Raw genomic sequence first — 72,089 nt, 5'->3', positions numbered from 1 at the left:
GAAGGCTCCGAATTAACTTATCAGGAGAAAAATCATCTGATCGCATTTTGTACCGATCTTGAGAATTACAATATCTACAATCAAACTCCTCAACATTATGGTCAATACGTGCCACTAGTGCACGTCTTGAACTACGGTAACTTCCATGGAGATGCTCTGGTAAGATATTTTACTATTACGTCGTCCGTGCATTTTTTGCATACTTCTAAAACTAGTACATCATTGCTAACTATGAAGTTATTACTATGTTTTTCAACAGAGAATCCCGATGGCTTGTGTGCCTCATTTGATGTATCAGAATGGTAGCCTTGATGTTTTGAACATACAGTCAGGTCATCCTACGAATCTCAACTGTCCATACCAGATTTCTAAAAGAAGTGGAGACATGAAAATCAAAGAATGGAAAAAAGTATGAACAGTCGTAAGGAGGTTCTTGGAAGCAAAATGAAGCGAAGCGCAAGAATTGGAGACAGAATGATCTCCATTCTCCATAATGGAGAGTCAGGATTTATATTTTTTTATGCTATTTTACCTTAAAGAGGGTATTTAGGTCCTACCTAATACTAATGATCATGTGCTAAGAACAATTAAGTAGGGTTGGTTCGATGACTATGAGGAAGATGATCGTATGACTTGTTATTAATAACGAGTAGAAAGTTGTATGATGATGATTAGTAGGACTTATTATTATGATGATGCATGATGCGAGCATGAAGAGTTATTATATATCAGTGAGTGAAATGAACATGGATTGGATTGAAGTGAAGGCAACATGCATGTGTGGTGCATGTCGAAAGTAGTACTAATCCAAACTTGATCAAGTTAGGATTAATATTACTTTGGACATGCACCACATGTTGCCTTCACTTTAATCTAAGCCATGTTTAGGCATAGCAGTAGCGTTGGTAAACGAAACACGAAGATAAGAGAGGACACTTCCCTCTATTAGCTAGCTAACACACCTAAATTACCCCTAAACCACCCCCTTTCAGAAAAAAAAACAAAAACCTCAGTCCCGGTTGGTGCCACCAACCGGGACCAAAGGCCCTCCTGCCTGGGCTAGCCGCACCGGCCACGTGGAGGCACATCTGTCCCAGTTCGTGTAAGAACCGGTACTAAAGGCCTAGGGCTTTAGTAACGACCCTTTAGTCCCGATTCAGCAATCGGACAGATGGACCTTACGAACCGGGACAGATGGTCATTAACATAGAGTCCTCCTTCTCACACCACTCACGAACACTCTTACCAACCCTCGTCTACAATAGCGTAGCATCTATTTATATATAAAAAGTAATTAACGGGTTAACAAGAAAAAAGAAATAAGCCTAGAAAATCACACAATAATTAGAAAAATCTGGCCGTTGACTAAATTAACTAGGCGATCACAGCCAATGGATCTCCAAAATAGTCTATTAGCATTAGAGTCTAAGGAAATTATCCACCAATGCCATCGATTAAGTTTTTCATACCCCTTCAAAGTCCATGGGAAAATAGAAAATATAGGGAAAAGAAAAAAAATTAAACTAGGTTAGCGCCGACTCTGTTTATTCTTCCACACGACCACCATAGTCATATTCCTCGCACTGTTACGTGCGCTCCTGTGCTCCCTTTTGTGGCGATGTGTTATTCTCTAGAGATCGCATGTGCTCCATTAATGCGTGATGGGCATGGTTCATGATAATAAATCGACCCGTTTAATTTTTTATTAACAAAAACAGCAAGTCATTACCGTGATATATACATGATCTGGCCTGCTTTTGATGATCTTTGAAGTAGTCCGTCATCTACCAATGCATCCCATGAGACCTCTGGTCTAACGTCCTCTTCTCGACACAACTGAGCCATCCGCACAGCTGAGCTATCCGCAATTCCGACTGTCTACCAGCGAGCTGATCGGCGCCAAGACCTGGCAGGAGAGCCCCGACTCCATCTACAGCCTTCACGTATCTTCTGTCTCTTCCTTGCACAAATCATGTATTGTATCTTCAATCTCTCACATGACCAAGTCAGGTATCCTAATTAACACGAGCACTTTACACCTGCCATACTCCATATGTTTGATGGATCAATGGTACTCCATACGTTTCAAAGCAAATTAATTTACTCGATGAATTGTTCATCAGATTGATGAAAATTAATCAAAAGTTTTCAATTACTTCCAACCCATGGATCAATGATACTTCGCTCACAGAATTATATTTATCCACAAGTTACCAAATTTTTATTTTTCGGTTGACCTGTTTATTTCTATTTTTGAAACCTCAGCCAGTATGATATCCTATATTTTTTTATGCTCTCAATAAAAGCAGTAGTCATGGACAACCAAGGCGAAACTTACAAGACTTTGAGACACAATTACTCAATCCAATAAGAACTTATTAGCACCGACATAGTTTATCAGAAAAGGTGTAATCACAAAGTTCAGTACTTGGCTGATATGGTCTTTGTATACATGCCAAATATGATACATCCATCTATCGGGAAACATTTTTTTTAGAAAAGGAGGAATACCCCTGGCCTCTGCATCTGGACGATGCATACAACCAATTTATTCATTATTAACACAAGACCTTACAAAGTCGTACATCAGTAAGACCAAAGCCACCATCTCAGCAACCTCTGTCGCTACTCCTATCTAACTGATGAAGGGGCGCTGATGGTCTGGGCCTAATACCAAACAGACATCGCAGCCAAACCTAACATCTAAGACCTGAGGTCCCAACCAGGACGCCTGCCGGGTATGGGCACCCACCAGTCCGGCGTGCTCCTCAACCAGGACGCCTGCCGGGTATGAGGCCGCCACAACTACCTGCCACATATCCATCTTCACAGCTGTACTGTTGCATCGGCCTTGCCCGGTCTTGCTGCCACCGACGCCACCACGACGCCAGACAGCGTAGACCTCCTGCGCGTGACCGTCACCACACATCTGACGCCAAGCCTCCGCTGCTCCATGCCGCCAAGAGCCGCCGCCAAGAATATGTAGAAAGAAACACCGCTCCACCGAAAGGGAGGCAGCACACCCCCACCCCTCACCTGCATACCCTCCCATCCGATCCCAATGTCCTTGGCTTCGCCTCCAGGAAGGTTACGGTGCACGGGGCGCCGCCGACGCCCGATCCACATCGGATCTTGGGCTTTCACCCGGACATGGGTAGGAGTGGAGAGATGGTGCCCTCAGCAGCGCCCCCAAGGAGGAAAGCGGCGCCAAAAGGCGGCGTCGCCGCCGCTGGCCAGCCAAGGCGGCCAAGGTTTCCCTCGGACACCGATCTGCTCCACCAGAACACACCGGAGGTGGATCCGGCAAGATCCAAACCGAATCGGGGACTGGGAAGGAATGCATGGAAGAGAGGGGGGCAATACCTCCAGATCTGTTACGCCTGCGGCTCGCCGTCCTCACGGCCGAACCCTCAAGCATGCCGCACGCCACGCCAGCAGGGGCCACCGCCCTTGGATCCGATGGCCTCCGCAAAGAAAGGAGCGCCGAAGACCCCACCGCCACCTTCCCCGGTGCCCGCGTGGGCTTTCCCGACTGTCGTCTCCAGTGGCGGCGAGGGGGGTGGGGGAGGTGGGGGGAGGCGGCGGGGGAAAACCCTAGACTCCCCCGAGACGCCCTAGGGGCGACGCGAGGGACGGGGTGGGGGAGGTGGGAAACAAACGGCCCCAGTGTTTAAGCTTGAAACTAAGGAGGACTCCATCCACATAAGATCAAAGTTGGGGAGTGTGACATATTTCAACCTTCGGATAATTGTTTACAAATTAATTCCCTTTTCAATGCAACTGTGGAGGAAATTGAAGAATGATTTTGTTTTCTTGGACTATGACTTCATTTTTGTTGATACTGATACCTTATAGAGTAAAGATTGATAAATGTTATTGACGAGAGTTGAGGTAAAGTACCCACCTCTGGCCTTTATACATTAATTTGATTTTGATCTTGATTGGTTGTTCCAAATTAATCATTCTATGTAAAATATTGAGATACTGGATTTCAGCTTGTTAACGAGAGAGGACATGCATAGTGGGCACCTTTTCCACTGCTTAATAGAAACAAAGTGAAATATGCTCTGATGCATGATCTAAAAATGGAAAACTATCACAAACCTTCTGACCAGTGATTTATTGTTCTAATGATAGACAATTCAGTTGCTATTTATGTACTCCCTCTATAAAGAAATATAAGATCTTTAGTTTAATACTTTAGTGATCTAAACGATCTTATATTTTTTTAAGAGGGAGTTGCTAAAATTTCCACAGACCGATTATATGATTTACTTTGGAGATGTAATATATTAAATATGAGGAAAGTTGGAGTGTGCCTGTACTGTACATGGTGATGGTACATAATAACTTGCGTGTGTTTCCAGCTTACTTGTCAGTAGCGGCAGGAGAACATACGCACAGTAGGAAAGAGAGGGGGATCACAGGAGATAAATGTTTATCTACCAACTAATATCACAAGCTTTTAGTGTCTTTATTTTTATTTTGTTGATGCCTAATTTCAGCCAAAGTTGATACCCAACTTCTTGGACAAGTAGAATTTTTTCTCTTTGTTTAGTTTTTCCCACACACTAGCAAAGTCTGAACTATCAATAACATATCGATTTACTGATTCTATGTATCCTGGACTGATAGGACAGGACAAGGAAATAAAAGTTCGAAGGATATATAATAGTTTCAAAGCTGTTTGTTCCTAGAGAGTACTGCAAAGTAGGGCATTGTCATCATGTAGGTGAGATATAGATCTCCTCAAGTGTGTTGATGCCGCGTTAATTTACAAATAGAACTCATCATTGGATGTGTTGATCAGCTCAAGGACCATTGGGAGCTCAACTTAAGTTTTTATTACAGTTTTACAACCAAGGTTTAGCTAACGCTTGCAAAGGTGTTTTGTTTCCTTCATGTAGTTCTATGTATTTCTTCATTAAAGCTCATCTTTACTATTTTGCGACAAAGACTTGGCTAAATACCCCTCTAGGTATTCTGAAACCTGAAAGTATCTTTTGTTCCCCTTCCTATAGTACTCTATATACTTAGTAGTAATTTTCGATAAAGTTATGCTTATTCTATGCTCTATGAGAGCATCGATTTCAGTTATCATCTGTTCTCAGATACTCCCTCCGTCTAGGTGTATAAATCATTCGCGTAGTTCTAGGTCATTGATTTATAAAATTAAATATGTGTTATATGTCATGAAAAGTACATCACTAGATTTCTACACGGATGTAGTTTCTAAATATATATATTTTGTTACATATAATACATATTTAGATAGTTAAATTGTCGATCTAGAACTACACGAATGACTTATACACCGAGACGGAGGTAATACTTGTTGTTTTTAATTTCACTCACTTATTAGTATCTACCTCATTCAACACTTATAGATCACTTAAAAAGGAATCACAGTTTTTTCAAGATTTAAAAGAGAAATGAAGAAACAATTTTCACTAATAGGCATCTATTTATCTATAAAAAGTACTTGATGGGTTCACCAGAAAAAGAGAAATAAGAAAGAAATTACCACAAAAAATAGAAACATCAGACCGTTTATTTAGAATCCTACAATTTTATAGCGATTAGATATGATTTCAGCGAAAAATTACCCACCATTGCCATTATTAATGAAAAAAACCTTTCGTAGATGATGCCATATACAGAAAAAAAAGCTGATCAATAGAATTTCTCATGTTTTTCCCTTCCTCCAACCCTAACAGCGTGTTTGTTTCAGGGGAGTTAGTATTAGGGAATGGGAATTAGGGGGGCGTGGGACTTGAAGTCTCTTGTTTGTCTGGAGGGCAGGGGAATTAAAGAGGGAAGGGGAAAGGGAGTTAACGGGTCCAACTCCCCTTATCTCTTCCGCGGGGGGGGGGGGGGGGGGGGGGGGGGGGGGGGGGGAGGGTCTGGTAATTGAGTGATTGAGTGAGGGAATGGGAAGCGAGAGAAAAAAAATCTATCGACATGTTCGTTGCTTGACCTCCGTAAGCCATGGAACCAGAAAAAACACACGAAAATCTTTGTTAATGCGCGGGAAATCGCGTGCTAAATAAGCCTCTAGTGGGGCATCGTTGTTTCCCCCACAAAATTACGAGCCCTAATCACCTCCCGGTCCGCAGAGGCGACGGCAGGGGCGAAGAGAGCTCATGTAATCCCGTTCTTCTTCTGCTATTCAGATTTCTTGTCTAAATTTCATCCAGATCGTACCATATAATAGGATTGACTTACTTCTTTTGCACCCATCAACTTCAACTCATCAGATTGTGCCCAAAAAATACGATTCTTGTAGATTTTCCCTACAGATCGATCTAGATTATTCCCTTTCTAATTTCGTTTTTCTTCCAATTCAAGTGTTGTTTAATTAAGGCATGCAGTACTCATTCTTTTTTTACTTTGTCTTCCATAGATTTCAAGCAAAGAACAAGAGGTACGACTCAACTAATTCATTTGTATCTTCAGAAATATGTTCAGAATGTAATTTCTGTCAAATTCCCATGACTAACTCCCACCCCACACCAAACATGGGATTGGGACTAACAGTCCACTTCCCATGTCTAATCCCGCAGCCAACTCTCCCTCCAAAACTCCCATGCCCATTCCCTCAAGCTGCCAAACACGCTGTAAGCAAAATTTTCCTCACGCGTCTCTTTCTATTCCCCAGCCTCAAAATTCCTAGCTGAAGCCTCCTAACGAGCCGTCCCGCACCTTCTCCTCTGTCTCCTATACAATTTTACGTGGATGGGATTCAATCATGCATGCAGGTTGGCAACATCCGGCAAGAAGACATGATGTTGAACGCACATGCCTAGATCTATGTGCCAGCCGCCAGGAGAATCCTCGAGATTCATCAACATCACAACCGATCTAAAAAAACTCCACAACCCATCTTCTATTCGGCGGCGTCTCAGGCAGGCACATGACCTCCCGTTTGATCTCTCCTGGATTGCAAGATCGCGGCGGCCACCAGCAACCTCAAGATCTCCTCCACGTCGGGCATCCCAAGGATTTCCTCTCGAGGTTCACTTCTATATCCCTCCTCTCCTTCCTGCTTTGTCACGACCACAACATCCTGTTTCTCCAGTTCAGCACGCTGCATCCTCCTCCAATTCTACAGCCTACATGTACAGCGGAGGCCAACAGGGCATGAACCACGTCGACCCGCCCTCATGTGGCCGCCCCAAAAAATCAATAAGTCTTCCAACCGTACGCATCCGCTGTTTCTGCATGTTCTGTGGATGGCTCCCAATTCTCCATGCACACCATGAAATAAAATTGCTTGATGCATAGCTAGCTAGGTATTGGTATTAGTAGTATATAGAGTCTCCAGTTTTCTTTAATCGTTTGATTCATCCTTGCTTTTTAACGCATTAATTGCTCATGTACAGGACTCTCAGTCAACAACATATAGACAGGTGTGCTGATAATGAGGTTACAATTTTTATATTAGTTATTAAATCATGCGTACAGCATGCCCTCCGGACTTCTGCCGTGGTCAATCTATATGGTCTATATCTGAATCACAAGTACCCTCTCCACATGAATATACTCCAGGTTATAGAGATATGTGAATCAGAGCAGATCAATCGACAACATAAAACAAGATGTAGTGTGCATCATGGGCTGTGGGGATTGTGTGGTTAATTGGCTGTGGAAGTGACGAAGACGGAGTATGTGAGCGCCAATGGTAATGTAGATCAGATAAGAACGGGCTATAGCTTGGCTTGGAGCTTCTCCCATACAATTGCGTCGTCTAGAGGAGTGGGTAATTAGCTGCTTCTCTCTGTTCTTGGTTTTTCCATAAATCAAAACCTTGGCACGATGCATTGACACCATATCACCATGAAGCCATGACGGTCATGTGTAGAACTGTAGATACGGCGGCCATCATACAGGAGGGGACAAACGATGGTTATATGCAAGTTGCACAGGCTGGATGTTTCCGGTTTACCTATAAATAGGTAAATATATATATGCGCCTTATTATATAAGTGACGGCTACCTCCCATTCAATCTACTCTTTATATATTTAAATATTTATGAATGTTAATTTTATGCAATGAAAAAAATAGCATGCTATGACAAAATAGCGCAGCCCTTAAAATATGCTATTAGTGTGCTATATCATGCTACACTGATTTATTTAGCGAGATATTGCTTATAACGATATAGCGAGTTATTTTTTTCCACTGATTTTATGACCTCTTATTATATGATATTCTTAATTGAGTTCATATTTGTTTGCCGCATTGCTTCCATATAGATGAATTAGTATTTCTTTGTTGGCGTTCAGGAGTATGCGACTTTCGGTCAGTATTGTTTCTACTTCCCTACTCTCTGTACTGTGTTGTGCTCTGCGACTAAAGGTTGTCATGCTCTTATTTCTATGTAACACATATCCTCTTATGCTTACTGTTGCTCAGATTCTTCTGTACTTACGTTATATGCAACGTCTCATTTGTCCTCCACAAGTTTGTTGTTTACTAACTACTTAGTCTGCTTGAATATTCTGCGCTACTTATCTGCAGGTAAGCATGATTTGTTCTTCACAATTTGCAGGTTCTTGGTTGCTTAGTCTAAGGTATGAAGATACTATTGTTTTGCATGTATTTCTTCATATCTCGCCTTGATTGGATAGTTAAATTGACACGTGCCAAATTCATTATGTGTGCTAACAAAGTGGCCACCTTCTGCAAATCTGCAGTTAGAGACAACGTTTCTGATGACCAAAGAAAGATGCATATAAAAGTAGCAATGCAGACCAGCTGCCATTAGAAATATCTTTGCAACTCATGATATAAAGGACAAGAAAACTATAATTAGTTTTAGAAGTGACAAAGTTACATGCCAGAACTAATAGCACACAATGACGATTCCGAACCACACATACCTACACTTTCTATATATAGTTTTGCATCGTCTCTTCATATTTAGTTATCAATAGAGGCATCCATACTGATCAGTACTTACCTCTCTACCTCAAAAGTTGTAATAGTATGCTAATTTAATACATGCGAGTTGACATGGTTAGCAATACGAACACCTAGATAAAACCTTAAAACCCGTGTAAATTTAACCTTTTGTCGCGATTCTTTATTTTACACATTATGGATTAAATGTAGAGAACATTGATTTGTCCTCCAATACATAACTTTACATCTTACCCCATTAATTGGTCTAGGGCTCCATTCTTTGTAAAATGTTTATAGTTGTTAATTAGCTGCATATTTAAATATGAAGGCATTTGAAGTTATGGACGATGAACTACATGCATATATAACTTCAAGGAGAAAGCTAATTGATTTTTCTACTTGATTAATGTGGTACTCAATTATAATATACGATGTATAATTATATTTTTCTTGCATGTTGAAAGTTGATAGATACTGCAACCCACTGCTTATGTCTTTGCAGTTAAACTTATAGCATCAGATTTGGTGACTGCTTCAATTGATATAAATGATTTAAAATCACTTTTACGTTTTGACTGTATCTGCTACATTCATACTGTATTTATGTAACAAAATGGAATTTAAGAGAAATCCTACATGAGCGGACCAATTGCTTACAAATATCTAGAGCGCTTAATCTATGGATAAGAATTTTGTGTTTTCAAGTGGCAACCAATAGTGTCAACGAAGAAACCAGTTCTCTTTTAGTGGATAAGATAGTACAAGCACTATGACCCAAAGTGAATTTCCATAAATTCGAGAGTGGTATGTACACTAGTAGAAAAGAGGATTTTGGTTCAGGCCGGGTCAGCCCATTAGTCCCGGTTCTGGACCCAATGGGGGCACTGGTCCCGGTTCGTGAGGCCAGGGGCCTGCCGGGCCTCGTGGGGGCATTGGTCCCGGTTCGTCTGGCCCCTTTGGTCCCAGTTGGTGGGACGAACCGGGACCAATGGGCCTCGCTCCTGGCCCACCACCATTGGTCCCGGTTGGTGGCTTGAACCGGAACCACAGGCTGCCTTTTAGTCCCGGTTCATGCCACGAACCGGGACCGATGAGGTGCCTATATATACCCCTCGCCCGCGAGCAGAGCACTCAAGTGCTCTGTTTTTCTCTGGCCGGCGAGGGGAGGGCTTTGTGGTGCTCTAGCTCACCTCCTATGCACATGAGGTGTTCGATGAAATGCCCGCGCCACACTAGTTAAGCTTTCTCCTCTCGAAGCTCGACCTCGAAGCTCCATTTTCCTCGAGATTTGTCTAGGTTTAGCGGCCCGTCACGTCCCATTCCTGTCTTCACCGCCGTCGATCGCCCGCGCCGATCTCGTCGCCGGCATTACCGTGGTGAGCCTCTTGTTCTTATCTTCTTTCTGAAAGAAAAAAATTTCTTACTTTAGATAGATACTTGTATAATTTTCTTACTATTTTATTGCTTGTTATTATATAGTGCGATGGTTTTGGTATCCGCCCCCGTCGGCCCTCGTCCTGTCTATAATTTGGATGTGGTATACATTATCTTTATAACTATTGGTTCATTTATTGTTTATGAAAATTATGCCGACCAACGTGACATAGATTTTATTTATCTAGGAGGTATGTGAACCGGAAATTCCAACCGACCCTATTGTCGAGAGGTTAAATTTAGTTGAAGGAGAAAACAATTTCTTGAAGGAAAAAATAAAAAAAATTGAGGAGGAGAAGATGATATTGGAGTTGCATGTTGCGGATGTCGTCGATGATCACAAGATCAAGATGGATGCAATGCGCTTGAAGATTAGAAAGATTAGAAAATATGCCATTCATACCGAGGCTTGGTATCATTATGCCGTTGGATCAATTGTTACCTTGGTTGCGATTATGATCGCATTTGTTTTTGCATTGAAATGTTTTACATAGTTTCAATGTATGGTTTAATTAATTAGATGCTCTGGAGAGCTATATGTTGTTAGATGAGAACTATGTATGTACTTTGGTTTTAATGTGATGATGAACTTCTATTAATTTGGTCACTTAATTATCTATTCATGATGTTCTGTAATGGTTTTTGACACACTTAATTATATATAATGCACGAAGATGAACCGGCAATGGATGTACGGTGACAGACACACCTCCGAGTACATTAAGGGCGTGCATGATTTTCTCGAAGTGGCTGAGGCAAACAAGCAGAATGGTTTTATGTGTTGTCCATGCCCTAAATGTGGGAATACGAAGTCTTACTCTGACCGGAAAATCCTTCACACCCACCTGCTTTACAAGGGTTTCATGCCACACTATAATGTTTCGACGAGGCACGGAGAAATAGGGGTTATGATGGAAGACGGCAAAGAAGAAGAGGACGATGACAACTATGTGCCCCCTGAATACGGTGATGCTGCAACGTCGGAAGCTGCTGAAGATCAAGAGGAACCAGACGATGTGCCCAATGATGCTGCAACGGGGGAAGCTGCTGAAGATCAAGAGGAACCAGTACCCGATGATGATGATCTCCGCCGGGTCATTGTCGATGCAAGGACGCAATGCGAAAGTCAAAAGGAGAAGCTGAAGTTCGATCGCATGTTAGAGGATCACAAAAAGGGTTGTACCCCAATTGCGAAGATGGCAACACAAAGCTCGGTACCGTACTGGAATTGCTGCAGTGGAAGGCAGAGAATGCTGTGCCTGACAAAGGATTTGAGAAGCTATTGAAAATATTGAAGAAGAAGCTTCCAAAGGATAACGAATTGCCCGACAGTACATACGCAGCAAAGAAGGTCGTATGCCCTCTAGGATTGGAGGTGTAGAAGATACATGCATGCCCTAATGACTGCATCCTCTACCGCGGTGCGTACAAGGATCTGAACACATGCCCGGTATGCGGTGCATTGTGGTATAAGATCAGACGAGATGACCCTGATGATGTTGACGGCGAGCCCCCCAGGAAGAGGGTTCCTGCGAAGGTGATGTAGTATGCTCCTATAATACCACGGTTGAAACGTCTGTTCAGAAACGAAGAGCATGCCAAGTTGATGCGATGGCACAGTGAGGACCGTAAGAAAGACGGGAAGTTGAGAGCACCCGCTGACGGGTCGCAGTGGAGAAAAGTCGAGAGAAAGTACTGGGCTGAGTTTGCAGCTGACCCAAGGAACGTATGGTTTGGTTTCAGCGCGGATGGCATTAATCCTTTCGGGGAGCAGAGAAGCAATCACAACACCTGGCCCGTGACTCTATGTATGTATAACCTTCCTCCTTGGATGTGCATGAAGCGAAAGTTCATTATGATGCCAGTTCTCATCCAAGGCCCTAAGCAACCCGACAACGACATTGATGTGTACCTAAGGCCATTAGTTGAAGAACTTTTACAGCTGTGGAATGGAAACGGTGTACGTACGTGGGATGAGCACAAACAGGAGGAATTTAACCTGCACGCGTTGCTGTTTGTAACCATCAAGGATTGGCCCGCTCTCAGTAACCTTTCAGGACAGACAAACAAGGGATACCACGCATGCACGCACTGTTTAGATGACACTGAAAGTATATACCTGGACAAATGCAGGAAGAATGTGTACCTGGGCCATCGTCGATTTCTTCCGACCAACCATCAATGTCGAAAGAAAGGCAAGCATTTCAAAGGCGAGGCAGATCACCGGAAGAAGTCCGCCATGCGTACCGGTGATCACGTACTTGCTATGGTCAATGATTTACACGTAATCTTTGGAAAGGGTCCCGGCGGACTAGCTGTTCCGAATGACGCTGAGGGACACGCACCCATGTGGAAGAAGAAATCTATATTTTGGGACCTACCCTACTGGAAAGACCTAGAGGTCCGCTCTTCAATCGACGTGATGCACGTGACGAAGAACCTTTGCGTGAACCCGCTAGGCTTCTTGGGCGTGTATGGGAAGACAAAAGATACACCTGAGGCACGGGAGGACCTGGAACGTTTGCACGAAAAAGACGGCATGCCTCCGAAGCAGTATGAAGGTCCTGCCAGCTACGCTCTTATGAAAGAAGAGAAAGAAATCTTCTTTGAATGCCTGCTCAGTATGAAGGTCCCGACTGGCTTCTCGTCGAATATAAAGGGAATAATAAATATGCCAGAGAAAAAGTTCCAAAACCTAAAGTCTCATGACCGCCACGTGATTATGACGCAACTGCTTCCGGTTGCATTGAGGGGGCTTCTACCGGAAAACGTCCGATTAGCCATTGTGAAGCTATGTGCATTCCTCAATGCAATCTCTCAGAAGGTGATCGATCCAGAAATCATACCAAGGCTAAGGAGTGATGTGGCGCAATGTCTTGTCAGTTTCAAGTTGGTGTTCCCACCATCCTTCTTCAATATCATGACGCACGTCCTAGTTCATCTAGTCGACGAGATTGTCATTCTGGGGCACGTATTTCTACACAATATGTTCCCCTTTAAGAGGTTCATGGGGGTCCTAAAGAAATATGTCCGTAACCGCGCTTGGCCGGAAGGAAGCATCTCCATGGGCCATCAAACAGAGGATGTCATTGGGTTTTGTGTTGACTTCATTCCTGGCCTTAAGAAGATAGGTCTCCCTAAATCGCGGTATGAAGGGAGACTGACTGGAAAAGGCACGCTAGGAGCGGACTCAATAATATGCAGGGACGGGCATTCTTGGTCTCAAGCACACTACACAGTTCTACAGAACTCTACCTTGGTGACCCCGTATGTCGATGAACACAAGAATAGTCTGCGCTCCAAACACCCGGAGCAGTGTGACGACTGGATTACATGTGAACACATCAGGACTTTCAGCAGTTGGTTGGAAACACGTCTCAGAGGTGACACCACTGTTTGTGATGAGTTGTACTCGTTGTCCAGGGGACCATCTTTGACTGTATTGACTTACAAAGGATACGAGATAAATGGGAATGCATTTTACACGATCGCCCAAGATCAAAAGAGCACCAACCAAAACAGCGGTGTCCGCTTTGATGCAGCAACCGAGAGGGGAAAGGACACATATTATGGTTACATAATGGACATATGGGAACTTGACTATGGACATGATTTTAAGGTCCCTTTGTTTAAGTGCAAATGGGTCAATCTGTCAGGAGGCGGGGTACAGGTAGACCCACAGTACGGAATGACAACAGTGGATCCGAACAATCTTGGGTACACTGACGAACTGTTCATCCTAGCCAATGATGTGGCACAGGTTATCTATGTGAAGGACATGTCTACCAGACCAAGAAAAAGAAAAGATAAGGAAGCGAATACATCATACGATGAGCCAAAGCGCCACATAGTTCTTTCAGGAAAAAGGGACATTGTGGGAGTGGAGGGCAAGACAGACATGTGTGAAGATTATGAAAAGTTTCATGAAATTCCTCCCTTCAAAGTCAAGGCTGACCCAAGCATCCTGATAAACGATGAAGATTATCCATGATTACGGCTCAATAAGCAAATGACACAAGCGAAGAAAAAGTGAATACTTTCTCCCGCAACTATTATGATGATACCATGCCAACTTTGTAACAGACGAGTATGATAGCATTGTCCGTTTTGTACACGAAGTGCATCCAGTTTTTGCCGTAACCCTCTCAACTTTCTTGCACATGTTATGTGGATGAAATGATGATACCATGCCAACTTTCAACCTTTTCAGAGTTCATTTGAAATGCTTTTCAATTTCAGGGTCTTATAGCTCAAAATAATCAATAAATGCATGGAAAATAACAAATGAAGCCAGAAAGGGTTGAAAATTGATGATGTGGCTTTGAATGGTGCATTTTGAACACACAAAAAGTCAGGAGTTCAAATAAGTTTTAAAAAATGAAATCCCTTTGTAACAGACGAGTTTCCGTATGAAATCTTGATACTTCGAAAGAGATTGTCTGTTTTGTACACGAAGTGCATCCAGTTTTTGCCATAACCCTCTCAACTTTCTTGCACATGCTATGTGGATGAAATGATGATACCATGCCAACTTTCAACCTTTTCAGAGTTCATTTGAAATGCTTTTCAATTTTAGGGTCTTATAGCTCAAAATAATCAGTAAATGCATGAAAAATGATGCATGAAAAATAACAAATAAAATAAATAAGTAATTAGAAACAACATAATATAAACTTTAATAAAATATATAAGTAGAAACAAAATAAAATAAACTTTAATAACATAAATAAAATTTATGAAACTAAAATTATCAAAGTATTTTCTGTTCAAAACATTATAAGCAACCTCTAGTATTGTTGAAACTAAAATTATATAAAATTGATGCAACTAAAATTATCGAAGTATTTTCTGTTCAAAATCATTGAAAGCAAAAATAATTTTCATAAGAAACTTTTTTGTTAGAAACTTTAATAGCAAAAAGAATTATCATAAAGTAAAATAAATAAGTAATTAGAAACAAAATAAAATAAAATAAATAAGTTTTTTGTTGTAAGTAGAAACAAAACAAAATAAATAAAGCAAAAAAGAAAAAAAAGGCAAAAAATAAAATTTATGCCACCTACTGGGCCACCACGGCCTGAATACGACTAGAAACCCATCCATGGGCTAGGATTCAGGCCCGCAAAAGGCCTAGTAGGCCCACAGGCATGTACAAAGAGGTTAGGCCCGTAAGCCTGCTTTAGAGAGGAGCTCGACAGCTCAGGCGCACCGCACCTTATAAACAGGTGTGGCTCTCTCTCAGCTAGCGAGGTGGGACTAAACTCCCACCACCACGCCGCTGTGCAAGGCTTTCCGTCCCGGTTGGTGGCACCAACCGGGACTAAAGGGTGCCTTTGGTCCCGGTTGGTGGCACCAATCGGGACCAATGCCCCCCCTTTAGTCCTGGTTGGTGCCACCAACCGGGACCAAAGGCCGCCGCTTCCCGCTCTTTGGGCTGCTGAAAAGAGGCCTTTGGTCCCGGTTGGTGGCACCAACCGGGACTAAAGGTAGCATTGGTCCCGGTTGGTGCCACCAACCGGTACCAATGCTCTTTGTATATAAGCAAACACTTAGCAGTTTCGACCAAATCCATCACTTCTTCACCCCCCGACGCCCCTGCTCCTCCTCGCCGTCGCTGCCCGACGCCCCTGCTTCACGTTGCCGTCGCCGCCGCCACCGACGCCGTCAGGCTGCTCGACGTCGCCGTCGCCGCCGCCACCGACGCCGTCAGGCTGCTCAACGTCGCCGCCGCCGCCGCCGCTTTCGCCCTCTGCCCCGACGCCCCTGCTCCTCCGAGTCACCGTCGCCGCCCTCTGCCGTCGCCGTCGCCCCTGCTCCACCGTGCCCCGCCGCCTGTGAGCACCAGCCTGCTCCCGCGCCCCTCCCCTGTCTCGCGCCCCGCCCCGCCGGCGCCGGCGCCGGACCCTCCGCCTTGCCCCTGCGCCCCTGCGCGGTGCACTTAGATGTTTTTACATGTTTTTTAGATTATTTTAGTTTATGTTTAGTTTAGTTTTAAGATTAGGAAAATTTCAGATGTGTAGTAATATTTATTTAGATGTGTAGTTAATTTAGATGTTGTAATTTGTTCATAAAAATTGTGCACTTTTGTATAGAAACTTTATTTTTTTTCATATGTACGAAAATGTAGAGTGAAAACGAAAACAAACATATAAGAACAAACAAAGGAAAAAATGAAGAAGGAAAAGAAAACAGCCCGGCCCGGCCACCACCGCATTTTCATAAAGTGTTTCCACCGAGTCCACGTCGCACCGATCGAGCACCCCCCGCCGTCGCCATCGCCAGACACCCCCGCTATGAGCCGCCGCGCCGGTCCGGCTCTGTTTTTATTTTGTATTAGATTAATTTTTTGTTCATATATATAAAATGTATGTTTGTATGTATGTGGATATATGTAAGTTCAGAGCATGTTTTTTATTAGATTAATTTCTTATTAGATTTATTACATTATTTTTTTGTTCACAACATGTTTTTGTTCATATATGTAATTTTTTTTGTTCATATGTGTATTAATGTTTTTGTTGTATATATGTAATTTTTTTCAATGTATATATGTATGTGGTAGCTATATATGCATGATGAGGGGGGTGGGGGTCGATATACCCCCTCCCCGATAATTTCAACATGAGGGGAGGTCGATACCCCCTCCCCGATAACATGTTTTAGAAAAGTTTTATATATCTAGCTAGGAAGAAAGGAAGAAGGAATGAACTAAGAAGAGGATTAAGAAGAAAAATAAGAGGAGAAGAAGGAATAGAGGAGAAGAAAAAATAGGCTCTATTTTTTCTTCTTCTCCTCTATTCCTTCTTCTTCTCCTTTTTTTTTTCTTCTTCTCCACTTTTTTATCTTCGACTTCCTCTTCTTAATTTTTATCGGGAACTCCATTCCAAAATAACTTCGACATGATGGGCGGTCGATATATATACCCCTCTCGACCGTGATAACTTATACCACGGGAGCACCCCCGGCCCTCTCGCTCGACCAAAACTCTCGAGGACACCCAAACCCTAGGAAAAAACGATGTCGGTCTCCTACCCCCTCCCGCCGCGCCCCTACCCTTGAAGCGTTGTCGAGGCCACCCCAAACCCGGAATAAGCTAGGTCTACGTTTGCACTAATATATCCATCTGCTGTCATGTTTGTGTAATAATTGCCATGTTGTAATATTTGCAGAAACAATGGAGCACGGACGAGACGAGGAAGCAGAAGAGGTGTTGGGGGACATAATCTTAGCCGGAGGTGATATCTTGTCATATCTTAACGACAATGATGGTCTGGAAGAACAGGGTGAAGAAGCAGGCTACGGTGATCGAAGAGTGGAGGAGGAAAGACATGATTATGATGGCTCCAGTGACCCAATGCTGGTGCAAGAAGGAGCCCGTGGTGACGGCTCCGGTGACCGAACAGAGTCCGGCCAGGTAAATATATTAGTTAAGCATGTGCTGACTAGCTAATTGATGCATTCATTGTTTTGGTATGTACACATATTAATTAACTCTTGTCTTTCTTCTTTTTTCTAGCCCTCCGGATCGAGCACAACTTCGGTAAAGAGACGAGGCCCGAAGAGAAAGTTGCGCTCGGATGAAAGGTTTGAGATCACAGCAATCGCGCGCGACGGCCAACCGATTGAACCCATCCGGACAAAGGAAGCATTTGCTGCTCAGTGCGGGGTTCTTGTTAGGGACAAGATCCCGATCAGCATCCACCAATGGTATAAGCCTAAGAAGGAAGACCCTGAGGTGTCTTATGTCAATGATATGCAGAAAGATGATCTTTGGACTGAGCTGAAGGCAAATTTCACCCTACCGCCAGAGGAGGATCCGGAGAAGCCAGTTAAAGAGCAATTAATCAAGTCTCATGCTCTTAAGAAGATGGCAGACCTATTCGGGAGGTGGAAGAATGAGCTGAAAACATTTGTCGACAAAGAAGAGACACCCGAATTCATCGGCCGGTATGAGAAGATCAGAGATCACTGGCCCGCATTTGTGGCCCACAAGACATCGGAAAAGAGTAAGAAGATGTCAGCGACAAACAAGAAGAATGCTGCGAAGAAGAAGCTTCACCATCGCACGGGGTCAGGTGGCTACCTCAAAGCCCGGCCTAAGTGGGCCAAGGCTGAGAATGATCTGCTTGATAAAGGGATCGAATCAGAGACAATGAACTGGCCAGACCGTTGCCGGACTTGGTTCTTTGGGGCTGGCGGAAAATTGGACCCTGTATCAGGGAGGTGCGTTTGGACGGACGAGCTTTTGAGAATACCAGTCAAGAGGCTTCAGCACTATATCGATGCAGCGCAGCAAGGGACGTTCGTTCCAGACAGAGAGAATGACGAGCTCACAATGGCCCTCGGGAATCCTGAGCACCCTGGACGGACACGAGGCACGCCAGGCTCCGTTCCGTGGAAGGCTGGTTTTCCGGACGCAGGCGGTTACAAAAGCTAGGAGAGGAGGAAAAAAGTGGAGCAGACGCAAATTTAGAAGCTGCACGAAAGGGTTCAAGCGCTAGAGGAACGAGACGGCAATCGACATGCCGAAACTACCCCCGAAGCTACCCCGCCATCTCAGCGGAGAAGCAGCGTGGCTTCCACCGAGCTGCTTCAGCCGGAGCATGTCTTGACGGCTCCTGCTAGCTACCCCGTGGATGCTATCACGGAGTCTCAACATTGCCACCTTATGACGCAATGGCAGAACTTCAAAGTCAAGGTGGCTGTTGGCTCTGTTTTACCTCCTGAACCCGGCGCAACCTACCACTACCGGCCGATTCCAGAAGGATATGCTAGGGTGATGGTGGATGAAATAACGGAGGGATTTGAGGACCTCCAGCTTGACCACCCTACCGGTGAAGGGGAGACTCGGCTGGGTTCTGCTCTGAAGACTCCATGCCTAAGGCGGAAGGAGCTCATCAACCTTCTGAACTGGACGCCTCCGGCGAGTAAGGGCACTCCGCCTCCTCCTCCGGCGAGTGATCAGGGCACTCAGCCTCCTTCTCCGACGCGTGGCGGCACTCCGCCTCCTCCTCCGCCTCCTCCTCCGGCGAGTGATCAGGGCACTCAGCCTCCTTCTCCGGCGCGTGGCGGCACTCCGCCTCCTTCTCCGCTTGCGCCGGCGCGCCAGAGCAGCCAGACTCCTCCTTCTCCGCCTCGTCAGCAAGGGCGGAAGAGACCCGCCGCCGCTCCGGCTGCTCCGGTGCGTCGTAGTCCTTCTCCTCTGCCTCGTAAGCAAGGAAAGAAGACAGCCGCAGTCGCTCCGTCTGCTCTGTCGGCGTCTAGCAGTACAGCCAGAGGCGGGAGGCAATACAGATTCGGTCCTTCTCTGAAGACTCCAGAGAAGTTGCCATACGAGAGGACCGAGGTGGAAACCACGAAGATCGTGCGAGCCGAAGTGACAAACTTCTTTGAAGGGGTGAAAGCAAATAAACATCCACCTCCGGAGGAGAAGGTAGATCCGGTGAAAGCGAAGTGCACTCTGGCTGCCCTGACAAAACCACCAAAGTCTCCGCCGAAAGGCAACTATGAGCGCATTATTGCAAAGACATTTGCCGAAGCGGAGCGGTCGGGAAGTACTGTCAGTGATCAAAGGTTAAAAGAACGACGAGCTGGGAAAATAAATTGCCCAGCTCGGCGAACAAGCGAACCAATCGTGCCCCCCGCTCAAGGTGTCTAGCGACATCGTCGCTAATGATCCGAGGATGGTGCCCGGTTATAGCAATCTTGGAGATTACCTGCCCGACGATGTACATTATGATATCTTGGAGGTGGACGAACACAAATACCATTACGGGAAGCATCTCGTCAAAGATGAAAGATCTCTAACAACGATGATGCGAAGATTACATGATTGGTACATGAAAACCTGCAGAGAGTCTGGGGGAGGAATACTTTGATGCTGAGAGTTAAACCGGAGCATGACCTCGTTGGAATTGAACTGTTGAATGTTCCATTTGAGGAGTTCTTCCAGTTTTTCAATCAAAAGGCCCTCGATAAATCAACGATCACTTGCTACTGTCTGTAAGTAGTACTACTTCTGTCATTAAGTCTCTCTATATAGGTCAGCTCTTTCATTGCATGTATTTATAATTATCCTCACTATATTATGCAGATTGAAGATCGCCGAATTGAAGAAAAGACAAATTGGTGATATTGGGTTCATTAACACAAATCTCATAGATGCAACTGAGGTTAAATATCATGCCGAAAATACCGAGGCCAACTTGCTACGATCATTGGTAATAAATGAAAACAAAGATATAATACTCTTTCCTTACAACTTCAAGTGAGTGTTACTGTCTTGTGCATATTCGGTTTCCCTTATTAGTCCAGATTATAGTAATGTAATTGATGACTTATGCATGCGTGCGCAGCTTCCACTATATTCTCCTAGAGATTGAGCTTGAGCAGGGAGTAGTAACCGTCTTAGACTCGAGACGAAAAGATCCCCAGGACTATGCGGACATGACTCAAATGCTCGAGAAGTAAGTTAAATCGATCATTATCCACCATATCAGCAACTTTGTTCATTTCCTAATATCAAGTAATTGTTTTCTTTGTCTGGCAGGGTTTGGAGAAAATTCACCAAAAAAGCTCCGCGACTGCCGAAGAAGCTGCAATTTAAACACCCGAAAGTAAGTACTATAGTAGCATGTTCCGCGCATCTCCTAGTGATTCAAGCGCTAGTTTCATCAATACCATTTAGCATGCTTGCTTATCAATTTGATTGACCTCTATTTCTTGTAAAGTGGTTGTGGCAGGAACCCGGGAATAATTACTGTGGATACTACGTTTGCGAGTCCATCCGCTACACGACCTATGAGCGGGGCTACTCTGACGAACAATATGAAGTGCGTAAGCAATAATATTCACAATTTTATTTTATTACCATCATTTGTGTTGAGTTTCATTTATTCATATATATATGTATTGACCCCTTCTTCAAATTAGATCTTTCGGATGCGTGATGAACTCCTAGAACCAGATCGTATGCGAGCAATTCAAGAGGAATTGGCGGCATTCTTCCTTGATCACGTGATCGCTGAAAACGGAGAATACTATGTGGACCCTGTGTTCTTACAATTTAATTAGGAGATTATATTGTAAGAGATAATTATTGTATATATGTAGCCGATAGTGTCGGATAGATATACGAGAACTTGTTGTTCGACCAATCTCTCGGAGAAGGAGAGGTGGTCGATATCACTTCTCTCCGTATGCATATGTTCATGACGATCTTCTGTTTCCTTCATTTGATTACTAGCTAGCGTGTCTAGTCCTCTCCATACGTATATAGTACGTAGCGTCGACCAAGCACGGAGATAAGAGAGGACACTTCTCTCTATTAATTAGCTAGCTAACACAATATATGAAACACCTAAATTAACCCCCCAAAACCCCCAACCCCCCCCCCCCCCCTTTAAAAAAAAAACCAAAACCCCAGCCCGTGAAATGCTGACGCGTGGATGCCTATTGGTCCCGGTTAGTGCCACCAACCAGGACCAAAGGCCCTCCTGCCGGGGCTCGCCGCACCGGCCACATGGAGGCCCATCTGTCCCGGTTCGTGTAAGAACCGGGACTAAAGGGTTAGGGCATTAGTAACGACCCTTTAGTCCCGGTTCAAAAACCGGGACAATAGACCCTTTTTTCTACTAGTGGTACTCATTCCAAAATTGCAATGGTAGATGGTATTATGGTCAATACTTTTCAATTCCTATATGTTTCGACCAGTGTCTATGCTTCCAAGCTACCAATTAGTGAACATTTGAAATAAAATCCTTCATTTTCACATGAAAGGAGGAATATTAGTGAAATAAATATCTTTTGTGAGAAAAATATATTATGTTCCTAACTCTCCTTGAATATACCAATATGTCCTATGCTTTTACAACGTGGTAATATATATTTTGTGCAGATATCATTATAAACTACTTACAAATACAATTATTCGTTAAAATGGGCATAACAAGACTCAGGCAACACAACACACGAACGTGGGCAACGGTAAATTAGAGGGAGTTGGACAGTTAGCGATGGATCCATGGGCATCGGACCAGTGCTTTGCAGATGAAGAAATTTGGAAATAGTTTACTGATCAATACTTCAATGGGAAAAGGAATGAAAGGCGCAGCGATGCATGCATTGGTATATATAAGTGTTATGGACGGAGCTTAAATTAAGCAAGACCAGCATTAATTCACCAATAGAAAGCTTGGTTACATTTGTACGCATGCTAAAACTTATTTCTCTATAGTATTTTGTTTACGGGGATGTCTATATTAAGTTCATTAAGCAGTTCAATACTCAATCATAATATATGATGGTACATGTTTTTAGGCATGATGTTCTCCACATGTAGTACTTCCATCATATGCATAAATAATCACTAACCGATACCAATCATTAATATTTGGACTCAACTTTAATGTATATGCCACTTTTCTATCAAACTGCTTATATATTCAACATGAGCTAATATAGCGGCCTCACGGTTATTGGGCATCATAAGCTGTCGTTTAATGACAAGCCGGATCCAGGCCACAAACATGATCGTCCGACAAAATGCTACTCACAAACCATTCGACGCAAATGTGTCTTCTGATTTTTCAAGACACATGAAAGGTGGAACTATTATGGGGGCCCTAAATGTTTAGAAGACCAAAAGGACTACTTCTTTTATTTTCGCGGGGGGGGGGGGGGGGGGGGGGGGGGCGGGGCTAAATGTTTAGAACTATTATGGTCATCTTTTTATAGTTTTCTTTTATTTTTAAGGGGCACACAAGATGTCATGTCCATATTAGTTCAACATTTTGGGCTACTAAATTAATATCTCTCATTTCTTTATTAGAAAGACAATAGCCAAAAGACGTACCAAAAGATACTTTATTAGTGTTTATTATTAGGAAAAAAGATTAATCTTGGTCCAATATTGGAAGATGGAATTCATGAAATATTATATTTGTAAATGCCATCACATTTGGTTTCAAGTTTAGTATAAAAAAAATCAAATAATATGTTCTCATTATTAAACTTTATAATATTCTAGCCCGCACATCGAGCAGGCCACTTTGCTAGTTTCCTTAATTACATTATATTAGTTCAATCGCACAAACACAAAAAAGGTTAAAAAATAGAATTTTTTTACAAAGTCGGGAAACGGGAAAAAGGGGGCCTGCAGGTCGAACTTTGAACTCCCAAGAATGTTGCTGCTGTGGAGGATGACGACGACATGTCGGACTGCCTCAAGTGGGAATAGCGACGACGCATCTGGCTGGCGCGCCTGGGAGAACACAACATCGACAATATCCTCATGCTCAAGCAGGATCCAAGCTGACCGCGGAAGACAAAATCCACGCCCACATCACCTGCACGGACACCGACAGCAACGGCACGGTGCAAATCGATGATCTCTCCTCCTCCCATGCGCGGCTGCTCCTTGGACCGTACCACTCCTCCATTGCCTTTGACCAGCCTAGGAGACCAAGGAGGCGTACGAGGAGCCAAACCAGCCGCCGCCGCAGATGCTCACCCTCTGGCAGCACCAGCGAGTCGACCTCCGGGGTGGCTGCAAGTGAGGACATGCATGCAGGGAATCAAGCGAGCAAACTGATGGGAGCTTCAGAGTTACCAGCCGGACATAGCAATTTTTGAGTGAGCGGAGAGAATGAGGAAAGGAGAAAGGGGATGAGAAGGGGATCGGGCAAGAGAAGCGTGGGAATGTCTGAAGTTTTTTTTTTTGAGACACTGGGAATGTCTGAAGGTGTGTGGGCGATTTGCATCTGCGTGAGCCTGTTTGGCGAAAGCCCAAATAATCATACCTGCAGAAAAAATTTCACTTTTTCAAAAACAACACAAAATATTTCCTACTATTTTTTTTGCGGAATAATATTTCCTACTACTCAGCTATGACGATGCACAATGTATCCCCTTATATTGCATATACGTGTGTTTAGCCTAGATTATATTGTTTTTCATGTTATAGATTAGTTTGAGAATATCCACGCAAACATATAGTACATGATCGTCTGAATAAAAAAATCACTAACTGATAGTACCAATCATTTATATTTGGACTCAAATTCAATGCATATGGAACCTTTCCACAAAACATTTAATATATTAAACATGAATGAATTTACTACGACGCTATCCGTGTTGGACAACATAGGCTGCCATTTCATGACAAGTCCGACCTACACCAGCAACATGACCGTCCAACCACACGTCACTCCAAAATATTCAACGCAAACGTGGCCTCCTATATTTTCTCAAGACATGGAACTAGAACTCACTGTAAAGTAGGGTCTAGTATACTTACTTTGTACACGTATCTATATACGTATGTAATTGTAATTATGATCATCTATATATTGAGACGTGAGGCTGGATGTCAACCACCCACGCAAAACCCTAAACCCTGTGTTTTAACTTGGTATCAGAGCTCGGCCGCCGCCCGATCCACTCGCCGCCGCCGCGCGCTGCTCACCTCCGCGCCGCCGCCGGATCCGCTCGCCGCTGCCGCGCGCTGTTTCTCTCCGCGCAGCCGCCGTGACTCCGCTCATTGCTGCCGCACATTTCTCCATCCGCGCCGCCGCCGCGTCTCCTTCAGCCGCTGCCGCGTGACGTTCTTCTCCGCGCCACCGCAGCGATGTCGTCCGCCGCCCTCTCCGTCGCCCAAACTACCGGCGCCATCGTCTCGTCCCCCGCCACGCTCACCGTCCCGACGATCTCCGTCCGCCTCGGTCGCCACAACTTCATGCTTTGGGGAGGCATCACCAGCACCGTTCTTGCCGGTGCCAACCTCCACGGACACCTCGATGGCACCAAGGCGGCACCGGCCAAAACACTCGTTGTCGGCACCGACGACGCTGCTACCACCGTCGCCAACCCGGAGTACCACCAATGGTGGGTTAAAGATCAACGCGTCAAGGGGCTCCTTCTCATCTCCATGGATGATGATATTGCATGCCAACTCATTGGCTGCGAGTCGGCGCATGCGGTGTGGACAGCCGTCGCTGCCATGTTCGGCGCTCAGAGCCGCGCCAATGTCCGTCACATCCGGCGGCAACTTCAGTCGCTGAGGAAGGACGATTTGTCCGCCGCGGAATACATGCACAAGATGAAGGCCCTTGCCGACACTATGGCCGCCACCGGCTCCCCGATCCGCGATGATGAGCTTATCGATCACATCCTCACTGGCCTCGGCTCCGCCTACAACTCCATCGCTGCCTCCTTGGGCGTGAGTAACACACCCATGCCCTACTCTAGCTTTTACTCATTTGTTCTGTCCTTCGAGGCGCTGCAGGCACAACAGAGTGCGGTAGAGGGGTGGTCTCCCTCCCCGAACGCCGTGACCCGTTCGGGTTCGTATGACGCGGGCGGGCGCACGCCCTACTCCGATCCCTATCCCTCCCGGGGGGGGGGGGGGGCGCCCGGCTGATGGACATGGCCAGCCAGGGCAGAGCCGCCAGGGCGGTAATGGCGGCAACACTGGCGGTCATGACCGCAACGCTGGGTATGCCGGCAATGGCCGGCAAGAAGGAGGGGTAACGCCGGCAACAGCGGCGGAGGAGGTGGGCGTCGCAACCGCTGGCGTCCCGGTGCCAAATTTGCAAGAACTGGGGCCATGAAGCCGACGACTGCCGCAAGCGCTATGATCAGGATCACAACTCCCGCGCCGCCAACTCGGCCTCCACTAACACCGTCGACTTTCCTTGGGTGTTGGATACTGGGGCTACGGATCACTTGACTAATGATCTTGAGCGCCTCCAGGTTCACGAGCGCTATGATGGCAAGGATCAGGTTCAGGTGGCCAATGGTGCAGGTGTCTATTGCACATAATGGTCATCCGCGTTTACCCGGTTCATCTCTTAAACTGCGTAACATCCTTCATGTTCCACACATCAGCCAGCATCTTCTCTCTGTTTATCGTCTTCTTTGTGATAATGACGTGTTTGTTGAATTTCATCGGCATTTTCCTTGTTAAGGACAAAGCAATCAGGCGCGTCCTCCTTCACGGTAGAAGTTACCGGGGGGGGGGGGGGTCTATCCAGTCCCCTTCGCTCGTGCGTCATCTTCATCGTCTCGCCATGCCCACTCCGGTGTTCGAGTCTCGTCGTCGCAATGGCATCAACGTCTTGGTCATCCTACAAATAATGTGGTCACTTCCATTGTTCGGAGTCATGAACTTCCGTGTTCTAGTTCAAATAATTCATTGTTAGTTTGTGATGCCTGTCAGCGTGCTAAGAGTCATCAACTACCTTATTCTACTTTGTTTCATATCACTACTATACCTCTTGAATTAACACATTTAGATGTTTGGGGTCCCACTCTTGCTTCGTCGGGAGGGTACAAGTATTATGTTAGTTTTATTAATGACTACACGCGCTTCACTTGGATTTATTTGCTCAAACACAAGTCTGATGTTGAGCAAGTTTTCTACAACTTTCAGGCTCATGCCGAACGCCTTCTGGATTATCAAATCAAGGCTGTTCAGTCCGATTGGGGTGGTGAATGCCACAAACTCTATCGCTACTTTCAACGCACGGGGATCTCTGACTGAGTGTCATGTCCACATACCTCTCAGCAGGATGGTATTGCCAAGCGCAAACACCGGCATTTGGTCGAGACCGGTCTTGCCTTGCTTGCGCACTCCTCTCTTCCATTTCGGTTTTGGGATGATGCTTTTCTTACGGCATGTTACCTCATCAACCGTATGCCCACTTCGGTTCTCAACAAGGACACACCTCTATTCCGTCTGTTTCATGTTCAGCCCAACTACTCCTCCCTTCGGATTTTTGGGTGTGCTTGCTGGCCTAGTCTCCGGAAGTACAATGCTCACAAGCTTGAGTTTCGTTCCAAGATGTGTGTCTTCCTTGGCTATAGTCCTTTGCATAAGGGCTATAAGTGTCTTGACCGTACCTCCGGTCGGATATACATCTCTCGTGATGTTGTTTTCAACGAGACTGTGTTTCCTTACTCCCAACCCGGCGTCTCGGTTGATCCTGCTTCTCTTGAACATGTCCTCACTTTTCCCTCCGATGAACCGGTTCCGGATGTCCATGTGCGTAAATATGACTTGTCCTATTTATCACCTAACTTGTCCTGTGCAGGTCATATTGCTTTGAGTTCCCCTCAGGTACATGTTGCTGCTCCACCGCCTCCTGATGTGCCCGACGTGCATGCTCAGGACGTGCATGTCCCGCCACCCGAGGTAGGCGCGGCTGCCTCGCCAGATGGCGCGACCGCGGACGCGGCTGGTTCGCCACCCTCGCCCGGTGCGTTGCCCGAGCCGCCACCCTCACCTGGGCTAGTCCAGCCCACCGTCGTCTCTCGGCCCGTGTAGCCTCTTGCTGAGGTCTCCTCAGCCGCGACACCATCGGCCGAGCCCTTGTCGCCGCCGTCTTCTCCTACCAGCGATGCAGCTCCAGCGCATGCTATGGTTACACGCCATCGTGATCATACGCGCAAGGAGAAGTCTTACACTGATGGCACGGTTTGGTATGACTCTCGCCGCCGTGCCTTCTTCGCCGCGCCAGTTTCCTATCGTGATGCTCTGGGTGAACCTGCCTGGCGTGCCGCCATGTCCGAGGAGTTTGCTGCTCTCCGTCACACTAACACCTGGGTGTTGGTGCCTCGGCCACCTGGTGTTAATATTGTGAGATGCAAGTGGATTTTCAAAACCAAGCATCGTCCGGATGGTTCTGTTGATAAGCGCAAAGCTCGTCTTGTTGCTGGCGGTTTCACTCAACAGCATGGGATTGACTATGGAGATACTTTTAGCCCGGTGGTGAAGCCTGCCACGGTTTGCTTGGTTCTGTCTCTTGCTGTGTCTCGTGGTTGGAGCCTCCGACAGATTGATGTGAGCAATGCCTTTTTACATGTGTTCTTGGCCGAAGATGTGTATATGCAGCAGCCACCCGGGTTCGAGGATGCCACTTATCCCTCTCATGTCTGCAAACTTCAGCGGTCTATTTATGGTCTCAAGCAGTCACCCCGTGCCTGGTATGCTTGTTTGAGTCAGCGCCTTTTGCAGGTTTTGTTGCCTCCAGATCAGATGCATCTCTGTTCATCTTCTCCTAGGGTGCTATACAAATATACATGCTGGTGTACGTTGATGATATTGTCATTGCTGGCTCTACCCCCGCCGTGGTGGATCGTCTTGTGCAGTCGTTGTCTGCTAGCTTTCCCATCAAAGATTTGGGTCGCCTCGAGTATTTTCTTGGTTTGGAAGCGTCCTTTCATTCAGGGGGCATGGCCTTGACGCAGAAAAAGTATGTTTTGGACCTGCTTCATCACGTCAACATGGAGAACTGCAAGGCCACTTCCACTCCGCTTGCTACATCCGAGAGTCTCGCACGTCATAGTGGTGCACTACTGGGTAGAGATGACTCCTTTCAGTATCGCAGTGTGGTTGGAGCACTTCAGTATTTGACCCTCACTCGTCCTGATATCTCCTTCGAAGTGAACAAAGTGTGTCAGTTCCTGTCTCAGCCAATGGAGGATCATTGGGAAGCAGTCAAGCGTATTCTGATATATGTCAAAGGTACGCTAGATATGGGACTACGGATTCGTAAGTCCAGATTTACTGGAGTGAGTATATTCACCGATGCAGACTGGGCAGGCTGTGTTGATGATAGGTGCTCCACTGGTGGTTTTGCTATATTTGTTGGACCCAATCTTGTATCTTGGAGCTCGAAGAAGCAACCCATAGTCTCGAGGTCAAGCACCGAGGCAGAGTATAAGGCATTGGTCAATGGCGTGGCTGAAGCCATTTGGATAGACTCAGTTCTCACAGAACTTGGAGTTCCACGGTAGCGCACTCCTATATTGTGGTGTGATAACTTAGGGGCAACTTACCTGACGGCGAATCAAGTGTTTCATGCTCAGACTAAACACATTGAGATTGATTTCCATTTTGTGAGAGAACGAGTAGCTGCTTGTGAACTGGAAGTCAGGTTTACTTCTACAGATGATCAGTTAGCGGATGTATTTACTAAACCCGCTACTAGACAGATGCTAGACCGCTTTAGAACCAATCTGAATCTTGTATGTAGTTCAGATTGAGGGGGCATGTAAAGTAGGGTCTAGTATACTGTCCTTGTACACGTATCTGTATACATATGCAATTGTAATTGTGATCATCTATATATTGAGATGTGAGGCTGGATGTCAACCACCCACGCAAAACCCTAAACCCTGTGTTTTAACTCTCACCTTCTTCTAAAGTTACCAATTCTTCCCACAAAAAGAGTATGACTTCATGAAAAATTGACAAAACTACCAAATACTAACTACTTTCAACCTAACTTTGTCAAGTCCTAGCCCGTGCGTATGCACGAGCCACTTTGCTAGTTAAAATAAATAACATTTCCGGGACTTAGTATCAGGGGTGTGGGTTCCTACCTCACGCTTCTACTCAACTAAAATATTCAATATAACTACTAGAGGAATTGTTGAGAAGGTGACACTAAATGCAGTAAAACATAGGCATAAACATATGGTCAAGGTAAACTTGCTTGGTATAGTTGATGAAGATTTATATCACTCTCAGAAATAACTTGATAGAACTATTTGTCACTCTTCGATGAAATCTATGTTAATCTAACATTGCATTCACATAAGCTTTTACTCTAGCAAGTAATTCTAATACTCATAATAGAAAACATCAAATAAAAGCAACAAAGAAATCAATAAGAAAAACCAAATAAAAATCCAAGGAAAACTACAAAATAAAACTATAAAGATTAACAACCAACAAACAAAATAGTTTTGTCCTAAGTAAAAACTCAACAGCAAGTAAAACACTAAACTAATAAATTAACAGAAAATAAAATATGAAACAACTAAGTTAACAGAAAGAAAATTTCATAAAATTTCATTTGCAAAAACAAACAATTAAAAAGCTATTATAAAACTCTATTTATGACCTATACAAGTTTTAATACAAAAAAGAAACAAAATAATTTTTAAAACCTATAAAAATTGTCTACTATTGTCTAACAGAAACATAAAATAATTTGTCAAAAGTGACAAAACGAAATAATTAAAAACCAAAAGATTAATGGTAAAACAAAACCGTACTCAAAAGAGTACTGATTTTAATTCAAACTAATTTTAAATTAATCAAAAATAAATTTGTAAAACCCTATTGGATAGGCAAAAGTTCTAGTGACAACTAGCAAAAAGAATTAACTACATATCTATTTTTAAATAAAACATATAAGCAAAATAGTGATTTGAACAAATTTCATCAAATTCAAAATTTAAACTTTTCAAACTTGGCTCAAATTGAATCTACTGAAATTAGATAAAAATGTGATCTAATGCAAAAATAATGAACTAAAAACACTTAAAAACATAAAAGATATAAGGAATTAAAAGCAGAAACTATTTCTGAAAATAGAAAGAGAAACTGAAATTAAGAAAAAACTACGGATTGGCTAGGGGGCTACGTGGTAGTTTCTAAGTGGCCGATCTAGCGGCCGAAAATGAAAAACGAGCGAGTGACCGAACTTTACTGTGTACACTTCGATGTTTTAGGTCGCCTAATCATGTGCGTTCGTTCCAGATCCGATGGCTGATGGAGGTCCCGACGGCTTATAGAGGAGGAAGAGGGGGTCGGGCGATGCTCCGGCGAGGGTGGCGGCTTGGTGGTTTTCCAGGATGGTGTTCCAGTGGTCCTCGAGCTCCAGGAACTGGTCCAGGCGACGCGACGGAGCATGGCGGACTCGGAGGTGGCGACGGCGAGGGCTCGGGGGCACTGGACAGACCGGGGTGAGGCGTGGCAATGGCGTCGGCGGCCGAGGGCTTTCTCCGGTCAGGTATTACGGGTGAGGGAGAGGGGTTTGGAGGGGGTTTAGGGGGGATCGGGCGAGCGGGTCGGGTTATATAGGAGGTGAGTCTTGGGCGAGGGGGCGAGACCAGACGGCAAGAAAATCGCGAGGGGATCGGATCCGCGGTGGAGCTCCAGCAAGAAGGAAAGTGGAGGGTGGACGAAGAGGAAGGCGAGCGTCGGCTGATGCAGGCGGACGATGGGGTCAACTGTCAGCAAGCGAAACAGAAAAGGAAAGGGGGCGGTTCGGCTCGGTTGAGGTTGAGCTGGGCCTGCTGGCGCTGTGGGCCGAAGGCCTTGGTGGTTTCTTTTCTTTTTAAAATAAAGTAGAAAGGAAAAAAAATCCAATGTAGAAGAAAATAAAATAAACTTTTATATAGACATATTATATATCAAAGTGTGCAGAAAAATACAGAGAAAAAGATGAACTATTTTCAAGTTCAAATAAAATCCACAAAAATCCATATAAGACAAATAGTGCTACTATTGCATTAAAACCAATAAAAATATTTTTTAAATGCCAAAATGATTTCAAATTTATTTTCTCCTAATTTTTAATTGAAGGGAATCCTTTTACCCTTATTTCCATATATTTATTTTTAGTGGAGGAAAATAATTTGAATAAAAACTTCAAATGAGTTTGAATTTGAATTCCAAACCATTTGTAAATTCTTTTCTATTTTTCTTTGACCAAATATATTTCAAATGCCTCTGAATTTTGAAGTGTCATATTCCTTCTCTCATTTTGAGTATTTCCAGAGATTTTGAAATTTGGAAATTCAAATAACTTCAAATGAAAGTGACTTTCAGATAACTTCAAAGTGACTTTCAAAATTATTCTTTAAAACTTCCAACTCTCCTTTCCTAAAATTTGAAGAAGTCACTTTATTTTCTCACTTGAAACTCATTGAGTTTCATAAAGTTTACTGAATTTGAAATATTTCCAAATGGAACTCAAATATTTTCAAAAACCCGTTTAATTTCTTTAATGGAAGAAGTCATGCCATCTTCACTCTAGGGTTTGCTGTTTGAATTGAATTTGAATTCATGGAACGCAAATGCAAAAATGAAAGTTTTGGAAAGTCCTTTTATTCCCTCTCATTCAAATTTCAGAAAGTTTCAATTTCCACTCAATTTCACACAATCAATCATACAACAATCAAACAAACAATCATAATTATTTATTTAATATAACATTCCAAAATTTAAAATTTTGGAATGTTATAGAGCTTTAAAAACAAGATAAATTGGTTTGTACCTTTTTATAATTTGCAATGCCATGCCATAGAGGTACTCCCCTCCATTAACTCAATGTACATTTGTCAAGAAATCTGATGGTCGGATGTGACGCCCCCGACTTAATCGTGCACTAATCAGACACGCAAATGCGCACGATCAAGATCAGAGACTCACGGGAAGATATCACAACACAATTCTAGACACAAATTAAAATAATACAAGCTTTATATTACAAGCCAGGGGTCTCGAGGGCTCGAATACACAAGAGTCTGCGGAAGCAACAATATCTGAGTACAGACATAAGTAAACAAGTTTGCCTTAAGAAGGCTAGCAAAACAACGACATATGGATCGAAAAGGCGCATGCCTCCTGCCTGGGAGCCTCCTAACTACTCTTGGTCATTGGGGGTCTCCACGTAGTAGTAGGCTCCGCTAGGGTAGTAGTAGTCGTTGGCGGGATCAGCTGGCTCCTGGACTCCGTAATCTGATTGCAGCAATCGGGTAGAGGGGAAAAGCGGTAGCAAAGTAATCGTGAGTACTCATCCAAAGTACTCGCAAGACTTACATCAGATCTATACTAAGTATGCATCAGTATAAAAAAGAATGGGGCTATATCTTTGGACTGAACTGCAGAAATGCCAAAATAGAAGGGAAGACCTAGCCTATCGAAGACTAGTATCTTGCATCGTCTTTCAGCATTAGAAGAATGCAAATTAGCATATTATAAAGTAACAGTTTATGGTAGTAACGCCTAGAGATCCTTCCTCGACTCCCTGCGAGAAAGTGATCCCGGAGCCATCATATCCATTTAGTGTCTCCAGTATCCAGTTCTAGTTGTACTAGATCGGGATACAACTCCGAGCGTCTGGTACCGTGGACACGACTATTCGAATAGATATACTTCCCTGCAAGGGTGCACCAACTTACCCAACACACTAGATTAACTCCGGTTGGACACACTTTTCGGGTCATGCCCGGCCTCGGTTGATCAACACACCGTAGTCCTAGCTAGGCTCTCCAGAGAGGTCACATGCCGGTCTACATCCTAAGTGCGAAGGGGTCATGGGACAATCGCCCTAAGTGTTGGGGAACATAGTAATTTCAAAAAAATTTCTACGCACACGCAAGATCATGGTGATGCATAGCAACGAGAGGGGAGAGTGTTGTCCACGTACCCTCGTAGACCATAAGAGGAAGCGTTATGAGAACGCGGTTGATGTAGTCGTACGTCTTCATGATCCGACCGATCCAAGTACCAAACGCACGACACCTCCGAGTTCAGCACACGTTCAGCTCGATGACGTCCCATGAACTCCGATCCAGCAGAGCTTCACGGGAGAGTTCTGTCAGCATGACGGCATGATGACGGTGATGATGTTGCTACCGACGCAGGGCTTGGAACAATCAACTTGTGTGTCTATGTTGTGCCCCTTGCCTCAGTACATAAAGGAGGAGAGGAGGGGAGGCCGGCCGGCCCTAGAGGCGCGCCCAAGTGTGGAGTCCTACTAGGACTCCAAGTCCTAGTAGGAGTCCACCAAGAGAAAGGGAGGGAGAAGGAAGGAGAGCGAGAAGGAAGGAGAGGGAGGAAAGGAGGAAAGGGGGGCCGGACCCCTAGTCCAATTAGGTTTGGGCTAGGGGGCCGCGCGCCCTGCCTTGTCCTGCCTCCTCTCTTCCACCACTTGGCCCATAAGGCCCAATACTTCTTCCCCCGTATTCCCATAACCCCGCGGTACTCCGAAAAATACCCGAATCCTCGGAACCTTTCCGACGTCCGAATATAGTCATCCAATATATCGATCTTTACGTCTCGACCATTTCGAGACTCCTCGTCATGTCCATGATCTCATCCGGGACTCCGATCTATCTTCGGTACATCAAAATACATAAACTCATATTACCGATCGTCACCGAACGTTAAGCGTGCGGACCCTACGGGTTCGAGAACTATGTAGACATGACCGAGGCACGTTTCCGGTCAATAACCAATAGCGGAACCTAGATGCTCATATTGGCTCCCACATATTCTACGAAGATCTTTATCGGTCAAACCGCATAACAACATACGTTGTTCCCTTTGTCATCGGTATGTTACTTGCCCGAGATTCGATCGTCGGTATCCTCATACCTAGCTCAATCTCGTTACTGGCAAGTCTCTTTACTCGTTCCATAATGCATCATCCTGCAGCTAACTCATTAGTCACATTGCTTGCAAGGCTTATAGTGATATGCATTACCGAGAGGGCCCAGAGATACCTCTCCGACAATCGGAGTGACAAATCCTAATCTTGATCTATGCCAACTCAACAAGTACCATTGGAGACACCTGTAGAGCACCTTTATAATCACCCAGTTACGTTGTGACGTTTGGTAGCACACAAAGTGTTCGTCCGGTATTCGGGAGTTGCATAATCTCATAGTCATAGGAACATGTATAAGTCATGAAGAAAGTAATATCAATATACTAAACGATTGAATGCTAAGCTAACGGAATGGGTCAAGTCAATCACATCATTCTCTAATGATGTGATCCCGTTAATCAAATGACAACTCATGTCTATGGCTAGGAAACTTAACCATCTTTGATTCAACGAGCTAGTCATGTAGAGGCATACTAGTGACATTCTGTTTGTCTATGTATTCACACATGTACTAAGTTTCCGGTTAATACAATTCTAGCATGAATAATAAACATTTATCATGATATAAGGAAATATAAATAACAACTTTATTATTGCCTCTAGGGCATATTTCCTTTAGTCTCCCACTTGCACTAGAGTCAATAATGTAGTTCACATCGCCATGTGATTTAACACCAATAGTTCACATCATCATGTGATTAACACCCATAGTTCACATCGCCATGTGACCAACACTCAAAGGGTTTACAAGACTCACTAATCTTAGTTCACATCGCCATGTGATTAACACCCAAAGAGTACTAAGGTGTGATCATGTTTTGCTTGTGAGAGAAGTTTAGTCAACGGGTCTGCCATATTCAGATCCGTATGTATTTTGCAAATTTCTATGTCAACAATGCTCTGCACGGAGCTACTCTAGCTAATTGCTCCCACTTTCAATACGTATCCAGATTGTGACTTAGAGTCATCTGGATCGGTGTTAAAACTTGCATCGACGTAACCCTTTACGACGAACTCTTTATCACCTCCATAACTGAGAAATATTTCCTTAGTCCTCTAAGGATAATTTTGACCGCTGTCCAGTGATCTACTCCTAGATCAAAAAATTGTACTCCCTTGCCAAACTCAGGGTAGGGTATACAATAGGTCTGGTACACAACATGGCATACTTTATAGAACCTATGGCTGAGGCATAGGGAATGACTTTCATTCTCTCTCTATCTTCTGCTGTGGTCGGGCTTTGAGTCTTACTCAACTTCACACCTTGCAACACAGGCAAGAACTCTTTCTTTGACTGTTCCATTTTGAACTACTTCAAAAACTTGTCAAGGTATGTACTCATTGAAAAAAAACTTATCAAGCGTCTTGATCTATCTCTATAGATCTTGATGCTCAATATGTAAGCAGCTTCACCGAGGTCTTTCTTTAAAAAACTCCTTTCGAACACTCCTTTATGCTTTCTAGAAAATTCTACATCATTTTCGATCGACAATATGTCATTCACATATACTTATCAGAAAGGCTGTAGTGCTCCCACTCACTTTCTTGTAAATACAGGCTTCAGCGCAAGTCTGTATAAATCTATACGCTTTGATCAACTCATCAAAGCGTATATTCCAACTTCGAGATGCTTGCACCAGTCCATAGCTGGATCGCTGGAGCTTGCACATTTTTGTTAGCACCTTTAGGATCGACAAAACCTTATGGTTGCATCATATACAACTCTTCTTTAAGAAATCCATTAAGGAATGTAGTTTTGACATCCATTTGCCAGATTTCATAAAATGTGGCAGTTTGCTAACATGATTCGGACGGACTTAAGCATCGCTACGAGTGAGAAAATCTCATCGTAGTCAACACCTTGAACTTTACAAAACCTTTTCGACAAGTCTAGCTTTGTAGATAGTAACACTACTATCAGCGTCCGTTTTCCTCTTGAAGACCCATTTATTTTCTATGGCTTGCCGATCATAGGGCAAGTCAACTAAAGTCCACACTTTGTTCTCATATATGGATCCCATCTCAGATTTCATGGCCTCAAGCCATTTCGTGGAATCTGGGCTCATCATCGCTTCCTCATAGTTCGTACGTTCATCATGGTCAAGTAACATGACCTCCAGAACAGGATTACCGTACCACTCTGGTGCGGATCTCACTCTGGTTGACCTACGAGGTTCGGTAGTAACTTGATCTGAAGTAACATGATCATCATCATTAGCTTCCTCACTAATTGGTGTAGGAGTCACATGAACAGATTTCTGTGATGGACTACTTTGCAATAAGGGAGTAGGTAAAGTTACCTCATCAAGTTCTACTTTCCTCCCACTCACTTCTTTCGAGAGAAACTCCTTATCTAGAAAGGATCTATTCTTAGCAACGAATGTCTTGCCTTCGGATCTGTGATAGAAGGTGTACCCAACTATCTCCTTTGGGTATCCTATGAAGACACATTTCTCCTATTTGGGTTTGAGCTTATCAGGATGAAACTTTTTCACATAAGCATCACAACCCCAAACTTTAAGAAACGACAACTTTGGTTTCTTGCCAAACCACAGTTCATATAGTGTCATATCAACGGATTTAGATGGTGCCCTATTTAACGTGAATGCAGCTGTCTCTAATGCATAATCCCAAAACGATAGTGGTAAATCGGTAAGAGACATCATAGATTGCACCATATTTAATAAAGTACAGTTACGATGTTCGGACACACCATTACGCTGTGGTGTTCTAGGTGGCATGAGTTGCGAAACTATTTCGCATTGTTTCAAATGAAGACCAAACTCGTAACTTAAATATTCTCCTCCATGATCAGATGGTAGAAACTTTATTTCCTTGTTACGATGATTTTCCATTTCACTCAGAAATTATTTGAACTTTTCAAATGTTTCAGACTTATGTTTCATCAAGTAGATATACCCATATCTGCTCAAATCATCTGTGAAGGTCAGAAAATAATGATACCTGCCGCGAGCCTCAATACTCACCGGATCGCATACATCAGTATGTATTATTTCCAATAAGTCAGTTGCTCGCTCCATTGTTCCGGAGAATGGAGTCTTAGTCATCTTGCCCATATGGCATGGTTCGCAAGCATCAAGTGATTCCAAAATCCCATCAGCATGGAGTTTCTTCATGCGCTTTACACCAATATGACAATGGCAGTGCCACAAATAAGTTGCACTATCATTATTAACTTTGCATCTTTTGGCTTCAATATTATGAATATGTGTATCACTACGATCGAGATCCAACAAACCATTTTCATTGGGTGTATGACCATAGAAGGTTTTATTCATGTAAACAGAACAACAATTATTCTCTAACTTAAATGAATAACCGTATTGCAATAAACATGATCAAATCATATTCATGCTCAACGCAAACACCAAATAACACTTATTTAGGTTCAACACTAATCCCGAAAGTATAGGGAGTGTGCGATGATGATCATATCAATCTTGGAACTACTTCCAACACACATCGTCACCTCGCGCTTAACTAGTTTCTGTTCATTCTGCAACTCCCGTTTTGAGTTACTACTCTTAGCAACTGAACCAGTATCAAATGCCGAGGGGTTTCTATAAACACTAGTAAAGTACACATCAATAACATGTATATCCAATATACCTTTGTTCACTTTGCCATCCCTCTTATCTACCAAGTATCTAGGGCAGTTCCACTTCTAGTGAGCATTTCCTTTGCAGTAGAAGCACACAGTTTCAGGCTTGGGTCTAGCTTTGGGCTTCTTCACGGGAGCAGAAACTTGCTTGCCGTTCTTTTTGAAGTTCCCCTTCTTACCTTTGCCCTTTTCTTGAAACTAGTGGTCTTGTCAACCATCAACACTTGATGCTTTTCTTGATTTCTACCTTCGTCGATTTCAGCATCACGAAGAGCTTGGGAATCGTTTCCGTTATCCCTTGCATATTATAGTTCATCAGGAAGTTCTAGTAACTTGGTGATAGTGACTAGAGAACTCTGTCAATCACTATCTTATCTGGAAGATTAACTCCCACTTGATTCAAGTGATTGTAGTACTCAGACATTCTGAGCACATGCTCACTAGCTGAGCTATTCTCCTCCATCTTGTAGGCAAAGTACTTCTCAAAGGTCTCATACCTTTCGACATGGGCATGAGTCTGAAATACTAATTTCAACTCTTGGAACATCTCATATGCTCCGTGGCATTTCAAAAAACGTCTTTGAAGCCCCGATTCTAAGCCGTAAAGCATGGTGCACTAAACTATCAAGTAGTCATCATATCGAGCTTGCCAAACGTTCATAACGTCTGCATTTGCTCCTGCAATTGGTCTGTCACCTAGCGGTGCATCAAGGACATAATTCTTCTGTGCAGCAATGAGGATAATCCTCAGATCACGGATCCAATCCGCATCATTGTTACTAACATCTTTCAACTTAGTTTTCTCTAGGAACATATCAAAAATAAAACATGGGAGCTAAACGCGAGCTATTGATCTACAACATAGATATGCTAATACTACCAGGACTAAGTTCATGATAAATTAAAGTTCAATTAATCATATTACTTAAGAACTCCCACTTAGATAGACATCCGTCTAATCATCTAAGTGATCACGTGATCCATATCAACTAAACCATGTCCGATCATCATGTGAGATGGAGTAGTTTTCAATGGTGAACATCACTATGTTGATCATATCTACTATATGATTCACGCTCGACCTTTCGGTCTCAGTGTTTCGAGGCCATATCTGCATATGCTAGGCTCGTCAAGTTTAACCCGAGTATTTCTGCGTGTGCAAAACTGGCTTGCACCCGTTGTATATGAACGTAGAGCTTATCACATCCGATCATCATGTGGTGTCTCGGCACGACGAACTTTGGCAACGGTGCATACTCAGGGAGAACAGTTGCACCTTGAAATTTAGTGAGAGATCATCTTATAATGCTACCGTCAATCAAAGCAGAATATGATGCATAAAAGATAAACATCACATGCAATCAATATAAGTGATATGATATGGCCATCATCATCTTGTGCCTTTGATCTCCATCTCCAAAGCACCGTCATGATCACCATTGTCACCGGCGCGACACCTTGATCTCCATCGCAGCATCGTTGTCGTCTCGCCAACTATTGCTTCTACGACTATCGCTACCGCTTAGTGATAAATTAAAGCAATTACATGGCGATTGCATTTCATACAATAAAGCGACAACCATATGGCCCCTGCTAGTTGCCGATAACTCGGTTACAAAACATGATCATCTCATACAATAAAATTTAGCATCATGTCTTGACCATATCACATCACAACATGCCCTGCAAAAAAAAGTTAGACATCCTCTACTTTGTTGTTGCAAGTTTTACGTGGCTGCTATGGGCTGAGCAAGAGCCGTTCTTACCTACGCATCAAAACCACAATGATATTTCGTCAAGTTAGTGGTTTTTTAACCTTCACAAGGACCGGGCGTACGAAGATAGTCGTCCAATATATCGATCTTTACGTCTCGACCATTTCGAGACTCCTTGTCATGTCCGTGATGTCATACGGGACTCCGAACTACCTTCGGTACATCAAAATACATAAACTCATATTACCGATCGTCACCGAACGTTAAGCGTGCGGACCCTACGGGTTCGAGAACTATGTAGACATGACCGAGACACGTTTCTGGTCTATAACCAATAGCGGAACCTGGATGCTCATATTGGCTCCCACATATTCTACGAAGATCTTTATCGGTCAAACCGCATAACAACATACGTTGTTCCCTTTGTCATCGGTATGTTACTTGCCCGAGATTCGATCGTCGGTATCCTCATACCTAACTCAATCTCGTTATTGGCAAGTCTCTTTACTCGTTCCGTAATGCATCATCCTGCAACTAACTCATTAGTCACATTGCTTGCACCCAGGAGCCAGATGCCACCCCAGTCGACTACTACTACCACCCCGAGGGTGCCTACTGCTACATGGAGACCACCAACGACCAGGAGTAGTTAGGAGGTCCCAGCAGGAGGCCTTGCCCCTTCGATAGTTGTTGTTTTTGTGCTTGCCTTCTTAAGGCATCCTTGTTTAACTTATGTCTATACTCAGATATTTTTGTTTCCGCTGACGCTTGTGTATCGAGCTATGTATTCGAGCCCTCGAGGCCCCTGGCTTGTAATATGAAGCTTGTATTATTTTATTTGTGTCTAGAGTTGTGTTGTGATATCTTCCCGTGAGTCCCTGATCTTGATCGTACACATTTGTGTGTATGATTAGTGTACGGTCGAATCGGGGGTGTCACAAGTTGCTATCAGAGCCGACTGCCTGTAGGATCCCCCTTTCCAACTCCTTGGTCGAAGTTGAGTCTAGTCTTTGAAAAACTGATTTACTAACATGGCTGTGTGGCTTACGGGCCCACGTCGCCATTGGGTGGTATTAGGATCTTTTACCCCTCGTCTATACTCTGGGACTCTGATCTCTCTTCTATTCAGGTTAAATTATTTTGCTAAATCTAACATTAGGATCTCGTGAGCACATCCACCCGGAGAATTGTATTACCCCTTTCTCGAATTGAGGGCTAAGATCTGCTTCCCAATGTTCATTCACCGCAGGATCCTCTTATCGAGGGCACCCTGCATCATCACTTGCATGTCCCTCGTTCCAGTTGTTTTTCCCCGATGATTGATGGAGCCTTTGCTATGTCTCATTATTGCATCCTCCATCGCGTGCATGCATGCCGCCTAGTATGTCTAGGATGTTTCTCTTGTCCAAACTCATACGAACATCGTGTAGTTGGCCCCACATATGTATTTGTATGTCTTCAATGACTACTGCCTTGTACATACTGCGCCTTGCTCATTGTTCTGATTACACCATGAGTGACTCCATACACTTGCACCAACCCTTGCTGAACTACCCCCTGTTGCCTTTAAGCAAGATGGTTAGACCCACTGGTCGTGGCCGTGGTGGCGACAATCCACCACCGCCCAAATACATGGCCGGAATGATACAGTAGTTAAGCTGAATCACCAGTTTATGGAAAATGTCATGGCTCAGTTTCTGCGCTCCAATATGAATCAGCAACCCGCCCCAGTGACTCTGCATGACTTTGCACGTCTCAAACCTGTCATCTACCGCAACTTAACTCGCCCACTTGATGCTGATGACTGGCTTCGTGACATCACTTTCGAGTTGGAGTCTGCTGATGTAGCCCCTGCCAACTATGTCACCTTCGTGGCTTACTACCTGAAAGGTCCCACTGCTCAATGGTGGGACAACCACATGCGTTCCTTACCTGTTGGAACCGCCATCACTTGGCCGGAATTCCAAGCTGCATTCCGCGGGCCAATGTCGAACCACCTTGGTTAGTCACAACGTCCCCGTTGAAATTGAAGGGTTGGAATTCCATGTTTCCCCATTGTTTTGAAGTCTTCCAATATCGACCTCATTCTGGGAATGCAATGGTTGAAAACACATACCGCTTCTATCATTTGCGTCACTAAAACCGTCCATCTACTACATCCTTCGAGTGAGATAGTAAGATACCATTCTCATCTTGTTCGGAATGCCGAAGCACAGATTTATCCCTTGGACGCGTAAACGCTTCTCCTCTTGTGAGAATTGAAAACGCTTCTTCACGATGATTTGCACTGAAGTTGTGGTGACATTTCCTTTTTTTGTACTCATTGAGAGATCTTCACCGATCATTAAAGTCTGAAGTATCTGTTACTCAGCTGGATCTCGATCTCCGTCAACAGTGATGTATGGAAACAATTACATACTATGACTACGGTATTTCGTATACCCTTGGCAAGGCTAACGTCATGGCCGATGCCCTGTGTCGCAAGTCCTTTTGCAGCAACCACACGGCTTATATAGCTCAACCCCTGCAAGATGATCTCACTTACAGAGAGCATTCGATCCGCGTTCCCCTTCAAGCTGAACGTCGCGCCCGTCAGAGGGCTATCAAATTTCTTAAAGTTCAGTGGTCAAATCCTTCTGAAGATGAAACCACTCGGGAACTCGAGGATCGTCTTCATGATGAATACCCCGTTTTGTTTGCTTCTACCTTCTAAAATCTCGGGACGAGGTTTCTTGTAGAGGAGGAGAATTGTGACGCCCGGATAATTAAGCTACAGTAATCCCCTGCTAATGATGCCAGGTCATCACTCCTACTGTTGCTAATCCTCACTTGATCCAAATCATGATTCAAATTCAAATTCAAATTAAAGTCCAAAATTCAAATTTCTCAATCCTGCAAAATAAAATGTTCAAACTGTGGCAAATATTCCATAACCAATTATGGTGCTGACCCAACATTTTTTTAAAAGTATTTAAATGCTCTTTTGTGAATAAAACAGTAACTAAAACAATTATTAAATGCCTTTAAATAATAAACATATACAAACGTATTTCATTATTGTGCCAAATTAATTATGGCAGTATCCTAAATAGTAATACTAATTTTGGGACTAGGTTTATATTTTACAAAACTAAAAATAAATAACTAAAAGGAAACTTAATTGAAAACAGAAACTATAAAAAGAAAACAAAACAAAACAAGTAAAAGAATCAAAGGAAAAGGCTCCCCACTATTCCCCCTCGGCCTTGGCCACTAGACCGGCCCAGTCCAGCGACCCCCGGTCGTCTCCCAGGTGAACGAGCGACCGCGCTCGCTGGTCGCCACCGAACCCTCTCGCCATCCCCGTCGGGGGAGGATAAGACCCCGATGCTCGGCCTCCTCCCCTCCTCCTCTAACACTCCACCCACTCCTCACTCCTCCTCGGCGCCCTCCTCCTAGATCCATCTTCTCTGTCTCCCTTGTCGCCCTCTCCGCTCAACCGAACGCCGTGGTCGCCACTACCCGTCACCACCGCGGCGAACGACAACCTCTGCGCCGGCGTTGCTGTCCATAAGAGTCGTCGTCGTCTTTGTCGATTGCGCCCTCGAGATCGAGCCGGGAAGCCCCTGCTACACAGATCGAGGTCGTCTTCCTCGGGTCGCCGCCGTCGCCTTCGACTCCGACCACCACCCCTGCGCTCCTAAGCTCCCGCCGGCCACCGTGTGCCTCAACGTGAGCCTCCTTCCTCGCTCTCCCCCTCTTTTGTCCGTCGCCGTAGGTCGCCGCACCGCACCGTCCAGCTCTCGTCGGGCACGCACTCCCCGCGCCTCGCGCCGTGGCCGCAGGCTTACTTGCTTCCCTGTCGTTGCTTGCTCTGCTCCGTCCCTTCGCTGCCACCTGTGGCAACCGCGCCGCCACCTGGTGCTGTTGCTCGTCCCGCGCCGTAGCCGCCCCGTGAGCTCCGTCCACCATGGCCACTTGAAAGCGCGCACCCGCATACTGCTGCTGCTCTCTGTCTACTGCTGCTTCTCGCTGCCTGCTGATGCTCCCACTACTGCAGTTGCCGCTGCGTATTTCTACTACTGCCGCTGTCGCCGGCGCTTCCTGTGCGCGCCTGCCGGAGCACCCCGGCCGTGGCCGCGCGTCGGCCACGCCTAGCCGCCCTGCAGCCGCGGCCTAACTCGCCCCTTGCCCCGCGTCGCTCACCGGCCCAGCCTCACGCCATGCAGCGCCGCGCCCCGCGCCAGCTCGTGTGCATGCAGCCGCTGCTCTACTGAATCTACTGCTGCTGCTAATTAGTGTAGCTATGGCTAGCTTTACGAATTTTACACGGACTAACCCCCTGGGCAGCTGAGGGAGTCCTGGATTAGGGGGTCCTCGGACAACCGGACTATATACTTTAGCCGGACTATTGGACTATGAAGATACAAGATTGAATACTTCGTCCCATGTCCGGATGGGACTCTCCTTGGCGTGGAAGGCAAGCTTGGCAATACAGATATGTAGATCTCCTCCCTTGTAACCAACTCTGTGTAACCCTAGCCCCCTCCGGTGTCTATATAAACCGGAGGGCTTAGTCCATAGGACAACAACAATCATACCATAGGCTAGCTTCTAGGGTTTAGCCTCTACGATCTCGTGGTAGATCAACTCTTGTAATACTCATATCATCAAGATCAATCAAGCAGGAAGTAGGGTATTACCTCCATCAAGAGGGCCCGAACCTGGGTAAACATTGTGTCCCCGCCTCCTGTTACCATCCGCCTTAGACGCACAGTTCGGGACCCCCTACCCGAGATCCGCTGGTTTTGACACCGACATTGGTGCTTTCATTAAGAGTTCCACCGTGCCGTCATCGTAAGGCCTGATGGCTCCTTCGATCATCGGTAACAATGTGATCCAGGGTGAGGTTTTTCTCCCCAGACAGATCTTCGTATTCGGCGGCTTCGCACTGCGGGCCAACTCGCTTGGCCATCTGGAGCAGATCGAAAGCTACGCCCCTGGCCGTCAGGTCAGGTTTGGAAGCTTAAACTATACTGCCGACATCCGCGGACACTTGATCTTTGATGGATTCGAGCCCATGTCAGGTGCGCCGCACAGTCACGACGAGCATGATTTAGCTCGGTCGTCGGACGGTGTTCGGGAGATCACACCTGTGACTACTCCGGCCCTCAATCCGGAGTAGATCGCGTCATCCGAGGACGGGTGGATGGACCCCGCCTCGGAGGCCAGACACTCAGTGGCGATAGAGCCGAATACTGACTTCACCTCCTATGAGACCTGTGTCACCGGATCCTTGGATTCGTCCCCGGCCATAGGCCCCGAACCGCCTGCGTCCATGCCAATCGAATCTGATCGGGCGTCGATCATGGAGTTTACCTCCGCGGATATCTTTCAGCACTCGCCTTTTGGCGATGTGCTAAATTCATTAAAATCTCTCTCCTTGTCAGGAGGCCCTTGGCCGAACTATGTCCGGCTCGAGTGGGAGGCGAACGACGAAAAAATTCGTTCCCCACCCACCACCCACTTAATAGCCACTGTCGATGACTTAACCGACATGCTCGATTTCGACTCCGAAGACATTGACGGTATGGACGATGATGCAGGAGAAGAACAGGAACCACCGCCCACAGGGCGCTAGACATCCACTTCATCACATGATATATATATGGTGGATACACCTAAAGAAAACAATGACGAGGAACGGAAGGATGCAGCGAGGGATAGTTCCCTCAAGAAGCAACCAAAGCGACGGCGTAGGCGCCGCTCCAAATCCCACCTCGACAAAAACAGCGATAACAGCGCAAGAAAAAATAATACCCCGGTCGACTCCAGAGGAAACAACGACCACACGGACCCAGCGACAGAGCAGGATGAACCAGCGAACGACAAACATAGTACGGAGCCGCTGTCCGATCACGGCGATGCCGAGGATAAAGCTCATCAACCTCTCTCCGGAGAGGAAAACAGTCCAGACGACGATGCACACATCATCCCGGAAAGGCACTTGGCACAAGAGAACCTCCATAGAAGGCTTATTGACATCGCGAGGAGTCTGAAGAAACAGAAGCAAAGGCTTAAGGCCGCGCAGAATATGCTCAACCGTAGATGGAACAAAGTGCTCGACACTGAAGAAAAGTATGGTGGCAGTCGCCACACAAAGAGCTATCCAAAGCGCAAGCCGTTGCCTGAATTCGATGATGAGGCCTTAGAGCCTACACAGCCGAAAAATAAAACGGCCGATCGGTCGGATCGACCACCTCGTGGCCGCGATAGGGCGGCAAACGATGCCGTACATAAGTCAGCACACGATTCACGCGAGGACTTGCATCAAAAAGCCGGTATGACCAGATCTATCTACGGATCTAGGAAGCGTGCTCCAGCGCAGAATCAAAACCGAACACTACAACCGTCAGAACGCCATGAGACATCCAAATACAGGGGTGCCGCGCACCCCCTATGCTTCACCGATGAGGTGCTGGATCACGAATTTCCAGAGGGATTCAAACCCGTGAACATAGAGGCATACGACGGAACGACAGACCCTGGGGTCTGGATTGAGGAATTCATCCTCCATATCCATATGGCTCGCGGGGATGATCTCCATGCCATCAAATACTTGCCCGTCAAGTTGAAAGGACCTGCTCGGCACTGGCTGAAGAGCCTCCCCGAAAATTCAATTGGAAGTTGGGAGGAGCTTGAGGATGCTTTTAGGGCTAACTTTCAAGGGACCTATGTCCGACCTCCGGATGCAGACGATTTAAGTCATATAATCCAATAGCCCGGAGAGTCAGCTCGAAAACTTTGGAACAAATTTCTCACTAAGAAGAATCAAATCGTCGACTGCCCGGACGCCGAAGCCTTAGCAGCTTTCAAACACAGCGTCCGAGACGAATGGCTCGCCAGACACCTCGGTCAAGAAAAACCGAGGACAATGGCAGCCCTAACAAGCCTTATGACCCGCTTTTGCGCGGGCAAAGATAGCTGGCTGGCCCGTAGCAGCACCAGCGACCCAGGCACATCTGAAGTCAGGGATGGCAATGGAAAACCACGACGCAGTAAAAGCAAGCGTCGAAATAACGAAGACAACCCAGACAACACAGCGGTAAACGTCGGATTTAGGGGCTCTCGACCCGGTCAACGGAAAAAGCCTTTCAAAGGCAACAGAGATGGACCGTCCAGTCTAAACAAGATTCTAGACAAATTATGTCAGATTCATGGCACCTCCGATAAACCTGCAAATCACACCCACAGAGAATGGTGGGTCTTCAAGCAGGCCGGCAAGCTAAACGCCGAACACAAGGGGAGGGAGACACCAAGTGAAGACGAGGATGAGCCTCGCCAGCAAAACACTGGGGGACAAAAAAATTCCCACCAGAGGTCAAAACAGTGAACATGATTCACAAGAAAAAGGAGGAGCAAACACGCACTCCGAGACATATGCACCGTAGAGCCCATCACCCCTAAGTTCAACCCTTGGTCGGCCTGCCCGATCACTTTTGATCGCAGGTATCACCTGACTAGTATCCGGCACGGAGGATTGGCTGCCTTGGTGCTAGACCCAATAATCGACGGATACCATCTCACCCAAGTCCTCATGGATGGCGGCAGTAGTCTTAATCTGATATATCAGGACACAGTCCGCAAAATGGGGATAGACCCGACAAGAATCAGCCAAAGCAATACTACCTTTAAAGGAGTAATACCAGGCCCAGAGGCCCGCTGTACGGGCTCTCTAGTACTAGAGGTTGTATTCGGTTCTCCCAACAACTTCCGAAGTAAAAAGTTAACCTTCGACATCGCTCCATTCCGTAGCGGCTATCAAGCACTACTCAGAAGAACAACCTTCACTCATTTTAATGCAGTACCGCATTACGCTTCTCTTAAGCTTAAGATGCCCGGTCCACGTGGCATCATCATAGTTAGCGGAAACACTGAGCGTTCCTTACGCGCGGAAGAACGTGTGGCGGCTTTAGCAGCCGAACACTAAACGACCTAAATGATCGGTCGTCAAGACCGCGGACACGGCTAGACGAGTCCGGCGCACCACTAGCTGTAACAGCTTAGATAAACCTGAGATTGGTTTGATGGATATACCCCCATAGGCGGTACCAGGGGCTTCCCGCATGTAAAAAGGACTACAATTCAGCTTGACCTTATTTAGATTAAATTTTAATGAGAATAATCAGTTTTTCGCACGAAGACTTTCATCTATGTTTTTCTCTTTTACAGATGACAATCGTGCTACACCCTTCCAGGATACGGCACAACGGAGACACAGGCGCAGACGTGCAGCAGGGCCCCGCTCAAAGGTTTCTTTTTAGATTAAGACCCTGTGTAAACCTTTCTTACTGTCTCTGGTTGCTTGAGACCCCCCGGATACCTAACACAACCGTGAGGGATGCTGGCGTTGTTGGCATTTCACCACGTCAGACTAATGCACGTACCTGGAAATTTAGGGTCCGTTAGCAAGGGCGTTATTCAGCCCGGTACATGTTGTAAAGACCGAACACCTTAGGGAGTGTTCGGCGTCGCGAGTTTGGCCTTATATGCACCAGCTCCGAATCATGTCTTTGGTCAAATGTTGGGTTTGCCCGGCTCCCGCGTTTTGCTACCTTACGTTCCGCTCTATCGGCTAAGGTGGCACCGGGAGAACTACTGCAATTGTGCCCTGGCTCATCCGGATGAGCACCTCAGTAGAGAAAGCCGAAAACTGACTGTCATGATAAAGCGCGAGACTGGTCAACCACTCGATGACTCAGCGGAATCTTCGGGATTCCTTCGCATTAACGAAGGGCCGGTTTTCCCGGTCATGTACGTACACGCCCCATACTCGGATGAACGCGGAAGTACCAGGGGCTATATAGTAGCCCCACTGTCAAACTCCTATGGTTAAGTGAAAGTGTTGAAGCAATATAGTCCGATTGCCTCGTTCGCCACGCCACCACCACCTTAATGGACCAAGACGTTGGATCAAGTGTGAACACACACTTTTGCGAACACCCCCGCATTCTATGCGTGGGGGCTGAAGCCGACGACTGCAAACTTTCAGGTTATATATATATATATATATATATATATATATATATATATATATATATATATACATAAACGGCCGCATAGGAGGCATCATAATACTTTCAGGCAAAAGTATAAACACAACCTTTATAATTCAAATAGCATTGATTTTACAATTGGGATACATGTCACTCGAACATGACACTCTTCGAGCACTGATCCTCTATTAAACGAGCACCTTCCAGGACTTCTTCAAAATAGTGCTCGGCCGAAACCTGGCCTACGACCGGATTCTGGGTTGCAATAGCGGTGGCCTCCATCTCTGCCCAGTATGTCCTGACACGGGCAAGAGCCATCCGCGCACCTTCTATGCACACCGACCTCTTTACAGCGTCGATATGCGGCACCGCACCAAGGAATCGTTGCACTAGACCAAGATAACTATTCAGCCTTGGTCCCTCCGGCCAAAGATGATCCACGACAGACCTCATGGCAAGTCCGGAGAACCTATGGAGCTCGACCCACTCGGCCATTTGCTCATTTAACAACAGCAGACGCGCTGGAGCATTGAACTGCGACCAGAAGAACTTTTCCACTTCGTGATCTTTTTGATCTTTGAAAAACTTGGTCGCATCAGCATCACTCGCTGCCAAATCCAAGTACGCGTCCGCAAAACTCCATAATTGATCCAGAAGGGCATACTTAGGATCTCCGAACTTCGCCCGCAACAGAAAGGGCTTCCCAGCCGTGATATCTCCGGCTTGACATAGCTCCTCCTTCGCCGCTCTGATTTTAGAGCGGGTTTCCTTGGCTGCTACCATGGCTTTCTCCAGGTCCGCCATCTTCGTTTGACTTTCCCTTTCAAGAAGCTCATAACGGTCGGCGGCATCTTTCAACTCAACAGCCATCTTGGCTATTTTCTCTTTGCTCTGGCAATGCGCAGCCTGTTCGGCTCTTAGCTCTTCGACCGCCTTTAGGGCGGCCGCATCACTCCTCCTAGCTTGTTCCTTGGCTCGGGCAAGTTCCGCCCAAAGGGTCTCCACGGCGGCAGATCCATCTGCAGTCACAACATATTATAGATACTAGCATCATGCTCCTCTTAATATATGTTGACCACCGGAGAATACATACCCTGTGCCTCGTCAAGCCGCCTGTTTACAAGCACGATGTCGGCATCCGCCACATCAAGTTGCCGCATCAGTTCTGCAAACTCACCAGTCCGGCTAACCACCGGACCCTCAGCCGTCTGCACATGAAAGCGGTATGATCATTACCTGGGACTATGATCCTCTGTTTGCCGCCTTTTTCGACAGCAACCAGAGTCTCAGGGGCTACTATCTGCATAGGGCACACCTAGCGTGTGCGGTACCGTCAAAAATATACATATTACTTTGCGTACCTCAAAGCCTCTCAGCAGGCTCTTAAAAGCTTCATGCAACCCGCTTCCGGCGGATGAAATCCTCTCAACCACCGTACCCATTAAAGTACGATGCGCCTCTGAGATAGCCGCTTACTCCAGAATACTCATCAGTGCGTCCGGTCGCGCACCGGACAGTCCCGGACTCTTTTTGTGGCTCTCCTTAGGAGCCGGATACTCCGGACTTCGGGTGGCCGAAGGGTTACCTTCTGGCCTTGGCAGATCAGGAGAAATCCTCCGTGACGACACCTCAGGGTCGTCCGCCTCATGAGGCGGGGAAACAGGGGGAGGCGTTTCGCTCTCCATCATCTCCGAAAGAAGATCCCCCGAAGACAAACTCTGTTGAGAAGGGCTATGATCCGAACTACAAGACATACATCTCGGTTATTGTCCTCAGAGATGAAACATGATATATTTACTATAAAGTACTTTTGTTTACTTACAGCTCGGTGGAGGGCTGAGCCCCTTGCAGGAACAGTGCGGTAAGGATGCCCTCCGAGGCAGGGCCCCCTGGCGAAGGCTTCTTCCCTTGTTTGGAAACCATTGTTTCCAAGTCATCAGAGGCGGTCCTCTTCCTTCCTTGGGGAGAGGGAATTTTAGATTCTTCTCCCCGGTTATCCTCCTTCACGGAGACACTAATTCCCCCGGTTTGGATGAGTAATGAGTGAGGCCCGCTTGCGGCTTCATTATTCCTCCCTTTATCTTCCCTTGATGGCACCTGATAAGGTGCGAGCTCAAGCATTCTGGCCAGTACTGGATCCGTTGAGCCTTTGGGAAGGGGGGCCGAACGCCTGATCATCTTCGCCTTTTTTACCCAGTCCTGGTCAAAGAGCGACTTTTCAGAATGATGTTGTGATAAATACAGAGACAGCATGTTCGGCCGAAGAATTACTTAGTTGGGTGTCTGGACGATTGCAGTTTAGACCCGCATCCTCGGTGTTGTCCGGACACTTTATTCGTGATCCGCAGAAAAATCTATACATCTCTTCGAGCGTCACGCCGAAGAAGTGCTGAATAGTTCGCGGTCCTTCCGGGTTGAACTCCCACATACGGAGAGGTCGACGTTGGCATGGCAGGACCCGACGAACTAGCATGACTTGCATTACCTTGACAAGGCTGACATCTCTCTTAAGGAGATCTCGGATGCGACTCTGCAATGTCGGCAGGTCATTAACCAGCCCCCAGTCCAGCCCCTTGTTGACCCATGACGCCAGTTGTGGCGGGGGTCCCGAACGGAAGGCGGGGGCAGCTACCCACTTAGTACTTCGGGGGGCTGTGATGTAAAACCACTCCCGCTGCCATAAGTTGGACACCTCCGGGAAGGTTACCTTTGGCCATGAAGCATCGATGCCTTTGCTTATTATGGCACCTCCGCATTCTACGTGTCGCCCATCGATCATCTTCAGCTTCACATTGAAGGTCTTGAGCCATAAGCCGAAGTGTGGGGTGATGCGGAGGAAGGCCTCACACACGACAATGAACGACGAGATGTGAAGGATGGAATCCGAAGCCAGATCTTGGAAATCGAGCCCGTAATAGAACATAAGCCCTCTAACAAAGGGATCAAGACTAAAGCCTAGCCCTCGAAGGAAGTGAGAGACAAATACGACACTCTCATTGGGTTCGGGAGTGGGGATGACTTGCCCTCGAGCAGGCACCCTGTGTGAGATTTTGGCGGTCAGATACCTGGCTTCTCTTAGCTTCTTGATGTCCTCCTCTGTGACAGAGGAGGGCATCCACCGACCTTGAAGGTTGGATCCGGACATGATTGAAGGTCCGAAGCGCTTAGCCTGGGCCTTGGGTGTTGGAACACGAGGTGGGGGAAGGATTCGATTGAGCGCGAGAAGAAAAGGACATGCCTTGGCCCCTTTATAAAGAGGGTGAATATCAAGCGCCCTCCGCACGACCGTCTGGAACTCGCCTAAAATCGAGGAGACATACCAGCGGGCACGGTTGGGTTACCCACACCCGTATTGATGAGAATTCCGTGAAAAGAGGGACACGATCTCTGCTTCGACAAGACGTGCCAACAAAACCGCCTCACAACACGTGAAGTGGCAGGCTCGGAAAAACGGTTCATCATGACCAGGCCACGGCAGAACGTCACATTAAGAAAAGCTGTCAGCAGATTAGATTTGTGGAAACATTATTCTCTCTAGGTTGGAGCCGGACTCTAAGGGAACCTGTTGAGGATATGACCCTTAGAGTCACCCACCAGGAGGGGCCGGGTTACACATAAGGATCATCACCTGAAGCCCGGCGCCAAGCTTGAAGACGGCGGGCCGAAGATGGGCTTAAGACCCGGAGATGGCTTAAGGCCCGTAGTGACAACCGCCATTATGGTAGAACTTATAGCGTAAGGCAAGAATAGTTGAGAGTCCGAGCCGGACACTCTTATGAGCCGGCCGGGACTCTGAGAGCTGCTGGGCGTCAACCTCCCTATATAAAGGGACGACCCGGCAGCGGTTTAGGGGAAGAGAAATCTCATCGAGAGCCAGGCATAGCAGTTAAGCTCCCTGGTCATCGAAACCTTAATCAACACCTCCTCAACTAGACGTAGGCTTTTACCTTCACCGTAAGGGGCCGAACCAGTATAAACCCTCGTGTTCCTTGTCCCGTTAACCCCTTCAAGCTTCCTAGCGGTGATGGCTCCACGACTAAGTCCTAGCTTGAGGACATCTGCCGTGACAATTCCATGACAGTTGGCGCCCACCGTGGGGCCAGCGCACGGTGGATTTGAGTTCTTGAAGGGCAGCTTCGAAGGGCTCAAGGGATACGCCGTGGGCCAGATGACCAAGAGTCGTCGCGGCAAGCTCTACATCGACGATGCAAACTGGGGCCCCGACGCCAGCTCAATTGAGTACGGGTACCGGGTCACCTTCGGCGGAATTCATGTTTTCATTGGCAAGATTGGTGAGCTGGGCCCTGAGCCGGATCTCTGCGCCGATGTCATCGAGACGGCTCAGTGCGCACGACCCGCCCGGGCCCTGCCTGCCTTGAAGCATGCTTTTGTGGGATGTATCCATGAAGGGCTCTCTGATAGATCTGGATCTGGTGATGAGACGGCCGCCGGCTCTGACGGCGAGTCGTCCACAGATGAGTCAAACTCGTTGTATCAACTTCAAGATGGCAGGCTCATGGGTTGTTCCGATGGTGACAGTATTCCGGACCCGTTTGAGCCGCCGAGCCGGGTTGGAATCTTCATGGCCGGTGCGCAGCCTGTTCAGAACCCTGCTGCTAGGGCGGGAAACCCGGTGCCCTCGCCGGCTCAGGTGCTGATGGATCTCACGGATAAGATGACGGCCCTGTTGACCGCCGTGGTTGACCCGGCGGATCAAGCTCAGCATGACGCGGAGGTGGCGCAGTTAAAGTTAGATCTAGTGAAAGCCAAGGAAGATCTGGCAGCGGAAGGGATCAGGATGGCGGCGGAGAGGGCGGCTCTCGATGCCCAGACTCAGTTGATTCAGGCGCAGCCCTTTCGGCTCATGATGGATCAGAACGCGTCCAATGAGGTCATGAGAAGGAGGCATCAGAAGGCCCAATCTCGACTCCCTCCGGTCTACGATCCTCGAAACCTCTTCAACACGCCAGGTGCAGGGTCCAGTAACCCGCCAGGGATCATAGTGCCCGGGTCTGGGACCCTTGTTCAGCCACAAGTGATGGGGCCTCCCCGGGTGAGCCCTGCCCCGCCTCAGTATGTGCCAATACCACCGGGTCATTATGCTAACCCACTAGAGAACATGGTTGCCGCCGCAGCACAGCTGGCGGCCCTCCCAATTGACGGCGACTCTCCAACGGCTATTGAAACCCGCCGGGTCAGGGAACTCCTTCAGACAGCGCTGGCACAGCAAGATGCGTACTCTTACAGCCGGGACAGGATCTACTCGACCCCTCGTCCAGGCCGGAGCCCGAGTTATAGCAGACACATGGTCTCAGGGACCGGCTCAAGTAATGTCCGACGCCATGACCCGCCCCCTGGCCATGGCCCGGCTCATAACGGAGCCTTTTACGCAGCAGACCAAGACAGAGCGCGGCAAGAGGCGGAGCAGGTGCCTCAGTTGACGGCTTACCAGACCCCCCGGCTTATCCGACGGCTTCCGTCGACGTGGGTATCCCTACGAGGACCGGAGGTGTCCCGTGTTTAGTGCCGGCTCTCCGCAACGAACGTCTACCCAAAGACTATAAAGGCCCTAGGAAGGTGCCTAATTATACGGCTGACTTACAACCCGCAGCCTGGATCGAAAGCTACGAGATGGCCATGGAACTACTGGAGGTCAGTGAAGCGGCGATGGCCAAGTACTTCACCATGATGCTAGATGGGACCGCCCGCACTTGGTTGAAAGGGCTACCGCCAAATTCCATTGGATCTTGGGCTGAGCTGAAGGCCCGGTTCATACAAAACTTCAAAGACACCTGTAGGCAGTCTATGTCAATAGTGGATTTGACTAACTGTAAACAGCAGGAGGGTGAATCTACGACACATTGGGTTCGCCGGGTCAAAGAGATCATACATTCATCGGATAAGATGGATGCCGGCTCTGCAGTCTTGATGTTGGAGCAAAATTGTCGTTTTCTGCCCCTGAAGATGAAACTCGGGCGGCTTAAGCGCGACTACAATGATATGGGTACGCTGATGGCGGCTCTCTATTCAAGTACGCCGATTCTGATAGTACCAAGGACCCCGCTTCGGATGACGAAAGGACAGGGAAGGGAAAGAAGAACGACAATGGCAAGGGTCCTCAGCGTAACCCGGGGAACCAAGGAGGTGGAAAGCGTAAGGCCAACGGCAGCCTAGAGTTCGTGGCCAACGCCAGCTCACAGGGTAATAGCTAGAGACGCAAGGGGAGGCCCCCTCCCCGAGCCGGCGGGTCAGGCCCGACGCTGGAGCAGCTGTTGAATGAGCCCTGTCCAAGGCATGGCTCTAGAGAGAAGCCAGCTACTCATCTGTGGAAGGATTGTGCAATCATGAAGGCCTTTAAGAATTCCAACGCCTTTAACGGCAACAATGGCCCGGGCGGTGGCTCAGGCGCCGGCGGCTTTCATGGCCCGGGCGGCGGCTCAAATTCTAATCCTCAGAACAGTCAAGGGGGCTTTAATCAGCAGTCTGGCCAGGGTCATCAACAGCAGCAGGGGGGTTATCAGACCAATCCAAAGCAGCTTAGCGGTGGACAGTATCATGTGTTTACCACCAGTCTGTGTAAGCAAGATCAGAAGCTTCATAAGAGGGCTGTGAATGCTGTTGAGCCGGCGGTTCCACGCTATTTATGATGGTCTGAGCAGCCCATAGTGTGGAGTAGGGAGGATCACCCTCCCCGGATAGATAATCCGGGTCATTTGGCCTTGGTGGTGGCTCCTCAGGTGGGAGGATATAAGTTCACTAAGGTGCTCATGGATGGAGGCAGCAGCATCAACATCCTCTATTATGAGACTTTCCGTTGTATGGGGTTGATTGATAAGAACCTCAGCCAGTCAAACACTATTTTCCATGGTGTGGTACCTGGTAAGTCGGCTTATCCAGTCGGCAAGATCGAGTTGGAAGTGGACTTTGGAGACGAGCACAACTACAGGGTGGAAAAATTAACCTTTGAGGTGGTCAAGATAAGAAGCCCATATCATGCCATATTTGGGCGGCCGGCTTACGCCAAGTTCATGGCACGACCGTGTTACGTGTATTTACAGCTCAAGATGCCGGGTCTCAATGGGACCATTACGGTTCATGGCAGCCGGAAGGTAGCCTTGGAGTGTGAGGAAGGCCATGCAGCTTATGCAGAATCTGTTTGTGCAACAGAGGAGTTAAAATTTTACAAGGACAATGTTGACCCAACAGATATGACCTCTCTGAAAAAGTCGACTACGGAGCATGAGCCGGCAATGAAATTTAAGTCGGCTAAGGAGACTAAACTTGTTGATTTTGTTCCAGGTGATTCATCTCAGCAGTTTAGCATCAATGCCAATCTGGATCCAAAATAGGAAGGCGCGCTCATCGAGTTCATCCATGAGAATAGGGACATTTTTGCATGGAAACCTTCTGACATGCCAGGTGTACCTAGAGAACTCGCTGAGCACACTCTCAATGTTGATCCGAAATTTAAGCCGGTCAGGCAATTCCTTCGGCGGTTTAATGAAGAGAGGAGGAAAGCTATTGGTGAAGAGGTGGCCCGGCTCTTGGCGGCCGGGTTTATTGTTGAAGTCTTTCACCCAGAGTGGTTAGCTAACCCGGTGCTCGTACTCAAGAAGAACGGCACCTGGCGGATGTGTGTGGACTACACGGACTTGAACAAGGCGTGTCCGGCTGATCCTTTCGCCCTTCCCCTTATTGATCAAATCATTGATGCTACGGCGGGTTGTGAGCGCCTAAGTTTCTTGGATGCTTACTCTGGATATCATCAGATTAAAATGGCAGTTAAGGACCAGGAGAAGACGGCGTTCATCACTCCCTTTGGAGCCTTCTGCTATGTGTCTATGCCCTTTGGACTGAAGAGTGCACAAGCGACTTATCAGCGTTGCGTGCAGAACTGTCTTCATAACCAGATTGGGCGCAATGTTCATGCTTCTGTGGATGATATTGTGGTTAAATCCAGGAAGGAGGAAACCTTGATAGATGATCTGAGGGAAACCTTTGATAATCTCCGGGTCTACAAGATGATGCTTAACCCGGCCAAGTGTGTTTTTGGTGTTCCTGCTCTTGGGTTTCTTGGTTTCTAACAGAGGCATTGAAGCTAACCCAGAGAAGATCAAGGCCATCACCTCCCTGGCTAAGCCGGCGTGTATAAACGACGTCCAGCGCCTGGCGGGTCGTATCGCTGCTTTAAGCTGTTTTATAAGCCGTTTGGGTGAGAAGGCCATGCCATTATATCGGTTGATGAAGAAAACTGATGACTTTGTCTGGAATGATGCAGCTAATACTGCTTTTGAGAATTTGAAGAGGCAGCTGGCAGAGCCCCCAGTCCTTGCTGCTCCGGTTGACAAGGAGCCTTTATTGCTGTATGTGGCTGCTAACACACGAGCCGTCAGTGTGGCTGTGGTGGTGGAGCGCAAGGAAGAGGGTAAAGAGCATCCGGTTCAGCGGCCGGTTTATTATGTCAGTGAAGTACTCATCGAGTCCAAACAACGGTATCCGCATTGGCAGAAGCTTGTTTATGGTGTGTTCATGGCAAGCCGGAAACTTAAGCATTATTTCCAGGGTCACCCCATCACTGTGGTCAGTTCTGCCCCCCTTGGAGATATCATTCAAAACAGAGAGGCCACAGGGAGAGTGGCTAAGTGGGCTATAGAGCTCGGACCTCATGGTCTGAAATACGTGCCACGCACTGCTGTTAAATCTCAGGCCTTGGTGGATTTCATCAATGATTGGACAGAGTTACAAGTGCCCGAGCAAAAGCCGGATAACACATACTGGACTATTCACTTTGATGGGTCTAGGCAATTGGAGGGCTCGGGGGCTGGAGTCGTGTTGGCTTCCCCTAAGGGTGACAAGTTCCATTATGTGCTACAGTTGATGTTCCCTTGCACTAACAATGCGGTCGAGTACGAGGCCTTGCTCCACGGTCTTCGGATGGCTAAGGAGACGAGCTTAAGCCGGGTGAGGTGCTTCGGCGACTCAGACTTGGTGGCTCAACAAGTATCAGGAAAGTGGGACTCTAAGGACCCTCTCATGGCGGCTTATCGCCGTGAGGTTGATGCCATTGCTGGGCACTTTCAGGGTTACCAAGTAGAGCACATCGATCGCAGGAAGAACGAGGCGGCTGATGCTTTAAGCCGGCTGGGCTCTCAGCGAAAGCCGGTGCCGCCTAATACTTTTCTGGACGTCCTGCATAACCCTTCTGTTAAGTTGCCCACAGAGGAAGACTTGGCTGTCCCTGACCCGGAGGCACGACTGGTAGCGGCTCTCCACATCATCCCGGACTGGACAGTGCCCTATCTGGCTTAGATGACCCGGGGAGATTTGCCTGAGGACGAAACTTTGGCCAGACAAATAACCCGGCGGTCTAAGTCAATGGTTGTTATCAATGGTGAGTTGCATCGCCGCAGTGTTACGGGAGCGTTCCAGCGATGTGTCTCCCCTGAGGATGGTCAGGACATCTTGCGTGAGATTCATGAAGGGGATTGTGGCCACCACGCCGGCTCAAAGTCTCTTGTGGCCAAGGCTTTTCGTCACGGTTTTTATTGGCTGACGGCTCATGCTGATGCGGAGGACTTGGTCAGTAAATGTGATGGTTGCCAAAGGTTCTCACGACGGGCTCATGTGCCGGCTCAGGAGCTGAGGATGATCCCAATTACTTGGCCCTTTGCGGTTTGGGGGCTTGATATGGTTGGGCCTTTTAAAAGGTCCAAGGATAAGAAGACCCACCTCTTGGTGGCAGTTGACAAATTTACAAAGTGGGTTGAAGCAGAGCCAGTTAGCAAGTGTGACGCAGCCACGGCGGTTCAGTTTATGAAAAAGGTGATCTTTCGTTTTGGCTTTCCGCACAACATTATAACTGACAATGGTACCAATCTATCCAAAGGCGCCATGGAGGAGTTTTGTCAACGAGAGCATATTCGACTTGATGTTTCGTCAATGGCTCATCCTCAATCGAATGGTCAAGCTGAGAGAGCTAATCAGGAGATTCTGAAGGGCATCAAGCCCCGGCTTTTGGTCCCTTTGCAACGGACGCCGGGTTGTTGGGTGGAGGAGTTGCCCTCCGTGTTATGGAGCATCAATACTACACCTAACAGGTCTACGGGTTACACGCCTTTCTTCATGGTTTATGGAGCGGAAGCAGTTCTCCCCAGTGACATCCGTCATGACTCACCTCGAGTGGCGGCTTATGTGGAGGTGGATAATGAACAGGCGTGCCAAGATGCTCTTGACTTGTTGGACGAACAGCGTGATGTGGCGGCAGCTCGCTCAGCGATTTACCAACAAGACCTGCGTCGTTATCATAGTCGCCGGGTTAAATCCCGGGTCTTCCAGGAAGGCGATCTGGTGCTCCGGCTCATCCAAGATCAAGCAGATGCGCACAAACTATCCCCGCCTTGGGAAGGGCCCTTTGTGGTCAGCAAGAATTTGCACAACGGGTCATATTATCTCATTGATATTCGGGAGCACAAAGATTCACGTAAGTCGGAGGAAGAGACCCGTCGGCCATGGAACATAGCTCAGCTTCGGCCTTACTACACTTGAGCCACCGGCTCTCATAATCTACATATTTCTCTAAGCCATGTATATATTATGATAAGCAATAACGCAGGACCTCTGTCCTTTTTTCTCCTCCATATGTGAACGTGTTGTTTCCATTGCAAGATCACATGATAACTTGAAGGAAGATCCGGCTTATGATCGTATTCGAATCTAGCCGTAGGCAATAAGGTCACTTGGGGGCTTCCTGTTCAAACATAGGTCGTATTCGAACCAAAGAGAACATAGCTGTCGATACCCATTTGATTGGCAAAGTGCCGAGCTCATTGGGGAGTTTTCTTTGGTCATATTTGAATCATAGTTCAACCCCCTTTGGGAACCAACGTGGATCGTATTCGAATCAGCGTCGTTAAACAATTCTTAAAGTCATTTGGGAGCTTCCTGTTCAAACATGGGTCGTATTCGAACCAAAGAGAACATAGCTGTCGGTACCCTCTTGATTGGCATCGCCACACCCACGGGGGGCTATATGATCGCATTCGAATCCTAGCATAACCCCTTTGGGACGGGTCTCTGGTTGTATTCGAACCGGAAGCCCCTAAGTTTTTCTGATTTATAGCGAGTTCTTCTGATTATCTCAAGTGTGCTCGGCGGGTCTCATTTTGCCGGCTTAACTTTGATTCACAGTACTGGTACACCGGGATTGAGGTACCAGCCTTGTTACCCGGGTTATATAAGCCGGACGTGTGCTTAAAAGCCGGTAAGTGTGTTGTTACGACTATGTCAAGGACATAATTGAGGCCCAGTTTTTTATGATTCATATTCCGGGTTATGTGTATAAGCTATGATTTCTCAGTGCGGTAAGCCGCCTAGAGACTTGTGATTTGTCTTTCTATGCAGGATAGTAAAAGATAACTATTTGAGCTTAAGGAACATGAATGATCATTTATGACCCGGAGGAACATAAGGAAACAACTTTCATAGAATTCAGCATTCAACACGTGCATGATGGCACGGCAAAGTTAAAGTGTTGATCCTACTCTATTACAAGACTCATCGAGTCCAAAAGGGTGAAGCATTGTTTCAAATAAACCGCCTACAGAGTTAAGACGCTGGCTGGGTTGAAGTTTCTGGCTCATCCCTCTCCGCTCCTCCGGCTGTTCCCAAGACCTGGAAAGTTGACGATTTCCAGTCAATGCCACTCAGAGCTTCAAATTGAGCTTCCTCGTCAATTAACCCGGCCGGGTCAATTTCCGGGGCAAAGGTGTGCTTACGAGTCGGCGGGACTAAGCTGATGGCTTTGTAACGCGGAGTGGGGATCCTCTAATTCTCGGCATCGTAACCCGGCTGGTACTTGGTCAGATCCGTGTCATTTCCAATCAGAGTGGCCACCGGGCGTACGATCTTCACGCAGGCTGCAAAGTCCTTTTGGTCGAAGGAGGTGTCGTCTTCCTTCAAGCTGGGATAGCCAAGGGCAATGTCCGCCGGGTCTAATTCTGGAAGGAACGCCTTGGCCCGGCTCAGAGCAGCTATGGCTCCGGCTCTTGCGGAGGCCCGTCGCAGCTCTTGGACACGCTGAGGAAGAACGGCAAGCCGGTGAAGAACTTCCGCCAGGTGAGTCGGCACCTCATTGGATAGGGCCACCACGGCCAAGGCGCGCTGTGACCCGGTGTAGAGTTGCTCCACCAGGGTGTACACGGCCTTCAGCCTTGTCACCACACTTTGGTTGAGGTTGGCGCTTCTGGGACCTGTTTCACAGAGTAAGGTAAGCCGCTGGCAATGATGGATTATGAGACATAAAGATTATAAACTGGACGAGAGCCGATGGCATGACTTACCGAAGATCGCGGCAACCATCTGGGACACGTGGCGCTTTAAGCCGGAGAGCTCGGTGGTTTTCTCTGTCAGAGCCTTCTCCGCCTGTTCGGCCCGGCTCACCAGAGTAGCCTTCTCTTCGGCCCAAGCCTTCCGTTTAGCTTCAAAGTCCTTTTTCAGCTCCTCTTGAGCAGCAATACTGGACACAAATTTGGCGTTGGCCTTCCGGGTCTCAGTTTCTTGCGTCCTCAGGCGGGTCTTTAGATCGGAGATGTCAGCCTCAAACTTTTTGCAAGCAGCCTGCATAATTTCCGGGTTATAGTATGAACAGTTACTATGCAAATTTAAAGTCCCAAGCATTTTCCAAGCAAAGACACTTGGCACTTGGGGGCTAATGCATATCGAACGTTTCTATCTACAAATTACCGGTTCATGGAAGTAAGCCGGAACTCAAGTCCACAACATATTCAATCATAAGTCATCGACTTGGGGGCTAGTATGGTAAAGATAACTATGCAGCAAGCAAGAAGAGGGGTACCTCAGACTTCTGCTGAATCTGATTCACCATGTCGATCTCTAAGTCCCGGCTCTTGTGCACCTGACTGACATAGCCGGAGACGATCTCTTCGATGCTCAGATTGGCATAGTCGGTGAGGTCCAGATTGGCCCGGCGGCGCTCTAGCAGCTCTTCTTTGGCGGAGCACTTGGCCAGTGCAGTGGGTCTCCCCGGCTCAACAAACTCCGTCCGGGTGATTACCATGTCTGGGTCATCGGCCGGGTGAGCCAGGCTGGAGGTCTCCGGGTTAGCAGAAGTTTCTGCGATTGGCTTGTCGGTTGGAGCGGCGGCTGCAGGAGCAGAGGCAACTGGTGGTTCTTGAGCTGCAGCCTCCGGTTCAGGCAAGTCCGGCTCTTCGACCGGCTTGTTCTTTTTCGCCCTCTTGCTGAGCTTTGCCTGGGCACTGAAAGGACAAAAAGGTTAGTACAAAAGTATGAGTAAAGATAAGCACAACAAGAGATGATCATCATTACCCGGGTACGGTCTTGAAGGCCGGCAGGTTTGATTGCATCGACTCACCAGAGGAGGGTGAGGTTTCCTGATAGTTTGAATCAGAAGAATTGAGCGGTTGACGAATAACACCCGCCAAAGGATGAAAAGGGTACAAGAGGGAGATAACCTCGGTCCGGCGTTTCCTTGACGCGTCAGGTAAACCGGAGGAGAGGTCAGCATCCTTGTTGGTCCGGGTGTGCCGCCGGCTCTCATGAGTCTGTCGCTTCAAAAGAAATTGAGGATCTTGATAAGCTAAAGGATGTGAAAATCTTACTTTCCGGGTTACCCTTCGGACTTTCAGCCTTGGCAAGGGCTCCGAGTCGGAGGAAAGTGACATTACCTCTTCAACCACCGGGTTACTTGCTCCGGTGTCATCATGTTGATGAACAGTATTGGTAAGGTGGACAGAAATAAATAACAAATACAACAAGAGCTTACAGGTTCAGGGGTTACCTCTGACTCAGAGCTGTCGCTTAGTTGCAGCAGCTCTGAAGCAGTAGGCCTACTTCCCTTCTTGCGGGGAGCGGCTCTCTTGGCGGCTTTCTTCGCCTTCCTGGCCTTCTTGGCCGCCTCATGGTCGTATTTGACCTTCCAGAATTTGTCATCAGCCTGAAAAATACAATGACGATTTCTTAAGGTTCGGATGAAAGTTATTTATAGAAGAAAATAAGATGTTCAGATCAGCGGCTTACCGCCGGGGCCGGGTTGGTCTTGCAGAAGGGGCTTAAGCGGGTCCTCCCGCAGTCTGCCAAGCTCTCGTTCAAGAGAGCCTTGGTCATGTCCTCAGCAACGTCTTTAGGAAGATCGTTGCGGCTGTGTCTCAGGGGGTCATCTTTCCGGCCCGTGTACTCACACATTAAGCCGGGGCGGCGGCTTAAGGGGATCACCCGCCACGAGATCCAGACTCGGACCAGATCAATGCCATTTCCTAGGAGAGCCTTGATTTTGTTGATGGTGGGGATCAGAGGTTGGCGCTCCGCCTGAGTGAACTTGTCTGACAGAGGGTGAGTTGGTTCCAGACGCGAAGGGCGAAAGCCGGGCAGCAGGCTCTCATCAGCCGACGACGTGTCTTGGCAGTAGAACCACGTCTGGTTCCAGTCCTTGGGGTGGCTTGGCGGCTCGGCGTAAGGAAAAGGCAGTCTCTCCGTCGCTGAATGGAGATTCCACCAAGTTCTAAGCTTGGCCCGTTGGCGCACTTGTTCTGGCGGTTCAAATAGAACAGCTCTCTAAAGAGCAGAAGGCTGGGATCCTCTCCAAGGTAGACCTTGCAGAACACTTGGAAGTTGCATATGTTTGACACCGAGTTGGGTCCTATATCTTGTGGCCGCAGGTCAAAGAAATTCAGTACATCTCTGAAGAACTTTGAGCCGGGCGGTGCGAAGCCCCGGCTCATGTGATCCGCAAAAATCACTACCTCCCCGTCCTTTGGCTGTGGTCTCTCCTCTGACGGGTCAGGGGCACGGTAGGACATGACGTCCTTCTTGGGCAGGTAACCCGATTTCATGAAATCTGCTAAGGTCTCGTCGGTGACATTGGACCTCATCCAATTGCATGTGATGGGTGCTTTGGGCGCTTTGGGAGGCATGGTGAAAGTCGGAAGCCTATGATAAAAGGAAAATGTCCGGTTTAATTATAAGCCGGAGGAAGTTTACAGTTCAACGTTTAAAGCGGCGGCTTATGGAGGGGCCTAATGACATATATCTAAGTGCATCGAGTTATCTAAGCCGCTGGAGGTATTGAGAGTAATTCAAATCGTCTACAACCTTGTTGTAAGTGAGCCGGAAAATTTTACGGCGCGTGGCTTCTTTTGAGCCGGAAGGTTTTACAGTGCGTGGTTTCTTTAAAGCCGGAAATGTAAACCGCCATGACTCAGCAGGTGCAAATTTTCACTAAGTGTGGTGAAAACAGGTTTCACACATCACAGTAATTAATTTGGATCAAAACGGTCAGCTAAAAGGAAAATTTCTAGACCTAAAACAGACGCAAAGGAAGTTCTTGGGTTCGAACGGAGCTTTCATGCAGTGAAAGAGATCTATTTTACATTGGAAATGGGTGCCAAACAGCTACCGCGTTGGTTTTGTACTATCTTAAGATCAAGAAAGGGCGGTGGTGGTGAAATCTATGAAGAGTTCATGACGAACGGCGAAGAACACGGGAAGAACGGCAGGAGATTAATGCAGATCTATTCTACGAAGAGGAAGGAACTAACAGATGCAGGTGTCCTGTGAGGGTTCGCTGCGGTTTTCTGGACGGTTCAGGGTGATGCAGCGGCCAAGGTCGACGAGGACACGGAGCTCTGCTGCGGCGGCGGTGGCGGCGGAGCTCGAGCAGCACAAGAGTAGCGAGAGGAAGAGGACGACAGAAGGAGGAGAATGGGAAAGACCTGAGGGTCGGGCTATTTATAAGTCCAGACTCATAAGTGGGCGCGAGAAACGAGGAGACCACGGCGCGGTTATCTCACCATAAAACGCCTCGATTTTCGGGATAGCAGTAAAGATAAGATCCGTTGCGGATATGGTGGAGAAAAAAATGGACTTAATGGAAGATGACGTCACGACGGATTACCCGGAATCCAGAGGATGATGTCACGCCGGGTTATGGCTTTCACACAATTGTAAGCCGGAGATTTTCTGTCGAAAGAATTGAAGATTGACATGAGCCGGCTCAAATCAATCTGGGGCCTAAAGTTGAGGATATAACCCTTAGAGTTACCCGCCAGGAGGGGCCGGGTTACACATAAGGATCATCACCTGAAGCCCGGCGCCAAGCTTGAAGACGGCGGGCCGAAGATGGGCTTAAGACCCGGAGATGGCTTAAGGCCCGTAGTGACAACCGCCATTATGGTAGAACTTATAGCGTAAGGCAAGAATAGTTGAGAGTCCGAGCCGGACACTCTTATGAGCCGGCTGGGACTCTGAGAGCTGCTGGGCATCAACCTCCCTATATAAAGGGACGACCCGGCAGCGGTTTAGGGGAAGAGAAATCTCATCGAGAGCCAGGCATAGCAGTTAAGCTCCCTGGTCATCGAAACCTTAATCAACACCTCCTCAACTGGACGTAGGCTTTTACCTTCACCGTAAGGGGCCGAACCGGTATAAACCCTTGTGTTCCTTGTCCCGTTAACCCCTTCAAGCTTCCTAGCGGCGATGGCTCCACGACTAAGTCCTAGCTTGAGGACATCTGCCGTGACAATTCCACGACAGAACCCCTTACAGTATAATTGGTGCAACAAACCCAAATTGCAAGTACCATGCCTTGAACCTGGGTGGGTGGGAAGGCATCATCCCCTTCCCACCACTAGGCTATGCCTTAGTCTGCTGTTTGCTCTGTATTTATTGTTTCTTCCCCCTCTTCTCTTCGGTAGACCCCGAGACCACTGCTGATGCCCCTGTGATCGACTACGTCGACGACGAACCTTCTTCCCTTTCATCGGAGCTTCCAGGCAAGCCCCCCTTTTGATCATCCCGATATAGCCCATTCCATTCTCTCATGCTTGCATTAGATTTTGCTACTGTTATTGATTGCTCCTATTCTGATGCATAGCCTGCTTTTGTAACCTGCTTATTGTTACCTACCTGCTTATCCTAAACTGCTTAGTATAGGTTGGTTAGTGTTCCATTAGTGACCCCCACCTTGTCCTTGTTGCCCCTGCTTCATCATCGACGACTCGATCAATGTGATCGATGACCAGAGCCCGACACTTCACATCACATCACGCCCCTTTTTGTTGCTCGACTCTGCAGAGTTACCATTGAGTGCCGAGGGTGGAACCTCATACATCACTCCTGATGAGATCTTTGTAGTGTAGCTATTCAGTCGTGGTCATCGAGGGTGGTTCCTCCTTCACCATTCCTGATACGGCTCTGTCGTGCAACACCTCAAGTGTGAAGCTCGAGGGTGGTTCCTCTTACGTTCACCTTGATGTTTACATCGAGTGGAATCCACCGGGGGTGATTCCTCGGGTTTTCCCCTTGATGTTTGGATGCACGGTTACCTTGACTTTACTTGAGACATTGGTGAAAGACGGGCGGGCCCGAAGAGCACCCATGCGATGTGACAGTGGCGGCTGGCTGTTTAGTGGTATCACCCAAGAGGGGGTGATAGCTCCGGACTTGTCCCGATAGCCGTCACTACTGTTAATTGTTAGTGCACTAACAGGTTTGGGTATTTGTTCTGAATTGGCCTTTGGCCTTTACGCACTAACCACCACGCAAGAATAGTTATGGGCCTCGACGTCGCAGTATCAGCCGAAGCTTTGTCAGACGTCCAGTTCAGCATTGTGGCACGGTCGGATCATGCTGGCCATCCGAGGCAGTGCTGGTATCCACCCTGCACACAACGACCCGGAGTGCAACGGGCGATGGGCCCAGACCCCGGAGTGCTTAGGATGTAGACCGGTAGGACCTGTCTGCTGAGCCTAGGTAGGGCTACGACGCGTTGATCTTCCGAGACCGGGCATTGCCCAGAAAAGTGTGTTCGGCCAGAGTAATCAAGTGTGTTGGAAAACATGGTGCACCCCTGCAGGGAAGATATATATTCGAATACCGTGTCGATGGTAATGGACGTTTAGACTTGTATCCTGATCTTATACAACTAGAAATGGATACTTGATATGTGGTGGATATGTTGGCTCCGGGATTGCTTTCTCGCAGGGAGTTGAGGAAGAATCTCTGGGCATTAATTCTACAACATGCTTGTTTATTATAAACTGCTATTCTTTACTCTTCTACATGCTGCAAGATGCTTGGAGCTGCTTGAAGATGCTAGTCTTTGATAGGCTAGGCCTTCCCCCCTATTCTGGCATTCTGCAGTTCAGTCCACAGACACAACCCTTCCATTTGATACCATTGCATACTTAGTTTAGATCTGATGCTTGCGAGTACTTTGGATGAGTACTCACGGTTTCTTTGCTCCCCCTTTCCCCCCTTCTTTCTTCCTTCTAGTTGTTGCAACCAGATGGTGGATCCCAGGAGCCAGATGCCACCCCAGTCGACTACTACTACCACCCCGAGGGTGCCTACTGCTACATGGAGACCGCCAACGACCAAGAGTAGTTAGGAGGTCCCAGGCAGGAGGCCTTGCCTCTTCGATCGTTGTTGTTTTTGTGCTTGCCTTCTTAAGGCATCCTTGTTTAACTTATGTCTGTACTCAGATATTGTTGTTTCCGCTGACGCTTGTGTATCAAGCTGTGTATTCGAGCCCTTGAGGCCCTTGGCTTGTAATATGAAGCTTGTATTATTTTATTTGTGTCTAGAGTTGTGTTGTGATATCTTCCCGTGAGTCCCTGATCTTGATCGTACACATTTGTGTCTATGATTAGTGTACGGTCGAATCGGGGGCGTCACAACGTGGCACGGCCCAACAGAGGCCCATTCTGGTGAAAAGGCCGGCCCGTTTGACTTGGTCAAATGGTAACGGGTCGGCCCACGGAAAGCCTGTTGACGACCTGTTCGTATATAGCCCATTTACGGCCCGCTAACTATCGGCCCATTACAGCCTATCGGAATGAAGCCCAGTAGCTTCATCTGGGCTATCCAATATGATTCCAGCCCGTTGTAACTTTTGGCCCATGTATGGCCCATGATGTCTTTCGATCCATATGAGGCCCTTTGTAACTCTCGGCCCATTAAAGGCCCGAGATGAAACTGGCCCATAATCAACAGTGTATCGCTTTATACCCATTAACGTCCCATTATTCCGTCAGCCGTTTCCAGCCCGTGTTAACTTTCGGCCTTCTAAGGGCCCATTTATTCTTGGGCTCATTTCTGGAATTCGGTTAGATACGGTCCGTTACTGGTCTGTTCCGTTTGTGGGCCAAATACAGCCCATGGTTACATTCGGCCCGTTTATGGCTCGTTAACCCGTTGGGCTGTTTTCATAGTGTTATCAAATACGACCTATTAACGGCCCGTTATGGTCCACGAATAGTATGGCCCATGTTTGGCGAAATGATTATACGCCGCGTACAAGGCCCATGGATCCTACGGCCCGTAGAAGACCAATGGGTCCTTTGGCCTGTAGAAGGCCCATTGATCATACGACCGTAGAAAGTCCATGGATCTTACGGACCGTAGAAGGCCCATGATTCCTACGGCCCGTAGAAGGCCCATGGATCCTACAGCCCGCAGGAGGCCCATGGTTACAACAGCTTGTGTGTTGCCATGATTATTGTGGCCTAGGTACCAAAAATAGGTTATTGTGGCCACTAGAAAAACACGGAAAAAGAACTGCAGTGACCACAAGCAAACAACTAAACAAGACAATAAGAAAATAAACAAGCAAGCAACTAACGCTAGCCTATTACAACTATTACACATATTACATCCACTGGGCATCAAAGTTCGCCACCAGTGCAAATATAGGGAACAAAGCAGCATATTACATACACTGGCCGTCAAAATTGGCCACCAGTGCAAATAAACGCGGCAGCAAAACAAGTCCATAACTGAAACAACTTCAGAAGAGCTCAAGAAATGTTATCCTGAGTATCCACCATGCTGGCAATAAGCTTAGCAAGCTTATTAGCTTTGTCTTGTTTGGCGCTAAAATCCTCCAACGCTTGCTGTTGCACCAGAAAGTATGCATCTGAATGCTCCAGGGACTTCCGCAGTCCTTCCGCTTCTTGTCATAGCACAGCTGATCGATGTCTTTCAGCTTGTAGTTGAGACTCAAGAAACCGAACTGATTAAGACATTGAGTTTGAATAGCTTGTGCAAGCAGTAGTGGCCAGTAACTCAAACAGTAAACCAAGACAGGACTTTGGGGTTGCCTCACTGTCTTCAAGATAGTTTTCCTTAGCTGTTTTATCAGCTTTGTTGGAGATGAACAAGGACGTCTCACGATCCCGAACCTTATCTGCATTACTTCCTTTATCATTGCTTAATAAGGCACTCTCCCCAATATTCTGTCAGCATTCTAAAAGAAGAAACAAGCAGACACATAACAGGTTTAGCATGTACTAGTATATGAAACTCATTTCGGTGAACCAGTTCATTAGTAAGGTGGACAAGATTAAACTACCAAGTCTTCTATTGCTAAGTAGTACATTATAAAAGCATCAAACAAACATATATCTATGTCCTATGGTCACTGCATTGTCTTGCCAAATCAAAATAGAGACATGGTTCAAATCATATCAGTTCAAGAGAAAGCAGCACTGAAAGAATACAAAGCGTGGGAAACTAAATGGCACAACAAGATTTTAGATGGGTACCACGGGTCTACATGTACAACAACACTATTGGCCCTGTTATGATGCTAGTAATGTGCATGATATGAGAAGTCAACTGTATACACAATTGAGATTGAAATCAACAGAGCTATTTATAAGAGAAAACCTGTTAAAGAAACATGCGTAGACATACCTGTTGTGCCATTGGAGTTTCCATTGGATCGTTCAATTTAAAAATAAGTTTGTATGAGTAAATACAGTGATACAAGAGCAAAGCAGTACGCACGATAGCAATGGAATCTTAAATGAGAACAGTTGTTCTTCAGGTTTAAGCACTTGTTCTACATGAATAGAATACTGTAAGACACAAGCATATAGTACATAAAATAAAATGAGCTCATAGACCTTACCACATTCTTGGTTTGGGACCAGTAAAGAACAAGGCGTTCCCAGTCACCGTCCAGTAAATGTGTCTCAGGAGAACGTAAGGGAATTTGATGAGTTTCTTTTCCAGTGAAGTACGTTTTCTTTAGGTAATTCCGATACTGCCACCAAGCATTCTTGAAGATAGCAGAGGTATTAGCACAGGTTACCTCATCCTGAGTTTCCAAATCGGTCCTTCTGTATAGCGAAAAATGGGAAAATTTGCTGTATTATAACCATCATGGAGGTAGAATGTATGGGACAAAGCAAAGTAATTGCCATGAATAACATTACTTACACATAACTCCTGGACAAACACCTACAACTGGCATTTTCCTTCATCTTCAGTATAATATTTCCATGATGGGAAGATACGCACATAGGATTTAGCAACATCAAATGCGATAGATGCTAAACTATGAATGACTGGTTGTGCTTCCTCCACAGGAATAGGTGTACTAACTGGTGGAGTTGGGGTTCGCCGTGGTAGTACTGGCGCTTTGGGCATTGGAGTTGCCTTACTATCTGCTCTTGTTTGGGAGCTCTGTGGTGGAGATGGTGCTGTGTCAACAGGAACTGGGTTACTATCTGCTGGGGTTGGGGTTAGATTGGGTGAAGCTGGTTCTCTGTCCATCGCAGTAGGGGTAAAATCTGCGAGAGTCTGGGTTATGTGTGGTAGGGCTGGTTCTCGTGCATGTACAACTGGTGTGCTATCTCCACCAAGAGGTAGCACTGTTTTATTTGAAGACCGTGCTTTTACTCCGCTAGATACTACCATCACCCGCTCCAATTCAAATGGCTGATAAACAAGAAACATAGTTGAATGGACAAACATTGTATGAGAGACAAATGCAATAGATAGTGTGGAAAAAAGAGGGCAATAAATAGTTGACATGTATATTGTTTAACTAAAATGGATAGCATGACATAATTTCACATATATGATGTCTATCTAAAATGGATAGCATAGCATAACATAATTCAAAGATATGATGACTGACTAAACATGATCACATGACATAATTCACATACATGTTATCTAAGTAACCAGGATTGCATGATTTAATTCACATATGTGATTTATATGCTAAGCGGAAGGCATTCATGAAGGAAATATGCCCTAGAGGCAATAAAGTTATTATTTATTTCCTTATTTCATGATAAATTTTATTATTCATGCTAGAATTGTATTAACCGGAAACTTAGTACATGTTGAAGGAAATATGCCCTAGAGGCAATAATAAAGTTATTATTTATTTCCTTATATCATGATAAATGTTTATTATTCATGCTAGAACTGTATTAACCGGAAACATAATACTTGTGTGAATACATAGACAAACAGAGTGTAACTAGTATGCCTCTACTTGACTAGCTCGTTGATCAAAGATGGTTATGTTTCCTAGCCATCGACATGAGATGTGTCGGTGTTCTGGGAACGGGGGTCCCCAGACTTGCCTGCCTGCGGCCCACGGCGTGGCTAAGCCAGCGGGCCGTACGGCCCATCTTCATCAACAAGGCATCCAAGACCCTTGCGAGGGGCCAAGCCCCGCGAGGCGGATGACGCAAGACATCCTCAGGAGTGTCCTAGCCAGGGAGGCTCACGAGGAGCGGAGATATCAAGGCGGGGCAAACCTCACGAGGCTCTCGTGACGTGAGCCATGACGATCGAGACCAGGCGGGCGCCAGGTGGGCGCTAGCGCGCGCAGCGTCCTTGTTTCCTCTTTGGTGCTAAGGAGGCCAGCGCAGGCGAGGAGTACCGAGGCATCAGGCAAAGGTTTCCATATAGGTGCAACGAGACCAAGACCAGAAGGACGGCAGGACGGAGGTCACCGTGGAGCCCAAGACGGCGTCACCACTAGAGCCTTTCGCAGGCGAAGACCACTTTTGTCAGGATAGCTTGTACTAGCTGTCCCCCTTCAAATTTTCCTGCCGTTGTTGGCTCCCTTCCCGCTCAATATTTGGGGAGAGGACCAGGGCCTATATAAGTAGAGCTAGGCACCATAGTAGGGGCAACTGAGCCTGATTTGATCTGATCGAGTCCTCACTCGCACAAGTTCGGCAAAGCACAAGAACTCCTCAACCTCAGGAGGCTGTTCTTCCCCTTTGTACTATTCATCACCAGCCCAAGAGGCAATCCACCACCACACACACAGGAGTAGGGTATTACACCACAACGGTGGCCCGAACCAGTATAAATCTCGTGTCTTTTGTGTGTTGCGAGTTCGT

This window comes from Aegilops tauschii, chromosome 6 (assembly GCF_002575655.3).
Source record: "Aegilops tauschii subsp. strangulata cultivar AL8/78 chromosome 6, Aet v6.0, whole genome shotgun sequence".
Taxonomy (NCBI): domain Eukaryota; kingdom Viridiplantae; phylum Streptophyta; class Magnoliopsida; order Poales; family Poaceae; genus Aegilops; species Aegilops tauschii.
This window is presented reverse-complemented; position numbering follows the sequence as displayed.